Genomic DNA, 55,944 nt, shown 5'->3' with positions numbered 1-55,944 from the left:
AAGAGGAGAAAGTCCTGCTGGCTGAACCTCCTGCGGAGCGTCATCCCCGCCGTCCTTTTAACCAGCAGACCCAATTACTGCTCCTCCTGACCGAGAGGGGAGCTTTCACGCCCACTGTGTAATTTTAGACAGTAAAAATAACAGCTAGTGTGCCTTTATTGTGTGTTTTTAAGATTCTTGTATTCATGTTGTGTTGAAAGGGTTTGGTTTAAAAAAAAACAAAAAAAAAACTTTGCACTTCAGTACTCATCATGCTTTCCCAAACTGTACTTATAGAACATGGAATACCAGGCCGTCATGTCTGGAAGTACTGGGTCTAATAGGATGGCTGAGAAACATTTTTAGCTGTAAATTAGTCCCAAATGTTTCTTTTTCAGAAGAATTGTACACTCACTGTAACATAAATAACTAACCAACCAGTCACATGACAGCGACTTGGAGTCGTGAAGAAATGATGAAGATGACTTACTGAAGTTAAAACTGAACATCATAATGAGGCTAAAATGGATTTAAGTGACTTTAAACGTGGCATAGTTGTTGGTCTGTTTCATTAACTGCTTATCTGCTGGGATTTTCACTCACAACCATCTGATTGGTTTGTATAGGAGAAAATATCCAGTTAGCAGCAGTTGTCTGGATGAAAATGTCTTGTTGATGTCAGAGGAGAATGGACACACTGAGAAGAGACAATTGTTTAAAAGAGCATCAGGAAGTCAAATAAGTACTGGTTCCAACCGAAGCATGCATAAAACCATGAACGTTCAGCAGATGGTCAGCAGCAGCAGAAGACCACACCGGGTGCCACTCCGCCAGCTAAGAGCAGGAAACTGAGGCTTCATTTCACACAGACTGGCTACATTTGGTCAATTAAACATTAGAAACACATCACTGGTTCAGATGAGTCTCCATTTCAGTTGCTACATATAGGGGTTTGGAGTAAACATGAAAACATGGATGTGTCCTGCCTTGTATTAAAAACCCAGATCAGCGTGTTGTGCCAAATGAAATAGCTTTCCAGGCGGACCTTACAATGGATCCTGGAAATAAAGCTTTTTGGGTTTATGCTCCCTTGATTCTTGTTTATTTCTCTTTATTTTGACTATTGCCGCGTTCATTCATTCATTTTTTTAAACCTCTTGTTCCAATTAAGCATCACGACGAAGCTAGAGCCTATCCCAGCAATCATTGGACTAGAGACAGGGTACACCCTGGACAAGTCACCAGTCCATCACAGTTGCCAAGCTCAATGTGGGCTGGATCTGACAAGTTTAAACAAAAAGAAAGGAGAGAGGAGAGGAGAGAGTAAAGAGAAGAAAAAGGACAGAATGCATCAACAACTGTAGAAACAAAAACAGACAAACCAGAAAACCAGCTGCAACATCTGTAAAGATGTTTAACTAAAAACATCCTGTAGCATCTGTAGGTAAACAACTGTGTTATGCTACCAAGTCAGTATGGAGCAAAATCTCTGAGGAATGTTTCTAACATCTTCATAACAATTCAGCCAGTTCTGTTTATGTCTATTTGCACAATATGAACAACGGATGTAAGAACAAATATAAACTAGAAAAAATAGGTTATAATGTTAACATTTAAGAAACAGAAAAAACTAAATTAAATGTTACACGAGAATTTGATATCACAGAAAAAAGAGTATCAAACAGAAATGTTAAGTAAAATAATACAAAACATAAGGTTAAACTACTTTACAGATGTTGCAGGTTAAAAGTGGGTTTAAATCTGCACCAAAGTGGCTGGTGAGTGTACAGCATGGCTGTTTGGTCTTCTTATCCTGACCTATAACCTCATTAAATAAGTAAAAATTAAAAGGTTGTGTTTACTTTAAAGTGACACAAAGTGAACCTCCAAAGGTGGCAAAAACACCGAAGTGTCCACACTGCAAAATAAAAAAAACAGCATATCTAGTAAGATAAATTGGGAATGTGTGAAAAGAAAAGAGAAAAAAGGACTTGTTTTATATCATGTTTATAATAATTATCTTAAGTTCTTTCTTTGTTTGAGTCCAGGAAAGCCAGAACACCACATGCATGCTTTGACTTGCTGCATTAGATCGTGTCTAGTTGTGACAATTACTCATCAAAGTAGGCGCTACTTGTTGTTTTCAACCTCGAGGTTCTTGTGATTTTAAGAAAAATCTTTTTATCTTGTGATAATGGTATATAATCCTCTCTACAAAATATAGATTTCTTAAGAAAATGACTTTGTTAGTGTGGGCGTTGTGATCAGATGATAACGGCACATCAATAAGTAAATGCAGGCATGGCTGCTCTCAGCTTCTCTCATTCTGCAGTAAAATAAAATCTAAACACTCCAGTATGTGAGGCGAATAAGGTGAATATTATTTCAGTCTCTTAGGCCACATGTGGTCTTTGTGCAGCAGTGTGGGCATTTTTTAACCCTTAATAGGGCACTCAATGAAATACCATGGAATTAGACATTGTAACCTAAAATTGTCCTTCTGGTATGAACCAAGACCTCTGTTGTCACATTAACAAAAATAGTTTCATGCTGAATATGAAAGAAAAGTGATCAAAAATAGTCACTAGCCCTATAAAGGGTTAAGGGCAACTCAGCTTACCATAACATTGAATATTTTATGCCTGATTTTCTGTTTACTTGGTAAAAGATCTAAACTCAGACAGAAATCTTTATTTTAGTCTAAACTTCAGGCTCTATTGGTGATCTCTGACTCGTGCCTTCATATTTCCTGTAAACGTTGGATGCAGCACTTCTGCCTTTTTCTGTGCCCACCACAGGAACTGACAGTGACAATTCTGAGAATTAGGTTTTTCAACCTCAGACGATGTTTCAGAACAAACTGTTCCAGTGGCTTGCAGAGGGAGGTAGAAACCAGGGAGCTCCTTGAAGGACAATAGACTTCTGCGGGCTCCATTGTTGATTGTGTTAAAGTCACATTGTAACCTGTCTGTTGCATAAAAGCTCAGAACCCTAAACTTAAAGTTTGTCCATTTATTCTTTCATTCATTCATTTTCCTTACCGCTTTGTCTCATTAAGGGTTGCAGGAAAGCTGGAGCCTATCCTAGCAATTATTAGGCAAGAGGCAGGGTACACCCTGGACAGGTCACCAGTCCATCGCAGGACCAACACAGAGTAACTAATTAACCAATGTCTTAGGATGGTGGGAGGAAGTCGGACTACTAGGAGAGAACCCATACATCCTTTATATTGTTTTCTTAATAACTCCACCAAGTATGTGGCAGAGGTTATGTTTTTGCTGCCGTTTATCTGTCTGTTTGTATAACGCTACAATAAATGGTCAGGCTGAAACATACAGAAGTAGTTCCCAACAGGTTCTACAAGATATCAAAGACAGATCTGGATCCCAGCTAAATTCTGTCCACTACCATCCAGAACAAAAAAGATTATGGGATATTTGAAATTTTTATCACTGCAGGAGAACAAATATGTAAACATGCCACAAACATATTTGGCAATATAGCCAAGACATCATGGATTCTTCATCAGAGTATATAGGACTCATGTGTAAAATGAATGTAGGACAATATGAGTGGAAATTAACTGCTTGGTGGAGGTCTGCACGCTCTGGCACATTTTCTAGTTATTATTATTTTGTTTGATTCAGGACTTTTTAATTATGTTTGCAAGTTTTCATGCATGATGTTGTCTGGACCAGCAACTGTACAGTTAAGTCATCGTGGAGCTGTATCCCTAACTAAAAACCCAACTTGGACCTTATCACATTACAACATGATCCTTTTTTATTGAAACAGAAAGTACTGCATGCAGATGTTGCTGCAACCTAGACGACAAAGGAGCAAAATACTTTTCAGGAAAATTATTTTTGTCAAGCGGAAACATTTCAGCAGTTCTACTGTGATTTGTTATTGTACACACAGGAAAGTGGGGCAGTTGTGATTTATGTGTCACCACAAGGTGCATAGTGAGATACTGCATGTGTGTGTGGGTGTATGTGTTGCTTTTGGTTAACATGTACCAGTAGTTATGCCTGTGGTCTTGCTATCTTCTGAAAATTAAAACATGAAGATGCATCCCATCTGTTTTTTTACAATTTCCTCCAAGTTTTACCATCAGTCTCTCATAAAGTTAAACTTAATCCCATTTGGTAACTGAAATTTCTCCATCCAAAGACATGCATGTTAGGTTTTGTCCCTGGGACTGAGTGTAAGTGTGAATGGTTGTTTGTCTCTCTGTGTTCACCCTACGATGGACTGGCAACCTGTCCAGGGTGTTCCTGCCTCTCGCCCAGTGATTGCTGGGATATACTCCAGCTTCCATGCGACCCTTGATTGGACTAAGCAGCTAAGAAAATAGACAGATGGATGGATATTTCTCCAATCTACTGCATGCACTGTTTCCTCATTTACCAACGAGTATGCTTTATTTTCCATGTTTTCAGAAAACGTATAACATTATAATGTGAGAAGAAAACTCATCGCATTACAACAAGATAAGATCCAAAGTTTTTTTTTCTTAGAGGTCTACATGTTCGTACTGTGGTTCCCAACCTATTTACCCTGAGGACCCCTTTTATGCAACTACCAACAAGCTGTGGACCTAAGGCAGGGGTGTGCCGTTATGTTCTTCGGGGGTCCTCTTCCTACACACCTGATTTAAATTAATGAGTCATAGTGCAGAACTTCATTGGCTCTTGGATCCATTTAATAATAGTCAGTTGTGTTGAAGCAGGAAAGATGGTAAGCCTGCAGGACATTGGCCCTTAAGGGCTGACTTTGGACACCACTGACCTAAGAGGAGAGGAAAACAGTAACATTAAGAACTTCAAAATAAGTCGATCTCATCTAGTGTTTTTTTTTATTAAATTATTTAATTGAAGAAGTTGACAGAAAGCTGGATTAGCTTGAAGAAGTTGGGTTTGTTGAAGCAGAGAAACAACAAAAATCTTGCAGGACTGCAGCCTTCGATGCTCAGAGTTTGACACCCCCATCTTAATTTATGATGCCAGTTATCAAAAAAGTCATCTGAAGTGGAATCGCAGCCCAAAGGTTTGAATATTTCAATGACTTTACAGTCATATCAACCTAAACATGTTAAAACTACATGTAAACAACAAAGAAAAAGTTATCATTTGTGGTTTTAGAGAGGAAACCACACAAGCAAAGCTATGTTTAACCATCTGCTCCTATGTTTCCTAAAAAGTCTTTCCTCCTCATATTTCGCCTCTCTTCAGCGGTGAGGTTTTTAAAACATCCGAACTGACCGCTGAAAACAAACACCTCAGTCATCTAAAATTATGTTGTTATGAAACCATGTAATAAATTCATCTTGGGTGTCATACGTATTTGTCTTAAGACAGTTTATATCAATTTCTCTGCATGGAATTCCTTTATGAAGGGCGTGTGAAACAGCGGAGAGCCACAGTGGTTTCATTGAGACGTTCTTCACACGTTAGTTGACCAAAGACAAACAGTTTTTATCACCAAATATGTCACATTTGATCAACAAGGCTGTTTGTCTGTTTAAAGTGTGAGAGCGGTTTTTTTGTATGTTACATTTAGCCAGACTGACTGAGACGCTGGTCTAAGTATCACATTCTAAAAACACTGTAAACAGCCCTTTTCCTGTAACCAAAAACGTTGTGAAAGCTGGAGGAGCTCCAGCTGAGATGCAGATGAGGCGTTCAACTCGGTCCCATGTTGGTCATTACAACACCTCCATTCAATGAGGCATTACAAGGACATTGACTTACCGTCCTGAACTCCGCTTTACAGAAAATAATAATCATTTGTGGGTTTTAAGCAGTTTGAAAGTGTAATGTTGACATATATACCATGCAGTTGTGTCTAATACTATTGTATGTTTTCTCCACAACGCACAACCAGCATAGTCTCAATAAATAACTAATAATTTTTATATTTGCTGACATTTTTCAGAAGCAGTGTTTCAAAAAAGTTGTAAATATTCTTGGATGGTACCGTATCCATTGTTTTGCATGAGGAAGCATTTAGGTATGCTTGATGTCTGGTTGTAACCGGGAAGCAATATTAAAGCCCAAATGGAGTTTTTTTGTTTTGTTTTGTTTTGGGGGTTTTTTTAAACCCAATTTTAAAAATATTGAAATGGACCCCTTAATCAAGTGAATTTTAATCCTTCAAAGTCTTATACACTTTCTGGGTCCTATTTCATCGCCTTACGGTAAAGATTTAGCTTAAAACCTTGTAAATCTGATATGTGTCTTCTGCCCCCTACTGCACACCTTTTACACTACAACAATTCTATTATGCAAGGTAATAAACAGAAAATATATGCAATTATTTTCTTTACATTTAGTTAAAGGCCAAATAAAGACTTTAGATTGAAAAAATATAGAAATCTCTGTAAATGATTTCTTGGATCAGGCATAAAAGGGTTAAATCTAACCAATTGTGAATAATGGTGGCACTAAAACTAAAGGGTTATTGAACAGATTGGACAGGACTCAAAACTAATTCATTTGCATGTTAGTCCACAGACTTAAACTTATCTCCACAACTTGTACGTTTTATAAGCATATTCAACATGTAATATATAAGTTTAATATAGGTTTACAATCATGTAAAAGCATGACATTAAGAAACTTACCAAGTACAACTAAATATATAGGTCCGTAATATTTTTTTAAACCTTGAAAATATATTTATTTAAGTGTTTTTCAGCATTTGTGACAGACTTTGCACAATAAGAAGTCAAGGAATGTTGTGATTTTGAAATATTGATTTGACCAGAAAGTGCAAAACGTATCTGTTTGTTCAACTTAAACCCCTGAAAATGTCGAGTTTGGCTCCGTTCCGAAAAAAAAAAAAAAAAAAAAATCTGCCACGTGAAGTTTTTTGTCTTTTTATTCCTGTAAAGATATTAAATCCAACCTGAACTCTAGTTGGTCAGCATGCCAAGCTACTAGCCAGGCAATATGTAAATAGTTCTCATCACGATGTCATTAAGAAACAGGGAACTTCTGGACTAAAAACAAATGTTTCAGAAACTTAAGGAGCAGTTTCTCTTTGTGGGTGAGTACTGGTATGAACTTTGGTGTTTGTATCATAAGTTGTTTACATAAACAAAGAACTATACAATCAATGAAAGGAAATAATAAAACAAAGAAGGAATATGTGACCTCTAAAAGTTTTTTTTTATAGGGTTTTTAAATACCACTGAATTACATGATGTAAAAATCATTCAGCTTACTACAGGAGTTATGCCTGTTTAACAACAGCAGTAATGTATCACAGTAAATAAACAATATACACAAAACCACCTTCGCTCGGCTTTTCGTGCTTTAGCTTTCCTCTTGTGGAAGGAGGCACCTTTAATAATGAAACACTGAGGGTAGGAAGGGATAATCAGGCATTTTTAGCACTCGACATTTCAAAGACCAAAAATAGATGACCACCCACTTAGGATCAAACTCAGGCTGTTATTCAGTTAAATCTTTACAGGGTTTTGCACCTTATCCTTCAGGAACGTTGCGTTAATTACAGACCTAGTTAGCACAATGCCTTATGCATAATCATCTCCCACTTTTCAAACAGAGTCCACATTTTCCACATCCACATTTTTAGAGGCCTTCTGTTTTGATTCCTACTCATTAAGTCTAGCTGTGCCTTTAAAAGGAGCCCTAAGCCGCAGGATTTAGGTTACATTCAAATTACTAAACTTTACATCCATCCTGGAAAGAAACAAAATTCTATATGTTAAGGAAAACAGCTGTGCCCAGTTTAACCCACCACCCACCCAGTCCTTAAAAAATTCTTCTGCAGCTTGTAGTTTTTCCATCCACCTTGTCCATTCTTGCTTTTTTTCCCTCTGGAAATTCTGCCTTCAGCACGTCCAGATCTCCTCCACGGACAGTCCTGTTTAAATTTGTGCTTGTTGGCATTCAGAGCTGTCGGCTGAGCTTCTGCGCCTGCCTCTCCTTTGCATTGAAGGCATACTTTGTGTCCTGCAGCTGGTCTATAATCTCCTTGGCTTCCTTCATCTCCACACTGAGCTGGTTGTACTTCTCCACCAGCTCCTGGTTTTCCCGCCGGAGCTCCACCACCAGCTGGCTCAGCTCCTCGCTCTGTTTCCCACATTGCAGTTTCAGCTGCTCCATCTCTGACAGCGTCTCCTCCATGCGCTTCACCAGGTTCTCCAGCTTTTCCTTCGACATCTTCAAAGTTTTTTTTTTTCTTTCTTTTTGTAAAAGATTGATTGTCAGAGCTAGTTGCCTGTTTGGAGTGTTATGGGAAGTCTTATCAGCACTGCAGAGCAGACGTCCCTCCTCGGGCAGTAATCTCCTTAGTAGACTTATCTTTGGAAACCTCCAACGCACACAGGTGTTACACAAAGAGACAGCCTCGTCTGCCTAAGTCCTCTCCATCCAAAGGATGAAGTTGATTGACAGATCACCTCGGTTCACTCTGTAGTCCGCAAACAAGCTTAAAGGCCTACAGAGAAATGTGACGTCTAGCTGAAAGTCCATTTCTGTTCGCTGTTTTGACCAGCATTACTTCTTTTAACTGTTTAGCTTCCACTGTGTTCACAGCTTGGAGTTTGGCCCTGTTCTCATATCCATGTGTTGAAAATAAAAAAGGCCTCCCGAGCTTACCTGAAATGTAAACTAAAGACATGACCTGTTGTAACCGTCTACCTAATGTGGAAACCTGTCCAGGTCCAGGTAGTTCACACAGAAATGATGTCAAAGCTTAAAGTCTTCATGTGTAACAGAGTTTAAACAGTTCAACATCTTGATTGACGTAATTTGTTTATTAGAATTTAATCAGGTGTCATTACTCAAAGCCTTCCAACACAACATTTGTATAAACAGGAGCGGAAACAAAAGAAAAGATTCTGCGAATGCGTCCCCTCTGTGGTAAGAGGAAATCCGAAATGAGGGTGAATCTCGTCTGGGGAAAAAAAGCATGAACAGAAATCAATGTAATCGATGAGCATTATGGAATTAACTCTCTAGCTGTTCGATAGGTAGCCGGCAGGATTCTTGTGGCAGGATGAGGCCTTGCTGAGGGCTTGTTAGGCAAGTCGCAGCATGAGGCTAAAAATTCTGGGTAAACTGCCATACTGTGCCACTGTCCTGGCCAGCGAGGCCAAACAGTCCCCATGGTGACAACTAATGCGACCAGCGCTCCAGGCGAAGGGCCAGCAGGGCCCATCAGCCAGCTGGCATGGTGGGACAGCGAGCGCGGGATGCCAGTGTGCCATCATGCCAAGGAATTTGCACAATGTTCCCACCTTCTGCTCTGCACCAGGTCCTCGGGGCAGGAATCCATGCAGGAGTGACAACATTCAGTAAGTGTGTGGAAGTATTAAACTGGACGCTGAGGTGTTGGTCTGTGTCAGGACCTGACCTTTGGCCTGTTTGGGGGTGGAAATTAAGAGGAATGTAGAAAGTATGCACTGCTGGAGTGAAAAAAAATTAATCATCTGACTACTGCTTAATTTCATTAAAGGAAGCAAAGTTTGCTTTATTTTGATCTAGAGTGTATCTGTTATGTTACACACACACCCATACACTGAACAAAAATATTAAAAAAACACTTTTGTGTTTGCTCTACATACACAAAAGAACATTTCCTTCATGTATTGTTCACAAATCTGTCTGAATTTGTGTTAGTGAGCATTTCTCCTTTGCCGAGACAAACCATCCCACCTCACAGGTGTGGCGTAGCAAGATGCTGATTAGACAGCATGATGAGGACGTCTACAACTCACGCTGTCTCCGGAGTATCCTCAGAGACCCCTCTCACCCTGGTCATCAACTTAATGAACTGTTGCCCTCAGGTAGACGCTTCCCGATGTTTAAAGCAAGAACAAACAGGCTGAAAAACAGTTTTTATCCTGGAGCTGTTGCATCACTGAACTCTGTTTTTACATAGCAACATCTTAGCTGCAGTTTTAGTGCCTGTGAGACAAATGTCACTTTTTCATACTTTAGCATTATCTTATTAATAGTCGTTGATTTTATAGTATTGTTTCTGTGTTTATTTATTGAATCGTTTTAACATGTCTCACTTTCATTGCACTTGTGCAATGATAAAGTTTATTGAATTGAATTCTGGCACAGGTGGGCCTTAGGCTGGCAACGATAAAAGGTCACTCTGAAATGTGCAGTTTCATCACACACCACAATGCCACAGGTTTTGAGGGGAGCGTGCAGTTGGCATGCCAACTCTCCAAAAGCGTTTCAGACAATTTGGTAGTACATCCAACTGGCCTGACAACCGCAGACCACGTGTAACCACAGCAGCCCAGGACCCCCACATCCAGCATGTTCACCTCCAGCATAGTCTGAGACCAGCTACTCGGACCACTGCTGTGACAATCGGTTTGCGAAGCCAAAGAATTTCTGCACAAACTGTTAGAAACCGTCTCAGGGAAGCTCATCTGCATGCTTGTCGCCTCATCAGGCCTTCGACCTGACTGCAGGTCGTCATCATAACCAGCTGGTGTGGACAAATGTTCACATTCAATGACGCCTGGCACATTGGAGAGGCGTTCTCTTTACAGATGAATCCCAGTTTACACTGTTCAGGGCAGATGGCAGTGTGTGTGGTGAGCGGTTCGCTCAGGTCAACATTGTTAAAGTGGTCTGTGGTGGTAGGGTTATGGTATGGGCAGACATACGTTATGGACAACACACAGGTACATTTTATTGATGGCATTCTGAATGCATAGAGATGACAAGATCCTGACACCGCGTTGTGTCGCTCATCCACAACCATCAGCTCATGTTGCTGCATGATCACACAGCCCCGTGTCTGTACACAATTCCTGGAAGTGTCCATGCCCATGGAGTATGTTTGGGATGCTCTGGATCAGGGTACACGACAGCGTGTTCCAATTCCTGCAAGTATCCAGCAACTTCATGCAGCCATGGAAGAGGAATGACCAACAATCCACAGTTGACAACCTGATCAACGCTTTGCGAAGAAGATGTATTGCACTGCGTGAGGCAAATGGTGGTCACACCAGGTACTGACTGGTTTTCTGATTACATTCTAAATACTTTCATCTTTGCAATCTTCTGCAGGTCAGCTAACCTGTATATGGTTAAAACTGTTCTTTTGTCAGATTGTTTTTCACATCCCCTGAAACTGCAAAAAATACTCTACTGTTAAAAGAAAAAAAAAAACCAAAAAAAAACAGAGCAGACACCTTATTATTGTGTAACGCTTCAGAAGATGGAACCCAAAAACTCATCTGAGACCTCAGGATCAGGTAGAATATTTTATTAACGCTGACTGGAGCCCAGGAAGCTGCATCTTTAGTGGAATGCAAGAGATCCTTCCTTGAAGATATCCACAATAAGAGTGCAGCCAATAAGGATAGTTAGAGTGGCACACAGGGTATTTAGGGTAAGGAAGTCCAGGAGGTACAATATCTCACCAGAGATGAACAGGGTAAGTCTGAAATCCAAAATTAATTCCAAGAACAATCCAAGGTCCAAAACACCAGAAAGAGCCACTTGGTCAGGTAATCAGGGAAAATAGCAGGGCAGGCAGGTACTGGAGACTAAGAGGAAAAAGGGGTCAGAATCCACCAAGCACAGGTTACTGGTTTATCAGGGCTGGAAACACACAGAGAAACAAAAGAAGAAAGAAATGGGAATCAGCAGTCCTGGGATTGCTGCTTAAGTAGAGCATGGCACAGGTGGAAGGCATCAACTAATCAGTGCTGAGGAGGGAGGCCTTCAGAGACAGCTGGGAACGACCATCCACAGACAAAAACCATGACATAACAACTACAAGAGTTGGAAAAAGTCTTGGTATTGAAGTTGGTTTTTTTTAATTTTTCATTGTCAGGATTTCAACCACACCACAGCAATAAAACTGCCCTCCTCTAGGTCTTAAATGACATGAATGTGTCCACAGATAGTTGGAAAAGTTGGCTGCTGATTCTACTGGATGGGGTTAGGACGACTACAACATACTACTAGAACAGTGTTTCTCAATTCCAGTCCTCAGGCCCCCATGCCCTACATGTTTTATAGGCATCCCTTAATTAAATAAAGGCTCGTTAACAGGCTGCAAAGAACTTGATAAAGAAGCTCAATAGTCGACTCGGGTGCTTTGGAGGCCCCTCCCTGAGCCGTCACCTTATGGTGGTGGAGGGGTTTGTGCGTCCCGAAGATCCTAGCAGCTATGTTGTCGGGGGCTTTATGCCCCTGGTAGGGTCACCCATGGCAAACAGGTGTCTAGGGGAGGGACCAGACCAAGCACGGTTCATAGACCCCTATGATGACGACCAACCTGGGCATGAATGTTCCCTTGCCCGGACGCGGGTTACCGGGACCCCCATCTGAAGCCAGGCCTGGAGGCGGGGTACGAGAGCGAGCGTCTGGTGGCCGGGCCTTCGCCCATGGGGCCCGGTCGGGCTCAGCCCGAAAGGGTTACATGGGCCCCACCTCCCGTGGGCTCACCATCTGCGGGAGGAGCTGTAGGGGTCGGGTGCAATGTGAGCTGGGCGGCAGCAAGAGGCGGGGACCCTGGCGGTCCGATCCCCGGCTGCAGAAGCTGGCTCTAGGGACGTGGAACGTCACCTCTCTGGTGGGGAAGGAGCCTGAGCTTGTGCGCGAGGTTGAGCGGTTCCGACTAGATATAGTTGGACTCACCTCGACGCATGGCTTGGGCTCTGGAACCAGAACCCTCGAGAGGGGCTGGACCTTCTTCCACTCTGGAGTTGCTCATGGTGAGAGGCGCCGAGCAGGTGTGGGCATTCTCATCAGCCCCCAGCTTGGTGCCTGCACGTTGGGGTTTACCCCGGTGGATGAAAGGGTAGTTTCCCTCCGCCTCCGGGTGGGGGGATGGGTCCTGACTGTTGTCAGTGCTGATGCACCGAACAGCAGTTCAGAGTACCCACCCTTTCTGGAGTCCTTGGAGGGAGTGCTGGAGGGTGCTCCTTCTGGGGACTCCATTGTTCTGCTGGGGGACTTCAATGCTCACGTGGGCAATGACAGTGAGACCTGGAGGGGAGTGATTGGGAGGCATGCCCCCCCCCCTCTGAACCCAAATGGTGTTTTGTTATTGGACTTCTGTGCTCATCATGGATTGTCCATAACGAACACCATGTTCCAGCATAAGAGTGTCCATATGTACACCTGGCATCAGGATTCCCTGGGCCGCAGTTCGATGATCGATTTTGTAGTCGTATCGTCGAACCTGCGGCCACATGCCTTGGACACTCGGGTGAAGAGGGGGGCGGAGCTGTCAACTGATCACCACCTGGTGGTGAGTTGGCTCAGATGGTGGGGGAGGAAGCCGGTCAGAGCTGGCAGGCCCAAACGGGGTGTGAGGGTCTGCTGGGAACGTCTGGCTGAGTCCCCCCTCAGAGCGAGCTTCAACTCCCACCTTCAGCAGAGCTTCAACCATGTCCCGAGTGAGGCGGGGGACATTGAGTCCGAATGGGCTGTATTCCGTGCCTCGGCAAAAACTCGGGCATGGGAGGAGTTTGACGAGGCCATGGAGAAAGACTTCCGGACGGCTTCGAGGAGATTCTGGTCCACCATCCGGCGGCTCAGGAGGGGGAAGCAGTGCTCCATCAACACTGTGTACAGTGGAGATGGGGAGCTGCTGACCTCAACTCAGGACGTTGTGGGTCGGTGGAGGGAATACTTCGAAGACCTCCTCAATCCTACCAACACGTCTTCCGATGAGGAAGCAGAGCTGGGGGACTCAGGGGTGGACTCTCCTATCTCTGGGGCTGAAGTCGCTGAGGTGGTCAAAAAGCTCCTTGGCGGCAAGGCCCCGGGGGTGGATGAGATCCGCCCGGAGTTCCTTAAGGCTCTGGATGCTGTGGGGCTGTCCTGGCTGACACGCCTCTGCAGCATCACGTGGACATCGGGGGCAGTACCGCTGGATTGGCAGACTGGGGTGGTGGTCCCCCTTTTTAAGAAGGGGGACTGGAGGGTGTGTTCCAATTACAGGGGAATCACACTCCTCAGCCTCCCTGGTAAGGTCTATTCAGGGGTCCTGGAGAGGAGGGTCCGCCGGATATCGAATCCCGGATTGGGGAGGAGCAGTGTGGTTTTCGTCCTGGTCGCGGAACAGTGGACCAGCTCTATACCCTCTTTGGGGTCCTGGAGGGGGCATGGGAGTTTGCCCAACCAGTCTACATGTGCTTTGTGGACCTGGAGAAGGCATTCGACCGTGTCCCCCGGGGGCTCCTGTGGGGGGTACTCCGGGAGTATGGGGTACCGGACCCCCTTGTACGAGCTGTCCGGTCCCTGTACGACAGGTGTCAGAGCTTGGTCCACATTGCCGGTAGTAAGTCGGATTCGTTTCCGGTGAGGGTTGGACTCCGCCAAGGCTGCCCTTTATCACCGATTCTGTTCATAACTTATATGGACAGAATTTCTAGGCGCAGCCGAGGTGTTGAGGGGATCCGACTTGGTGGCCTCAGGATTGGGTCCCTGCTTTTTGCAGATGACGTGGTCCTGTTGGCTTCATCTGGTCGTGATCGCCAGCTCTCGCTTGAGCGATTCGTGGCCGAGTGTGAAGCGGCTGGGATGGGAATCAGCACCTCCAAATCTGAGACCATGGTCCTCAGCCGGAATAGGGTGGATTGCCCTCTCCGGGTCGGGAGTCAGGTCCTGCCTCAAGTGGAGGAGTTTAAATATCTCGGGGTCTTGTTCACGAGCGAGGGAAGGATGGAGCGCGAGATCGACAGACGGATCGGTGCAGCGTCTGCAGTAATGCAGACTCTGCGCCGGTCTGTCGTGGTGAAGAAGGAGCTGAGCCAGAAGGCGAAGCTCTCCATTTACCAGTCGATCTACGTTCCTACCCTCACCTATGGTCATGAGCTGTGGGTCGTGACCGAAAGAACGAGATCTCGTATACAGGCGGCTGAAATGGGTTTCCTCCGCAGGGTGGCCGGGCTCTCCCTTAGAGATAGGGTGAGGAGCTCAGTCATCCGGGAGGGGCTCAGAGTAGAGCCGCTGCTCCTCCGCATCAAGAGGAACCAGTTGAGGTGGCTCGGGCATCTGGTCAGGATGCCTCCTGGACCTCCCTGGTGAGGTGTTCCAGGCACGTCCCTCTGGGAGGAGACCCCGGGGAAGACCCAGGACACGCTGGAGGGATTACATCTCTCGGCTGGCCTGGGAACGCCTCGGGATCCCCCCCGCAGAGTTGGCAAATGTGGCTGGGGAGAGGGAAGTCTGGGCTTCCCTGCTTAGGCTGCTGCCCCCGCGACCCGACACCGGATAAGAGGCTGAAGATGAAGATGAAGTGCTTTGGAGGAGGATCATGTCTAAAACATGCAGGGCAGGGGGGCGTGGGGACTGGATTTGAGAAACACTGTACTAGAACAACCACAAAACTGGTTTGAAATCTCCAGTCTGGCTCTGAATTGCTTTGAAAGACGACTACTTTGTGACCACTGTTCTGCTGAAAGATGACATCCGAAGTGCCCCATGGCTCGATTTTGGGCCACCTACTTTTCTGAAGCTATATGCTCCTATTAGCTCAGATCATAGAAAGAAAGATAACTTTGCAGGTAGCAAGTTTTCTCAATTAATCAGTTTTCTTGATTATGTGCCATAACGAACATGCATTTCTTGTAATTTTCGTTACAGGATACGTACTGAAAATACTCTCGTTTCTTCCGATTATGTGCAGCATGTCGGCATAGCATTTGTAATAAGTTAACTATTAAATCCCGCTGCTGAAGAAAAGCCAAGAAAATCCTATTTTCTGTTTCATTTTATTAAAAAAGAAAAGAAAAAATGAATCAAAATAACCTGGAATAACATGTGTATTTGAAGGAGATGAGAGAGAAAAAAAAAAAGCCAGTCAGACAACGCCTTCCCTAAGAACAAACAGAAGAAAGGAACAGAAGCAGTCTCAGAACACATTTTACTACACTGCTCTTTCTGGGGTTCATCTCTTTGCAAGCATGAAACTTGAGTGCAATAAAAAGCGCGATCAGTGCAGCTGGTCCACATGATTTCATTCAACTTTTTCACACAATATCCCACTTTTTTTTTTCCTTTTTCATTTACTCTTAAGATTTTTTTTGTTTGTTTTTAGCATGATGCTAATATCACCTGCTCGGTTCACACTAGATCAACCAAAAAGAATATTCACAAAGCATCAAAGTAAACTAGATCTTATCCCTCATTTAGCAGAACTGGAACAATTCATGCAACATTTTCAAAATGTTCAAGGTTTTTTTTTAGGATTTGACAGGAACCCAGTACATATTTCAACCCAAAAAGCTTCCCATTAGCACATTTTGAAAGAAAATTAAACACAAAAGGAAAAAACAGACATTAACTGTGTGTAGCTGAAAATAGTTGAGTTTGATGTGGCATAGTTCCAAACAGCACCAGGAGAGCATCATGAGGGCAGCACTAGCCTAAAGGTTTGGAGTTTTGTGACCAGAAGATCACAAGTTACAATCCCTGGACAGGTTGCGGAAAAATAAAAACAACTAATAATTATAATCAAGTCAGGAAAAAATGAAAAATGAAAAGCAAATCTCTGTCACACACTATGACAGCTGGGAAAGGCTTCCGCTTCCCGAAAACCCAACTGGTAGAAGCAGAAATAGACACTGAATGAATGAAGTTCTGTCACACAATAACAACAACAACAACAACAACAACAACAACAACATGGAAATGCCCTTAAGCAAGGCACTGAACCTCCAACTGCTCCAGCAGAACTGCTCAGTGGCTAACGTGGCTTTTTCGAGTGAGCGCGTCGCTGTGCGTCTCTTCCTCCACCTTCATGCTGTGAGTGCGAATGTGACACAGAGGGCAGAAAAACATGGTGAAGTTTCATGAGAACACTTAATCGATTCTACAGATAAAATCCTTTTTATTTTCCACATAGAAAAGCCACCCAGCGCATGCGGCAGGCGTTGGCGCGGGTGTGGAAATCAGTCCAGCTTCAGCTCTGCGAGCGGAGAGTCTGAAATGTACGAGAAAAAAAAAAAAAAAGGACCATTTGAACTATTCTGAACCGCAGTGAGGAAAGCACGCTCTGGTGACTGACATCTCGTACACGATCAAACTACACATCTCTACAGCTGCGTCATCACTGATGATGAAGGCTTTGAAATGTCTGGTTCGGTTTGTGATGCTTCCTCGCAAACCGCTTGTGACAGGAACGATGTTGGATTAAAGTCTCTGAAGGGAAATTTCATGACACCGTCTCCCTTCTCTGAACAGTTTACAAGCTTGGTGTCCCTGAGGAAGGCACCTGCAGTAAAGCCCCAGTTGTAGAAGTCTGTGGTTGTACTGGGCAGCTCCCAGACGTGAATATGTGTGGCCGTGAAGCAGGAATCTGAGACTGGCGCTTGGAAAGCTCCTCTGCATAAATAAGGATAAAATATTCCCACAAAGTCTGGATTGTGCCTGAGACTGCTGGTTGACAAACAAACTGAAGCGGAGGTCCCACGACGGGTGGGAAGAAATGTCACTTCTTGCTTTAAAAGTGAAATAAAATATTTAAGATCAACTGCTGGGGATTTTATCTGTGGGGTGTGTGTGTGTGTGTGTGTGTGTGTGAAAGTGGGGAGGATGAGGGGATGCTGCATCATTCTTTGTTCCCCCTGGCTGTGAAGGAAGTGCTCTCGCATCGTAGGCCGGAGAGCTCGGTGTGTGAGGTGTTGTCGGGGAAGCGTCCTGCTAAATGTAGAACTGGTGTAGCGCCAGCTGGTCCATGAAGGGCCGTACCAAGTTGTCTGTGGCGAAGTAGAACACCAGGCCGAAAAAAATGGAGATGGGCAAAGCGGGCAGCGCTTTCTTGAAGATGGCGAGGAGGAGCAGGGTGAGACACAAGCCCTGCGGGGTGCGAGACAAACAGGACAAAACAAAATAGCAACGATGAGTGATTATGTTCCAAACTCATCGCTGAAACTAGAAAACAGGTCGTTAAACAGTCAAGTGCGGTGAGAGAGACAGAGAAGACGGCTGCGGTGACTTGAGCTTGACATGAAAATAAGCAGCTGGTCACTCACAATGAGGATGGCCACGAAGCAGGCGAGCGTGGTGTTCCAGTCACCGCTGGCTGCGGCCGAGGCCTTTCCCACCAGCATGCTGTAGAAGATGAAGTCTCCCAGCCCCAGCTTCACGCCCCCTGAGAACACAGGAGGGTGTGGTTGGTTCAGACAAAGTTTCAGCTCTGCCCCACACCCTCCAGCCTCTGTACAAACCCTCCCTCGGCTGTAATTACTGTTAAACAAGATCTCCGACCCCGTATTTACTGGAGATTGAAGCAAAACGAGCAGGCTCCCTAAATGATGTGGACATGAAACCTAGCAATTGCCATGAATAATTACTTCCTAATCTGACTATAAACAGTAGCGTTCATGCACACGCACATGCACACCAATTTCACAGAAAGAGGAACACTTAAAAACATTCCTAAAATGTTTCTTGTGCTCAGGGAGCAGAGAAGTGCGAGATGATGATTAAACAATGGGAGGAGACGAGTCTGAATGACAGACCTCAGCTTCATGTTGGGGTGAACCGACTCATATTACCCCCAATATGAAGCTGACATTTCATCTCCTCAGGATGACAATACAGCAAACAGGGCTGGGCGAGATCACCAAAATCTAACATCCAGATACAGCTTATTTTATATTCCCACAACAATATACATAACAATATAAAATTGGTTGTGTAATTTTGTGTCAGTCATCAGTTATGTGTCAGATGTGTTTGGCAGCGGCAGCAGTGATGTCCTTCCGTCTGCAGGAACTATGGCCGTACGGCGTGAGCAGCGTATGTGTCTGGAGTTTATTACGAGCTTTTGCCACCACTTAACACTGCTTTTGCTGTTTTTGCTTGTTGACTCTAATATTTGTCCTGATTCTTGTGCAGGTGATAAAATTAGTTAGTTGTGTCGTAGTCTGTTGTTGGGACTGTGAGCTAGTCTGTTGTCGGTTCCACGTCAGACTTTTTCTATCCAAACCGCATCCATGCGGGAGGATTGGATCGAAGTCATGATTCGATGCAATCAGTTGGTTTCAGTTATAGGCTTTGTATGAACTGGCTTGAAATGATGTGGATGTAAAGTGACAACATTGTTGTGAAGTTGTACAAATAAAGCTGAATTGAATCCATGCGACAGAAATTTCCCCTCATTTAGGAACAAGCTCATTGTTTTGGGTTGACTGGTCATCTTTTAGTGAATTACTCTTCTCTGAAACGCATCTGCCACCGTCTTCCTCCATGTTTGTTTATATGTTGCAGCGTACATGCCGTAAAGCGCATCTTGAAGTAAAATACAGCAGTAAAGCAAGTTATCGTGGCGTAAATTAAACAGACATTTATATCATCCAAAGGATTTCATTCTGTGCAGGTTTTTTGTTGTTTCACCGCTCCAACACACCTGACTGAAATGAATGGGTCACTGCAAAGAAGCTGACAAGCTGTTGGATCCGTCTGATTAGAATCAGATGTGTTGGAGCAGGGAAACAAAGGAAACCCTGCAGGATAGAGGCCCTGAAGGACCGGAGTTTAACGCTCCTGCAGCAGCTGAAAATGTGTGGGAAATAAACAGACACTTACTCTCCTCATCATCGTCCTCAGGAGGGGGACGGGCAGATGGCATCTGCTGGATCTGCCGTCTGCTCTCCTCCGTGGTCTGAAGCGGCCCCAGCCGATGCTGCTGCTGGCTGACCCAGGAGGAGGTGAAGCCGCCGTCGTCCTGCGACGGACTCGAGGGAGACGGAGACGCCACCGCTACTGAGGAACAACATCAGCCAGATTTCACCTTGCTAACTAGCCATCCCAAACTCTAACCCATCACGCCATCTTTTAGCATTAACTCAACTTTATTTATAAAGCCCTTTAAAACAACCAGAGTCGAAACAAAGTGCTGTACGCAATCGGCCAAAATAAAAACAGAATAAAACAGTTCAAATGCAAATAAATAACAATAAAACAACATCAGGTCATACAGGGAATATGGAATTAAAACAATTAAACAAACTGAATAAATAGTAAGTAAAACCAACAATAAACTAGAGCAAACTGACTGGAAACTGTCTTATGTTGGGTTAAAGGCCAAGGAATAAAAGTGGGTTTTAAACATGGACAATGAGGCTTGTCTTAATGTGGAGGGGAATCGACCTGGTGTCTTACCTTCTGAATGGTCCTGCAGAGGCGAACCTGCTTCTGTCGAGTTCGTCGTCGGCCTGTCGGTGTCTGCCATGTTGACGAGCCACACCATAGTAGCTACAGGAGGAGTGGATCGGTGAGAACCCCAATATGTCCAAACATACAAATACAATGGTGCCTGTTTCCTCAAAATCATCTTACTTCAATTATTCTAGTTTTTTTTTTTTCTTTTATACACTCAGTGGCCACTTTATTAGGTCCACCATCTCGGCACTGGATTGGACCAACTGGTTTACTAAGAACTGTCTTAATTGTTCTGTTTTTTTGTCTTGTCCAGCATTTAAGCAAGCAGAATGATGGTCTGGGTGTCTGCTGGGCAAATTTACTGTGCTAAGGGGAACATGACTGGTATGATGATCCACTTGATTTTCTGGAGTTTTATTTGTTTTATTTATTTATTTTGTATGATTGTAATACAGAGTTTCTACTGCTGGACCAGACCAGCAGTTGGTCTGAACTGTCTTAATTGTTGGTGTTATAAATACTGTGCAGCAGGAAAATCCCCACAGGCTGCTCTGCTGGATGGAGACCTGGTGACTGTGGAGGCTGTTGGAGGACAGTGAACTCTTCGTCGTGGTGGAGATGATGCTGGAAGTTTCCGTCAGAAGATGCTACACTGTGCTCATGAAGGGATGGACATGGTCAGTAACCACACTGAGGTAAGCTGTCATGTTTCAATGATTCTGAATTGGTACCAAAAAAATGATAGCCAATTACACCACCAACACACCATTACATCACCAGCAGCCTGAACCATTGATCCAAGTTAGGATGGCTCCATGCTTACATGTTGTTTCTACCATTCTGACTTCACGATCTGAATGTGGAGCTGAACTGAAACTCATTAAACCAGTCAATGGTTTTCCATCTTCTATTGTCCAGTTCAAAGTCACTTAAATCCTTTCTTAATCGTCCTGATGCTCAGTTTATACTTCAGCAAGTCATCTTCACCATGTCCACATTATTAAATGTACTGAGTTGCTGTAATGTAGTAAAGTGGCCATTGAGTGTCTAAGGGTGCATTCAGATCAGGATAGTCTGCTAGACTCGGTCCGACTAGGACTTGGCTTGTAGGGGGGTGTCTCCATGCGGACCGAGATCGCATTTACATGACACTTTGATCAAACAAATAATTTAGAATAATTCCCATTCTCACCAAAGGTGGCGCTGCGCTAGTATTTAGTAAGAGAGAGGATAAAGAAGAAAACTCCACTTGTGAGCTAAACATGGAGATGAAACTAGTGCTGTTTTTTTCTTGTCTTATGCAAGTATCCTGCAGAAATACACTGCAACAACGACCGCAGTAACAACAGACAAGGCAGAGGACTCTTTACGCCGTCGCTATGTATTTACCCACAATGCAATGCCATGTGAAATGCAGGAAGTGACTTTTTTTGTAGTCCGCTTCCTGTATTTGGTCCGCTGAAGCAGATCATGACCTGTGTTTGTAGGGTTCGCTTCTTTGATCAGAGTCAGAATTCATTTGGCGCGTTCACATTTCCCCAAACGAAGCGGACTTTCAGCTCAAACGGACTCGGATTCGAATCAAAAAGGCTGATGTGAACGTGCCCTCAATGTTTAGTAGGAACTACAGCTTTTATACTTAAATATCAAAGTATCTGTAAGGCTTTAAAAGGTTTTTGGTGATTTTTTTCTTTTAGGATAGCAATGTATTAAAAGATCCAAACTGGGAGCAAAACGAGTGTTAAAGTGCAAAGCTGAAGGGTCACGTGGAAAGTCGGAACTGAAGAAGACATACAGCTCAAGAAGGAACATTTTGGAGGTGTGAGTGATGTAATGTTTAAGTACAAAAACTGCTAGTTGAAAGAAAGAGATGCTTCATTTGTAGATAACATGCTGATAGGGTTCAGGAGGTGCCTGAGGATTCAGCATTTGACATATTTAAGCTATTTTAACTTCAGAGTTTTTCCTTTAGAACTAGTATTCATGCATATCTTATGTTAATATTGGTGCAATAATGAAGGCTTGGTGTCAACGAGCATCTTACAGGAGTAGATAAGAGCTGGAAAAATGGGCTCATTTCTCTCTTGGGCCGTCTCAACAAGGATCCTCAGAGGTCCTTTAGGACAGAGCACCGCCAACAGATCTGAAAGGAGAGAAGACAGAAGTCAGATAAGTTCTGCAAGCCGCCAAACAAAAGCTCTGAGACGTGACGTGTGATAACATCCAGCAGGCCAACATGCCGCTTCTGGCTCCTGCAGAGCCAAATGCTGCTCCTTCTTTCAAGGGGCTGATTAAAGGTTTGCTTCCTCTTGTAATAAAATAAACACATCAGAATAAACTTTAGTTCAGGATCTATTCTTGCTCAACGTCAGTTTGCTAGTAAATTAGGCTTTTCCAAGAAAAGAAAAAGGGAACTGCCACGTGAAAATAACTTAGTGTAACATCCTTTTAACTGAGATGAAACCCTCAAAAAGCTCTGAACACATGATGAAATCAGCTGGAGTTCATTTCGAACTTTACATTTATTATTTTAATTGATAAAGATACAGTTTCATATGTGAATTTATTGGACAATCAATGTGTTTGCAAGTATTTTGATCAGCTCTTATCTTTCCTGTGCCCAAATTCTGTCTGTAATTAACTTTTCAGACGGTTTTATTATGTATTTGTGAAACTATTTTAAATCTTGCGACACATCCTTCCTCTGAACTTGCTTGATAAGTCAACACTTGTGGACTGAATCCGTGGAAAGAAGAAGAAAAATGAATAATAACTTAAACTACAGATGCTAAAATCTGGACTGTTCCTCTTTAAAGTATAATAAAATAGTATTAAACTATAATAATGATCTTTTTCGGTTCAAACTGATTTTATATGAATCTTAAAGGAAGTTTTTTCTGACGGGGTTTTTTGGACAAAAGAAGAAAAGTATCTAAACATTTGCGTGTTGTTGTCCTTTCATCAAGTCCAATTGCTGAAGGGAACCAGATGGTGCACGAAACAGAGGTTGGAGAAAAGACTTAAGCTTTCATGCTTTAAAAAAAAAAAACACACACACACACAAAGGTCAGAAAGTAGATGAGAAGACTTACCGTAGACAGATATGACGGCTAATATGAGCCAGGCGGTCCACTCCGGCAGATACTTGATGAAAACCAGGGCCATCAGGGCGCTGATCATGATGAGGTAAGCCTGCTGAAGCCGCAGAGGTCCTTTCCAGTGAATACACATCATGCCCACCACTCCGAAGTTCCAAATTATTATCGCCAAGGTGAAGTAATCCATGGCAACGTTGTAGGTCTTGAAAACCTCTCTGACAGAAAGAGCAGAAGCGTGTCAATAATATTCACGACGGTGTGGAAAAAAAGACACATCAATGAAAAGAAATGGAAATTTTAGAAAATCATTTAAATGTTGGGGTGTGTGGCTTACTTGAGGTAGATGTAAGAAAAGAAGAAGAGCAAAAGAAGGGAGGAGAGGAAGAGCCAGCCTTGTATCACCTGAAAGCAGAGAAGCAGAGTTGTAGATGCTTCAAAACCAAAAACTTTAAACACGGCGGCTCTTGAACGTCTGTAGGAGTTCTGCTGAGTGTTTGTAGGATTTGTTTTACATGAGAACTAAATCATGAATGTCACAAACTATACAAAAAAGTTTCAAAGTAGGACTTAAGAACTCTTTTCTTCATGAGAAAGGTCGTTGACGGGACCGCAGCGTGCTAATCAGCTTCACCTATCTAGTGTGGTGATCTAGCTCCATGAATCACATCAGGTGTTTTATTTCCAGCTTAGACACTGTTATGGTAGCGAGCCTTGTTACACTCTACATATGTCTCGATCTTACAAATCCTTTCTAGAGAGCGCAGTGAACACAGGGGAAGGCAGGAGGATGGGAGCAGTACCGAGCTCCAACATTAACAGTCTTGTAGAAGCAGAAGTTTGCCTGATATTATTTAGCACAGTCGATTTTATTTAATGTTAATCCACTTTTGCAGATCTAAATATACCATGACGTTGTGAATATTTTAAACAGGGAACTGATCACATGTTTGGTATTTGCACATCTGAGTATCACTAAGCAGAAGACAAAAGATGCTGTCTTTAGTTAAATGTGCTTTTTAAATCATGATATTCCAGGCCTTGATGGCCAGTATCCTGCAGGTTTTTGTTGTCTCCATGCTCCAACGCACCTGACTGAAATTCATAAATATGTTGACAAGAAGCTGCTGGATCCATTTGATATGAATCAGCTGTGTTGATGGAAGGAAACAACAAAAACCTGCCGGATACCGGCTCTTGAGGACTGGAGTTTGACACCCCTATGTTGTATGAAATACTGGGATATGCGAGTTTCAGTCTATTTCACCTCCTCCCTATACTTTTAACAAACTTCTGTCCTGCTGAGCAACTCACTCAGTTTCAAAGATGCTAAAACGTGTCACACAACTGTGTGCTTATGTTCATCTACAGCATCTTTTCTGTTTAACCATTACACAGCAGCAGCGACGCGCTTCCTTTTTGCTCAATAATCATGAGTTAAAGCCCAGAGAAGATTATCCTATAAAGCACTTCTTTTTACACACTCTGTATTTACATAAGCTTAATTTTAAAAAAAGAAGCAGTCATTAAGCTTTTATAAACACACTCTGCTGTTGCTCGGCATGCTGCTCCCCTTGAAATTGTAATTGCACGTTGCGTCGATGCAGACTGCAACACTTTTGATTTGCTTGCCTGCAATCTTTTGTTTACATGTTTCCCTGAATCTAAACTTTATACATAAAGGGTTGTAATTATAACTGGATGGCTCATTATGCGAACACAAACTGTATTCTGCCAACGTAATCATGTGTCATTATCACCTTTTCATTGCTCTCCCAGTCTATCTATAGATCCAGTCGGTACAATGGACTGGGATGCTCTAAATACTTCCTTCTTGGAAAAGCAAACATAAAAGCTTGAAGGGATGGAACAGGCAGGTCTGAAAAGTCACGCTTAATGTACCTTGTAGCAGCGATACTTGTATAAGAGCACCAGCACCAAAGTCATGACGATGATCACAGTGATCATGATGGTGGCATTCAGGATGGAGTTGACGGCTCTCTGTGCTACTGTGTCTGTGTCTTCTGGGAACGGAGTGTAGATCCTGGATGAAGAACATGTTACACATCAGAGTCCAGCATTAAAGATAACAAACTTTAATAAATGCAATAAAGAAAGAGAACTCATCCTTCATTGTCAAATATTCCATAAACATCTGGTTTATATTAAGCCTGCTGCTACATTGGCAGTATTTAGTTCCGATGGATAAGAGAAAAAAAAAACCATGGACTGGTGTGTTTATGTTTCTGAGTAACAATGAGACGACAGGACTGGCTTCACACCGAAACGACGCAGGGATGACGAGTTTATACAGAGAAATAACTCCATCTAGTGACAATGCTGCTGTGTTGCAACACCATACCGACACCACAGCCAGTCAAATAGTCCAAATAAATTTTAAAAATGTAATAAAGATGTTTTCCGGGCTTTCTTCCTTGACCTTACTGGAAAACAAAACGAGCCAAAGGACAGATGGCCGGATGAATCTGATGACATCACTGCAACAAAAATCAGGCCATACTTGTACTGAGTGAATCTGCAGCTCTGATAATATACTTCTACAAAAATGTGCATCAAGTCATTTTCCCTAAATGTTTCCATCATGTTGCTTTAGTAGTATGTATGAAATAAACATAATAACATCAAATATTGTTCTATTTGAAGATCGGTCATTCAAAACAGGCGAAACAAAGACATGAATGAAAGATACTGTCATAAGCTGCTCATTTCTGCTCCTTATCCTCCTGACAACTACGTGGATGAAAAAAATCACATGTCAACTAGACTCTTAGAAAAGTCTGTTAAAAAAAACAAAACAGGACATTAAAATTTTGAAGGAATTTTCTGTTGCCGGTTTTGATCATACTTTGCAGGATGTGAATGATCTTAGTATTGTATTAGGATTGTGTTTATACTTGTTTTAATGCAACAGTGTGCATCATGATTGTTTTTTGGGTGTGATTTTTAGATGATAGGAATTAGGTGTTTATATTTATTTGGATTATTCTTTCTTTCTTTTCATTCTGTGCAAAGACTGGAAAGCCTCATGGGAAATTCATATTCAGCAGGAATTACTGTTTGCACTACCGGTAAGAAGGAATGATGCTGGATAAGAACCTAATATCTGAACTTGGATTAACTAAATTCACTTGTTACCAATTCATGCAAACCTTTTAACAGTAAAATGTAAATTCCTGTTTATTTAAATGTATTTTTTTTTAGAGTGCAGGATATTTCTTTCTTTCTCTTTCAGATATGATTCTGCTCCACTTCCTCTGTAGGAGATACTAAAGGAAGCAATGAAGCTCCTTCCCTTCATATTTAGAAAATTCAAACATGTCTCATATTAACTTCCAGCTCATTTCATGCATTTTGGATGCTTCCAACATAAACATAAATAAATAAATTAATTAAATAAAAGCTAATTATCGATCATAACTTACAATCTCTGCCCATCATTCTGGGTGTAGAAGCTGACAGACTTTATGGTTGCCACGACGACCACCATGCAGAGTGTCACAGGAACAAAGAGCATGATGACATGTTTGGCCCCATATTTTAAAGTCATCTCCTCATCCTCATCCTCCTCAGTTTCCACCACGAGTGGGGGACGAGCAGTTGGGGGCTGTCCGTTCTGTTCTGGGCCGCTACTTCCTCCTCCACCTCCAGCATCGCCTCCTCCAGCCCCAGACCCTCCTCTGGACCGCACTCTGTTCTCTGCAGCCTCTTGTTGTTGCTGGGTGGGTTCTGGGGCTGTATGAGTCTGCTGTTGGTCCTGTTGTTAGTGATTAAAACAATCCTGTTATTTAATGGAAACACTTGGTATTTAGCAGTTTGTATATACAAATAAAACATATCTTGAGGGGGAAAAAAAAATATTTTCAGGGTTTATAAAATAAAAATATGAATACAAAACGAATCAAGGCACAAAGTAAACGTAGAAAAAAGATTTCAGTTATTATAAACATGACTTTATACAGAATGAGCTACAGAAAAAAACAACAACACACCATTTATGGCATAATAATTGGCTATTAGTGTAGCCAATCATATCATCAATCATCATGTCTGCGTGTGTCTTGATCCCTTGGTTCAGTCTTGTCCCTTCTCCTTTCCTACATTTTTCAATCCATTAAAAGCATTAAACAAATATCCCTTTGGCCATTCCTAATGTTTCTGTCCAAGACAGCCTAGAGATTTTAAGTGGTCTGAATCTGCCATATAAATAATCCAAACCCCTCTCATCCTCACCTATATGTCTACATAAAACCTGGATCAAAGCATACCTGAACTAGACTACTCTGTTGTTCCTAAAAACACATCACAACCATCCAGTCTCCTTTATGGGACAAAAGCCTTAAACAAAACCTGGGTGTCCACTAAAACCCTGTAGGTCTCACCCAAAATAAAAGCAAACAAACTAAAAACAAAGACCCAAAACAAATAAACAGAAATGGCATTATAACTACAGTTACTGGTTGCTATAGATCGCTATAGATACCGATAGTTGCTTCAATTCCCTCTGAGGATCTGTCCCATCAGGAAAAAGTAATACCTAAAAAGATAAGGACTCTGTGTTAACCAAGCTGTCAAACTACAAGACAAGTTGAGATTTGCAGTGGCAAAGACGTGAAGCAATTTAATCAACTGCAGAGAAATCATGGAAAGAAACATAAATAAACAGTGAGCGCTGTTGGAAATGAGCTGCTGTGCAAAATGATCTCACTTTTGTAGTGTCATCTATTCTGTTTCCACCATGGGAATAAGGCCACTGTTGGTCCAAAGGGCACATGAGATAAAGACAACTCTACTGCATTACTGTTAGATTAACCAGAGTTTCAATAACAATGTAAAATTTGCATCAAAGGATGTTTTAGCTGGAACTTCATCTGAGAACAGGTCCTTCATTTAATACAGAAGATAAATCCTTAAATTCTAATTTCAGCAGTCTTACATGGTTTAGGGTTATTACAAGAAGGAAGTAAAAAGGAACTTTGACTCTTTATACTACTTGCAATGGAAGAACTTTTATTTAGAGTACCAGCAAAGCAGTGACACAGCATTTACTGTAATGTTTTTATCCTAGTGATCTTTAAAGTTTAATGATTGCTGCAGTCAGTACATTTGTTATATTCCTTATTAAACCATAATCATTAGGTCAGATTAATTTATTGTAGCATAGGTTATAAAACCCACCAAAAACTTTCCTAAGTTCATTACACTACAAACCAACAACAAAAAACAGTACACTCTTTCATCACTGCCTCATCATGGAAACTCTTGTTTGCATGCAGTGAAAACTGTTGGGTAATCATTACACAATGCATAAACACAGACTGACTAAAGGGCTTCAGAGCACCTGTAAAACATGCTTTCACACTCACCATATTGCTTTCAACATCCTCGACATTGTTCGCCATGATTGGCTCTGTTGGTACTTGTCCTTACATGCAAACCAAACTCTTTTACCCTAAAAAAATAACAAGAAAGGAAAAGTATGCCTTTAGGCTGTAAGAGCATGGCTTAAACAGCAATGAATCCAAATGAACCTGGGAATTTAAAGAGTGTGATGTAGTCTGTAGATTATAAATCCAGCCGAGATAAATATTTGATCTGAAATTGACTGATTATACGGATTTATTACTGGGTGTGAGCTTCCATGCAATAACAGCTATCAGGATTCAACATCCTGAACATGATCTTCTTAAGCTTCACTGCATGAATAATCAGTAACATACAAAAATTGTGATTTATAAAGCACTCAGAGAGCTCAGACCTCCACCAAGCAATGCATTTCCACCCATATTGCGATTCCCACGCCATGTTCTAGTCCTACATTCATTTTATATGTATACATTAGTAGATTCCTAGATACATTCATAATGCATCTACAGTGTCTTGACTGTACTGTGGTGTTTGTTGCATGTTTAGTTTAAATATTAATTTGCTCTCATACATAGATTAAAACTCCTGGATCCAGGTGGTGATCCGGATCCTTCCCAAATTTATTGTTATCTGAGACCAACACCTGTTTTCAGAAAGAAAATCAACTAAATCCACGTGTTTTTGCGTGAAGTTAACAAACAGGCAAACAAGCATAAAGACATAAAACGGCGGAGATAATAATTAATGGGAATGTAACGTTCACGGTACTAATGACACACCCGGAAAACAGAAGACCTTAATATGTGCTAAAACAGCTACAGGTTAGTAGCTCAGTTGTATACCGATAAAACGGGAAGATTCTATAAAAAATAAAGGAGTTATAACACTTATGATGTAACTGTAGGTGATAAATATAAAATCATTTTAAAGTTGCAGAATAGCTACAATGGCTAGTCAATGTTAGCCAGTAAAGCCAATGCGGTGGAGCACGTAGCGCTGGGCGGCTAACACTGGATAACCTATTAAGGCCAAATTAAATGTACTTCTTAAAGAGTTGCTATAGGAGAACTACGCTTACCTACTTGAAATAGTATATGTTTTCTTGTATTTGTGTTGCAGAGCAGATTTAAACCCCGGTTACTCCTTTGTTGTTCCTGTCTTCTCGTAGAACTTCCGGGCGCAGCTGCTTATTACTTCCTGTTCGCGCACATTGGTGGTGTGTTCAAGAGCAAACCCGGTCGGATTCATTGAAAGCTGTGTCTGATGCGGTCAGGGGCGCCACCAAGAATTTCTGGGCCCTATGAAAGACAGTGGCATAGATCCCACCAATTGATCGCAAATGTTAGATTTTTGTTTTTGCTTCAATCGCTTCAAGCTGATAAAAAAAGCTTTTCATGGGAACAATAAAGATCTAGGGCTGTTTTTAACCCTTTATGGGGCAAGTGACTATTTTTGATCACTTTGTTTCCTTACATATTCAGTGTGAAACTTTTTTTTGTTGATATTACAACAGAATGGAGGTCTTGGTTCATACCAGAAGGATAATTTTAGGTTAAAGTTTCTAATTTGAAGGTATTTTATTGAGTGCCCTATAAAGGGTTAAAATCACAGTGCATACATCTAGTTAGGTTATTTTAATATAAATGGTTTATCAGTTTATATTACTGCAATATGTTATTACAGCCTTTGAAAAAAGTATTTATTATATTCAATGAAAGGTTTAATGATTTTCTTATATAGTTTGTACATCTTTTTGGGCCCCTATCAAGCCCTTAGAAGCTTCCTAACGTGTCCCCCCCCCCCCATATAGTGCCTCTGAATGTAGTGAATATTGTTTTCCTGCTTGCCAAATATCACATATACTGCTGTAAATGGAGAAACTCCAGACTGCTTTAATCTAAGTGTGCTCGAAGTGCAGCTTCAACTATATCCAATTTCCTTATGTTTTAATTATCTGCTCCATTGTTTATTTTTTGCCTTACACTGCTGTTTTTCGCTTCTTTGTGTTTATTTAGCCCTATGTGCATAATGTTACCCTACTTATTTTTACTTAGGCTCATTGTTACATTGTACCTCTACAGGGCTTTGTACTCAGTTTGTTCAATTAAAAAAAAAAGTTTAAAAAAAAAAAGATTAATTGAAAGTGTTTATTTCATTTATTGATAATTTACCGAAAATGTGGAATTAGTCATCATTGTGTGTATAATTACTATGATGTTATTTAAATTATTTAAATCAGTAATCCCCTGTAACACCATATTAACAATGTTAAAATATATTACATTCCATATTAGTTCCGAACAGGGTTGTTTTGTTTTTTTTTTTTATTACACAGTTGAACAAAAAGTTCAGAACATAAACTAATAAGTCAGGGGTCAAGAATGAAATGAAAATAGGCACAAAAAGAATATGTAGGCCATGGGCAATACATTAAAAAAAAAAAAAAATCTTCACCTGTGTATACGTCTATACACATACATATCATACAAAGTATGAGTGAGACTATATCAGTGAAATTAGAATTTGTCCAATATGCCTGTATTTTTTAAGGCCTTAGGATTTTCATTTTCTTTAATTATGGTGCTGTATTGAAAAAGTTCTTGTAAATACATAGCAAAGCTCGGTTTGCCATCAGCCCATTTCCTTTTATGAATATGAAACTTTCCCATGATTATAACAAGTTGTACAAAAATTGTCAAGTCCTTTTCCACTTTTTTATCTTCAAAATAAAAAATGTTCTTCTCTTTTAATTTTTTAAATGCTTTATTTCAACTCACAATATGTGTTCAATGAATGACGTAACAATTTACAAAATAGCTCAAATGAGGAAAACAAGAAAAGCCATTGTTTGTATTTAAGACCTAATTTTATCATTTTTAAATTCTTAAAACAACAGAATAATAAAAATAGAATTTTGTTCAGAGGTTATTTTAAATGAAATGTTTAAGCGTGTTCAAAGACATAGAATCTGAACTTAAAAGACAAGAGATTCCGTCATTGTTTTGTATAACTCAAGTATTGACTGATTTTCCTCTACTAATACTTTCAGGGATGTTCTGTAGTTTTTCATTTTAATTTTAAAACTCTTTATGTTGAGTTTACTGTTATTTCACTTATTTTTTTGTATAAAATACTTTCCAATAACAAAAATAATATTTACCATTTTAGATATTCTTTTTGGCAGACCTTCCAAATAAATCATCACATGCTGTGTGTTAAACCAAAAATTGCTGATCTCAGTATTTAACCACCTGTAAACATCTTTCCAAAAACATTGTTGTGAATGAGCAAGAAAAAGTGTTCAATTGTTTCATTTTTGTCATACAAAAAACACATGGATTGACTTCAAAATGGAACCTTTTTCTTATAGTTTCAGCAGCAGGATAAATATTATTTATCAATTTGAATTGAACTTCGTTTACCTTAGGTAAAATTGACCATTTAAGATAGTTACAATAGGTGTTTTTTTATTATTTAAAAAAACTTCATTTTCTGTTATTTATCTGTGTCTATTCATGTGTTTTTTTTTTTCTTAATTAATTGCTGATATGGACCGATGTGTCTGGAATAAAGAATAAAGTAAAGTATCTTTATTTTTGTTGGTGCTTCTCTTTTAAATGTTCAGAGCAGTTCAAGGGGCTTGTCTGGTAAGTTGTTCTTCCGGTGTCAAAGGTCATCTCGCTCGGTAGCCTCAATCCCTGGAATTCGACAGAAAGTGACTAAAAAAAACCCCACCAAAACCATGGTTTGTACATTTAGACAGAGTTACTTTATAAAATAGATTTTTAATACATTTTTGTTTTGTAGTATTTTGTCAGAATGTAGTTTGGAAAAGATCGCGTGTCTTTGCTAACGGCGATTAGCATAAATGTGGGCACGAATTTCGCAGTTTTTGCAACAAATTTCACTGATAAAACGCATCATTGCTGTAAAACTGGTTATATTGGAGGTTGTTTTAGCGTTTGGTAATTTATTAATGGCTTAACACTTGTTGATGGTAGTTTTAAGTGTTGTCTTAAACAGATCGCTAACTAAAGCGAGCACCTTGCAGCTGTCGTTTTATTTTGTTCATTGATTTAAAAAAACAAACAAACAAACTGATTCTTGAACATTTGAAATAAAACATTTTTCTAGATTAAAAAAAAAACTTCGAGCTATTCTAATAATAAAATTGAATACCCTAAGTATGTCATAGTTTATACCGATATGTCTAACAAGTATCATGTGCTGCCCCTAAAATAAATGCTCAGTTAGGATAAATATATTTACCTGAAGCCTAAACCAGGTACTCTTTCTGTAATGCATGGAAGTGATTCATTTAATAAGATCCTAACTTTACACATCTGATCTCTCAGTCTCACACAATCCTGTTGGTGCAGCCGACAAAGAGGCCAGAAGGAAGGACATATGCAGACTATGAATCAGTCAACGAGTGTATGGAGGGTAAGCTTGCATCTTATTGCTAGATCACTCAAGTGTTGCTGCTATCTTCACCCTGTTTGGATGATTGACTTTGTAATTCATGCAAATGGCTGATTTTGTGGCATTTGCAGGGACAGTTTGTACCTAAGGTCTCCAACTCTGTCCTACGAGGTCCACAATCCAGCAGATTTTCCATGTATCCTTTCTCCAACACAGCTGATTCAAATTATTGTTTGTGCAGAACCTGATCGTCTGTTAGATCCCTTTAATTTGAGTCAGATGTGTTGAAGCAGAAATACATGGGAAACTGCTGGATTGTGGACTTCGTAGGACCGACTTGGAGACCTCTATACCGTTGTGTAAACAGTGACGTGGAAAACATTGCCTTTCCCAGTTTTCACATACTCCATATCTCCCCTCAACCCCTCTCCAGGTTCCTTACTCCCAGTCGAAGTGACGTATGTCTGTTGCATGTCTGTTGATCACTTTAGATTTCAGAGATGTTGAAAAGACTTGAGCAAATAGAATTTTCCTCTAGGGATTAATAAAGTATTTTTCATTTCATTTCAAAGACCATGCTGATTGTCACTCAGTGCTCTAGCCTCTTCTCTACTTGCATTTCAGGAATTGTGATGTACTTCAAAATATTTGGCTGTGAGCATTTTCTGATCCGATGATCTTCAGTTCAGCTTGTCAGAAACCTACGGGTGATGCTGCCGAGGCTTGTAGACACAGTCCAGTGCTAACATGTTGAGAATGGGGCTACAGATACATTCATAACGTCTTCATCATTCAGGAGGGATTTATACATCTGTAAAAGATGTAAAAACTGAAATGAATAAGTTGAAGCAGCATCTGTGAATGAATGACACCGATTCAGGGCATATCTCAGACAGGGTCAGGGATCAGAACATGCTAATTTATGTTGTAAAAAAGTGAATTGAATAGATCATGTAACAGCCAAGAGTCTCATATGCTGTGTATTCTCTTCTGCACAGGAGTGTGTAAGATGTATGAGGAGCATTTAAAGAGAATGAACCCCAACAGTCCATCCATTACGTACGACATCAGCCAGCTTTTTGACTTCATCGATGACCTGGCGGACCTCAGCTGTTTGGTGTAAGTTTGAAAAGTAAAATGTGAGACTGATTATACGATGTTGTCAAAGCTTACAGGAGTTTACAGACGTGTTAAAGTTGTAAGACTCACTTTAAACAGTTTTTATACCGCCATGGTCAGACTGCACACAGGTGATACTTTTTCACATACACAGATTGACACGTAACGTTATATTTAGGACATCTGATCAATGGGGGGGGGGGGGGGGGGGGGGGGGGGGGATCAATGTGGAATAGCATGTCATCTGCTGTACATCATGGGTCATCTCTGAAATGACGGCATCTACGGTAACTTCCAGTAGCATTTAACACATCCGTGATCCTGCTGTGATCGGTTAAAGTATTTGTTTTGGTGACAAATCAGACTGAAAAATGTTTTTTTGTTCGTGTATGCTCCACCGTCTCGCGTAATAGAAAAGGGAAAAATAGACCTGGAGTAACTTTTCATCACTTTCCTGCACCAAATGTCAGACTTTCAAAATTTGTAGTGCTGTGTGATATATGAATAATACTTTATGTAACTCATTTAAAGTTTAAGATCAGAACCAGGAAAGGAGTCTTTTTATAAACAGGATACTTTAAACATTTGGCTGATTTGTTAGTCTCTCACATGTCGCTGTTTTAAAATGAATAAAAGCGATCAGCTACCCTGCATCTCTGCATTGCTGACACTGTCGCTGTAAGTGATGGAAACATTTTCCACCCTTTTAGTTGAGTTGAAAACATCAGCCTTAGAAACAAGATCTGCTACAGGTGATGTGAGTTCCTCCCAGCTTTCATGTTATTGTGAGCAAATCACTGTATTATTATAGTCCGATTTAAAGATATGCAGGTCCTACACCATCCCTTTGTAAACTGGACATGAACTTCCAAGGATTTATAGTTCATAAACTTATCTGCTGTGTCGGCACTCACATCACAGACAAGGCAGGCAAAGATGTCGCTATGGCAACCTGTGGTAGTTTCACATGTCGCTGGCTTCTGCTTAGTGAGTCCCTGTAATTCCCTTCTCTGGCTTCACAGCGAGTTTTCTAGGGATGTGAGTCTAACAACAACTCACGATTCTATTCTATTCAGATTTTTAGGGTGATGATTCGATTCAGAATTGATTCTCGATTCAACGTGATTTTTGATTCCTGATCCTTACACTTCAGCAACAAAAGGTGCTAATTTCCCAAGTAACTTCAACACAGTCGCCAGACCATCATTCTGCTGCTATAATGCCCAAGAAGACAAGTAAAAATATCAATAAAAATGACAAAAAAAAAGATCATGGATTATTTTTATTTATTTAGAATAATATTTTAACAAAAGTATTGATTTTAAAATTGTGAAGCAAAAAAATCCTGATTTTCGAATTTTTCGATTCGATTCCCCACCCCTAATGTTTTCTGTAGCACTCCGTGTCCCAACTCAATATGAATGACTGGAATAAAGCTGGGATTCCCAATCCAGGTCCTCGAAGACCTGTATCCTGCAGGTTTTCTGAGTGTCCCTGCTCCACCACACCTGATTCAATTCGATATGTATTTAGCAGACATGTGCAGAGCTTGTCTGAGTCTGAGTCGGGTGTGTTCCAGCAGGAACACCTGGAAAACCTGCAGGACCAGGGTTGGGGATCCCTGGAATAAACAATCGTTTACATTGCCGTAGATGCTAACATGACGCCCCATATTGCTTAGCAGCTCCCATTCCCTGTTAGTCTAACCTGACAGCCGTTAGTTAGATCAGATACTGCTCTCCTCGTACCAGTAATAAATCCTCAGGAGAAGAATCAGTTTACTCACCCAAATATATCTGACTCCACACTTTTAGTTTGTTGTAAATTCTTACGTCAAGCAATAAATTGTCCAGTTTTGTGTTGAAATTAACACCTACTCTTTACTGCTGTAGGTTTGGACACTTTCCCGTCAACTCTAATGGGAAAGTGTGTGTATATGTATGTAGATAAAATGCAACCTAGTTCACTTTAGTACCACTTCAGTTAGACTAGCATGTTTTTTTTGTATTTTTAAATTTTAGTTTCAGTGGGACTAACAGTGTTTTGTTTTCTTTTTAACGTCATGTAAACATATTGATTGTTTTCACCTGAAAAGCTAAAACCATTTCATAAACTATCATTTTGGACAGAAAATACATAAAACATGACAAAAATCGACTTACAGTTCTTGTTCGGGCCTGAAATTGATATTAATAATAATGATTTAATATGATTTAGTTCTTTATATGATGAGCTGACAAGGAGGTGTTGCTAAAAACATCTGATTAACTTTTTAAGTGATTCAAACTGTGGTAAGAAGGTTTTATTGCACAAAGTGTGCTTAACTTGAATACCCAGTGGAGTGACACACTGTCATGCTTCCTTTTGGTTTGTTACCATTACCACCATCTGCTCCAACTGGTTGCTTGCATTGTAGATGAAAAGTCCAGAAACAGTGCTGTAAACATTACTTCCATGTAGTTTAACATAGTTAAACTTGTCCATTTATAAAAACAGTGTTGGACTTTGAGCACCGTGTTAGTGAACCCAATCAGATCGATGAGTCTTTTAACAGTGTGGACACGAATGCACCTTACATACATCAGACTGTACTTTTCAATTCCTCTGGTGTTTTTCAGAGACAGTTTGTCCTCCCTGTGGAGTAATGTGAGGCTTGCTTTTAGTTAGGAGTCAGTTGGGAGTCAGTAAAACCACTAAAAGCTGAAGAGCTCAGCTTTGGTTCGAGGACAGAAAAGATCCATGGATAAATCCAGACCTGTGTATGGATTAGTTATGGATACATGTGAGATGAGTTTATGTTTTAACTTGTGAACTGAACTTTAGAATAACTGTGTAGAATAAGAAAGTGAGTTATTGAGCCAGTATGGAGAGAAAACGTTTCGATAGAAGTAACCTGAGAGCAGGTGGGACTGAAGCTCTGTTGGGTTGGAGGTTTTTGCTGGTTTCCAGTGGGAGGTTCAGCGGCTGCTACATTCAGGTGGGCTTGAGCAAAACCCAGTTTCATTGGCTGCCACAGCATTTCTTTTCTTCCGTAACTAAACAGCTCCTGACCTCAAAAGGAGGCTTTTCTTCTCCCGAGTTCTGCAAGGAGAGAAAATCCTACTTTACGTCCTGCATGTTTTACAGTAAGCAGCAGGAACTGAGTGTCTCCAGTGCTGCAGGACCAAAACAAAACTTTCAGGCAAATGACAGAATTTCTGCTTGGTTCAGATACCGTGCCGACACACAGACGTACCAGCCGTACAACAAGGACTGGATCAAAGAGAAGATCTATGTGCTGCTTCGCCGTCAGGCCCAGCAGGCGGCCAAGTGAAGCCACGGGAGAGGAAGATGAAGATGAGGAGGAGGAGCCGTTTGAAAGTTGTGTGCAACTGTTTCAGAAAGTTTCTGTTGTTGTTTTTGCATTGGGATTTGGATTTTGTATGTTAATGCTTGGTTTATAAATAAAGATTTTCATTGAATACCATTTTTGTATCTAGTCCGTTTTTTTCTTTATTTTTTTCTCTTTGCATCACGTTTGCTGCTCTTTTTAAAAAAAAACAAAAAAAAAAAACCCACATCTTTTTAAATAAAAGGCTGAGAGTTTATTATTAATGATCATCAGTTTTCTTTAGTTTGATTTTTTTTTCCCCTCTTAAATTTGTCTCATATTTGCATCTGTACTTTTCCTGTTTGCTGTTTCAGTGTGAAGGAAACTTTTATCCAAAACAAGCTGATTTTTTTTTTTTTTTTAAGGTTTTCTTATTGTTTCATGTGGTGTAACATTTAAATTTTAATAGACTAAAACATCTTTTATAGTACAGAGCAAGGTGGTCTTGCCTCAGTCTTAAGACACAACACTCTTATTTTTATTCCCATGTTTTCCATTTTCTTTTCTTTCACTGTTTTTGTTCAGATCGGTTCTGCGTGTTTAAATTTTAATAATGAAAAATCACTTTTTTACTTTGTTCTTAATTATTCATTTCCTCCTGATTTATTTTTATTCATAATTTTTTTGCCTCTTTTCTGTCACATCTTCCTGTTTAACTGAATATAGACTTGTTATATATATGTGTATATATATATATATATATATATATATACACACACACACACATTGGCTTTGATAGAATATATCTAGATTATATAACTTTGTAATTAAGTTATTAACACTCGTGAAATTAGTCATAAATGATGTTCGTGTTGATTGAGTCCAACTTCGTCGTTCAATAGCTTAACAATAGTTTAAATTATCCAGATGTTTTTAAAAGTACTTTTTTTTTTTTAGGATTTAGAAGAATTTCCGTAGGTAGAAATGTATCTGAAATGAACTACATGCTCATTTTACAGTCAATTTCTTTAAAGGTATCTTAATTTAATTTTCTTTTTTCTTATTTGTTCCATTTTAATGGTTCAAACAGTTATTTCTGAAGAATAAAATGCATTTTATGTCACCCTTAACAATCTACCTGCTTGTCAGCATATTGACCTGATATCAGCAGCAATCCTCATTTCACCAGATCATAAAAATACAGCTGACCTGTTTTTACATATTGATGATTAAGATGAATGCTTTTCAGTTTATGTCTGCAGTGCTGTGTGACTGCTGGATATCTCATCATAGCTTCACTTCCAGTCACATCATCTGATTCCATAAATCAGTATTTGTGGTGGTGTGTTTAAAGCGGTAATACAAGGAGCTGATACACCTAAACAGAGAAGGAGGTGGTCTGATTTCCCGCACCCACACCTGCTGCAAAGCAACGACAGTTCCAGTGCAGTGAACTTTAACACATCCTTCTCATTTACATGCATTTAATCACATGAAGTTTCTTGGAACCTTTAGTGTTGACCACATACTCACATTTATTTAGTTCACTTCAGTACAAAGTCAGATCATCTCAGTTAATTCTCATCAGTTATTCAGGGTTTTTGTAATAAAATAGCTTATTATAGACAAGTTTTTCTTTTCTATGTATTCACTGAAGTCAGTTGATTAGATTTTATTGTTAGGATGACAGTTTTTTTTAAATGCTCCTGGAACATTTTCCCATTATGTCAGAAAAGCAAACTGCCTGTAATAAAGATTTTTTTGTGATGATGATGATGATGGTGGTGGTGGTGAGGGGGGTTATAATTATAGTTGTGTGTGTGTGTGTGTGTGTGTGTGTGCTTGACAGTTTAAGAAGAAACTTTTAAAAAACAGTAAAAGAAAGAAAAAAAAACACGTGACGGGATGATGGAGCTCCAAGCCGAAGCGCGGGGATCTGAAAAGTGCTCCCCGGCTGACGGAGCGCGGAAGGCGGCCAGCCTCCTCCTGTCGTCTCGGTGCTGAAGCTGGATCATCATCATCTCTCGAGTTTTTCTTTTTTCTACCTTTGTGTTGTGATCGCAGCCTGTTTCTCACACCCACTCCGGTGGTGCCCCCCTCCCTCCCCTCCGCACCCCTCCTCCTCCTCCCACCTCCATCCCACCATACCCTACCCTACTCTCCCCCCTCCACCTCCCCCTCTCCTCCTTTTAGCATCTGAAAAGACCACTGAGTGAGAATCGATGGCGCAGAGGCCCGCTTGACAGGACAATAAACCACAAAGAAGGGGTGAGTTCTGTTTTTTTCCCCCTCAGTTGATTTTTTCCCTATAATTGCTGAATTACAGTAATATCACACCGACAAGGGGATCCCTCCGAGCTGGCAGCGTGGAAATGATATTTAACACAAAGCATCTTTTGTTAACGCGATATGATTTACAGCTGCTGGTCCATTCAGGGGAGGAGGAGGAGGAGGAGGGAATAAAAAAAATTACAATGAAAATGAAGGCTGAAAATGCCACGAGCGGCGTGGCGTCCTGCATCGTTTGGGATGTACATTTAAAATGAACACATTCACCTTACGTAACCTATAGATGCATCACCGGATCCCGGAGCTGCGATCGCCGGAGACACGGTGCTCTCTCCCCGCTGCAGGTCCGCGTGAGGGTCCGCTGCCTGGCTTTCAATGGGCGATGCGGAACCTGGAGGGTGTTAATGCGGTTGTCTTGTTGTAAACAGAATATGTCAGCGTAGAGAGGGAGGGTTGCCTTGTTTTGGTTTGGTTTTTTTTCCTGAGAGATCTCCCTGGGAAATGGCCAGACCTGTGCTGAGCTTTTTCCACATTGCTTCTGCTTTTTGCAGCCATGAGGACGAGTCACTGGCAAGGCGTCTGTTTACAGCTCTGATCTGCCTCTCATGTCTGCCCGGAGCCACAACAATAGCTTCCATTTTCCTCATCAGCCTCAGGCACAATCGATAGTCAAAACAAAAAAAGTATGATGCTATTGCTGGTATAGATTTTAGCCCCCCCCCCAACATCTGCAACAACATCTCCCCATACTGCCCACAGATGAGGAGAGACTGATGAATCATATATTGATCTTGTGTCTCAGCCCTGAGATGAGAATGTGTTTTGGCTGGTAGCAACCTCAAGTGACCTGACAGCATGTTCTGGTGTGTCTGTCCCCCCCCCCCCCCCCCCCCCTTCTCTCACATCAAGCCTCTCCGCCGGCTTCCCACACCACCAGGCGCCGTGATGCCCCAGCAGAGAGACATCTCGTGTCCGTCCCGCCGCCACAGCCTGGCATCCACGCTCCTTCAGACGCTGGAACCCACCCACAAGTTCCCATGAGGCCACCACCAGAACCCAGCTCAACCACTCTGTATGGGGCCTCTCACATATGAAGTATGTTCATGTTAAAGCCTTTGCATGTCAGGACTTATGAAGTGCACTTTTTTTTTTTTTTTTAATTTACTCAAGGCGGGATGATCATGTGCATCCAGAAATGGTGCAACAATTCTCATCTTGTAAAGATTATATTCAGGGATTTACCAAACATTAGTTTTAAAATGTTTTTAGCTCATCAGAAGCAAATCCCTTCTTCCACCATTCCTTAAAGTCTCAGGAGGAATAAAACTCCAGAACAACCTGACTGTCAGTAGAACATAAACGTCTAAAACTTGGCCGCTTTATTAGGTCTACCTGGATAATTTCTTGTTAATGCAAACAACCGAATCACATGAAGGCGACTGGGTGCGTTTGAGGATGTAGACGCGATTGAGACGACTTCCTGAAGTTTAAAAACTGAGCATCATGATGAGAAATAAGGGGATTTAAGGGACTTGTCAGCCTGAGTGTTGCAGATCTGCTGGGATTTTAACACACAACCATCTCCAGGATTCACACAGATGGTCTGAAGAAGAGAACATATCCAGTGAGCAGCAGCTGTCTGGACTAAAATGTCTTGTTGATGTCAGAGGAGAATGGTCAGACTGGTTGGAGGTGACAGAAAGTCAACAGATTAGAGCATGAAACAGTGTTGCTGCTGATCATGTCCGTTACTTTATGAGAACAGTGTAGCATCTTCTGATGGAAACTTCCAGCAGGATGATGAGTTCACTGGCCCCCAACGGCCTCCGCAGTCACCAGATCACAGTCCATCACAGCAGCTTTGGGGATGTGGTGGAACGGGAGATTCTCATCGTGATGTGCAGCATCTGTGTGATGCTTCATGTCAACATGGAGCAAAATCTCAGGAATGTTTCCAACTCCTTGTTGAATCATTGACACCAAGAACTGAGACGGTTCTGAATAAAGGGTACCAACTCGGTCCTAGCAAGGTGGGCTTGGTAAAGTGGCCAGTAAGTGTATAAATCTATAAATCTAGTGCAATATAAGTTATTTGATAAAATTAAAAAAAACCAAAAGAAACAAGTCTCTAAATAAGATCATTTAAAACATCTTATTGAGAAACTAAGTTTGTATTTGTGTCATTTTCTAACTGGTGATGAAATATTCATTAAATGGCAGAACTGTATGCTTTACAAGGTTCTTTACATCATAACGCCTAAATGCAGGCATGTTAATCTTTCTATAGATTATTAGGTCGTGGTTTATCTGAGTGGTAAGTGAAGGCAGCTGGACTTTTTTCTTTTCTTTTTTTGCTTTGTAAGTTTCTTGAACGTGTTTCATTCCTGATCTGAAACTGGCTGGAAATGAAGAGAGGTCCCAGAGTTCTGGGGAGCATTTCAAATGAAGGAAGACATTTTCTAAGAAACTTCAGTAAGTTTAGTTTGCCGTCATTTAACAGTTCAGTAAACGATCTAAAGGATGTGATCGATACATTCTGCTTCAGCTTTGTAAACTTTAGTTTGGGGATGTTGAGCCCAGTTGTCCATCAGACATTCGTACAAAGGAAACTTTTCTCAGTGACAAACTTGACGTCCTTCATTAGGAAAACATAAACAGTAACAGGTTGTTGTTGTTTGACTCTTATTCCTGCGACGCTCCTCACGTTTTCAGTGTGAGAAGATCTGGACTGCCGGCAGACCAGTCCACACCTACAGCTGAGTTAAACTAGTTCAGATGGACCTGAACCAGAGTCCCTGTTCGTGTTTTTTAACAAATCATGTCTCGAAAACTTTAAAGACCTTCTGCTGCTTCTGACGTCATCATGGATGACGATGCTGCCTTTATAAAATCAGGATTTTATTGCACATAATCTTCATTTCTGCATTTAACCGCCTAATAAAAAGGAAGAGAAATATGAATAATAGAAGCAGCTTGAGGAGGCGTTTGGCTGTGTTGTAATCCAGATTCAGAGAAACCAGGTCGGTTTGTAGACGCAGGAATCATTCGTCTCGACTTCACGAGTTGGATCTCATCGTTGTAAAAGCCTGCCACGTGAAAGCTGCACGCTTCTTCTAAGCCATGCAGAATGAGGTCTGGTGTTGTCCTGCTGACTTTCCCCTGACTGGTATGACTGGTATGTTACCAGTCAGCCTCGGATTCCTCCACAGCTGCTGCCTCTTTGTGTTGTTATCTGATCACAGCCTGGACGCTCCTTCTCATGTTTGGCATTTTTTTCCAAACATCTGGTTCATTTTTCCCCAAATGCAGCTGAACTGTCGACTCATCTGATCGACTTATTGATGATTCTCTGATGGATTTTGGTGAAAAATAGCCGCTCAAAACAACTTCATCTTCAATCATTTTTTATTTGCTGAGGACAATAAAGATGATAAGTGAAGATACTGAAAGTAACCCTGTGTCTCAATAAAGGTTCGAACAACTTCCCAGTTTTTCTGTTGACATAAAAAGATCATAATAAATTCTAGAAATAATTATAAATTATCAGAAGACATTAATTTTAGTCTTTCTTCTGAAACGGATAAAAGTTTCAGTTCTTTGGAATAAAAGCTAGTCTGTCCTTAAAGGTGGAGTATGTAAGATTTTCAATATTTTCAAAATAAATTAACTAATAAAATAACTACAATCATAATTAGAAAGTTTTTTGAACATGTAGGTTCCAGTCTGTTCATATTTGATGCGTTAAATTACAAGTTTAATTAATAACAAATGACAAAAAGCACATCTTCTTTTACTGGTAGCAAACATTTAAGTCTAAAATAAGTGTGTGATGAAAAGCAGACTCTAAAGCGAAATTCTCGTTTCGCTGTAAATTTAACTTCTTAGCTTGCTGCTTGCTCAGGTTGCCCAGTTCTTTGCAACAAACTTTATGGTGTTAATTCTTTGTATTATAACATTGGTGATATTATGGGGTGGGAATGGAGTAAACAAATTGCTTGTAGCACTTCATGGAAGGACCTGCGTCCAACTGGACAGTGTGCTAGTACCTTTCTATGATGTCCTGTTTGATTTTGTGCTTGTGTTGTTCTCACTCCTATGTAAGTTGCTTTGGATAAAAGTGTCTGCTAAATGTCTGTAGAATATATTAGAAGTGCATAAATGACCAGTTTGGTCCTCTTCCTCTTAGCTGACATGGAGGATGAAGATGGGACTTGTCTACTTGATGTTTTGTGGTGAGTCTGTGATTCCCTCTGGATCAAACATGATCCAGGACTTTCAACGTTCTGAAATGTTGATCACTTTTTAAAATTCCTGTTGTTGCTCCAAAATATTCACAACCATTTGACCGATTTTCTCTGCCTTTCCAGTGACCCCCAAGCCCTGAACGACTTCCTTCATGGGACCAATGAGGTGAAAAAGACTCTCAGACAAAGAGAGACTTTAAGAAATCAATAGTTCTGGCAGTGAGATGGAAATATTTCTTGGCACAATGTCTTGAGAAGTGTGTGTAGGAGGGCTGGGAGTGTGTAAGAGTTTTAATGTAAAACTGATTTTTTTTTTTTTTTTTTTTTGCACAAATCTGACCTGAAATCGTCTGTTTTTGATCCCACCAGCTGCAGACTGAAGACCTGCTCATTAACTCCTCCTCAGGGGAGCCCTCCCTGTTCACAGATGCCCCGGTGAGTGTCTGGATCCACAGCCAGCAGCATCACAACAACAGCGTTTCACCCCCCCCCCACACACACACACACACACACAGGAGAAGGATGTTTTTCTCTCCTTCTGTTCCTGAAGCAGCTTCCTGTTAACTCACACTGATCATACAGTTCTCCCCTGTTTTCCCCTCCTCGGCTTCTTTTCTGTACCTCTCTTTATATCTCCTGCTGTTTTCTTCTTCCAGAGTCCCGTTTCTCTGCTGGGAGACGGGGGGGTGTCCCCAGACACGCCTCCGCCCGGGTGTGTGGACCTGTCCTTCCTGGAGGAGGCTCTCCTGTCGTCTCCAGAGGCTGAAGAGGATCCACAAGCTGTGCAGGTTGGGCCACCTGTGGAGGCTGGATGCCAGGCAAAGAAGGGAGAAGTGGAGGAAGCGGCGGAGGCGGAGGTGGCGTGTGATATCCTCCAGCAGAGCCTGCAGGAGGCTGAGATTACCGAGCAGACCATGGCTCTGGAAGCAGGTCTGCCACAACCAGGAGACAACCTGTCCCTGTACTCGCCCACGCCTCTCCTCTCGCCGCCCACTGTGCCGTTCATACCCAAGTCTGTGACCTTACCCGTCAGCTCGGCATTACCCAGAGACACCCAAGCCGCCGTGGAGCCTCCTCAGCCCTCCTTAATGGCTGTCGGGCCGGGTTGCCCCTCTCTAAAACCTGCAGCGCCTCCTCAGCTGATGGGCCTCCTGCCTGGAAATGTCTTTCCCGCTCCATCTCCAGACTCTCCCTTCTCCCTGAGTCCTGCTCAGGGCTCCAGTATGATCATCCACAAGGCTGCGCCCAGCGTCACCAGTCGCCCCCTCATCGCCCCGACGCTGAGGGCTGCAGCGGCGCCAGGCATCGTCCTGCAGCGCGCTCCTCTCCCCATTCAGCCCAAGCTGCCCATCAACATTCAGCCGCGTCTGGTTCAAATTAGCCCCAAGCCTTCAGGACAGAAAGCCACTCCTGGTCTTACGTTCGTCCCTGCGACTGCCGCGCCAAACATTTTACTGTCCCAAGCGACGTCCCAGAAGACGGCGGCTCCACAGCCGCAGCCAAAAGCAGTCAGCCTGCAGCTGGTCAACCAGGGCGGCTCCTTTGTTCTCCAGCCTCAGGGACTCTTCCAAGGCCAAAACCAGTTCCTTCTTCCAGGCCAGTCTCCTGTTACAATCTCCCAGCCTGCCAGAGCAGCGCCGCCTCTGCTGACCCCCAGTCAGCGAGGCCCACCGGTCCACAGCATGACTCCCTCCACTGGGCAGCTTGTAGACGGCTCTCAGATCTTAACTGTTCCCCAAAGACAGCTGAATTTCAGCCCAGTCTTCACCACCCCCACAGGGCAACTAGCTCTCCGCCAGGCCACGGTGCTTTCAGGACCCCTGCAGCTACAGTCAGCCCCCGCTGCTGTCTTCCAGGTGCCGGCGCAGCTGACCGGAGCTTACGCTCCAGGACGGCAGGGGCAACGAGCCACGCTGGTCCACAGTCCTGCCCTGGGAAACCACATTACCTTGATCAACAGTTCAGCGGTGCTTCCTCCAGATCTCACTTCCATCTCCATCGTTAACGGCCCCTCAGTTGTGCAAGGACTTCCTTTCGCCGCCCCGGCCCCGGCTCCTCAGGCGGGAGTGACGGAAGGACAGCTGAGCCTCCAGCAGGCCTCGGTGGTGCTGCTGCCTGAGAGAGCAGTTCAAGAGGAGAGGACAGTCTCAGAGGACACCTTCCAGCAGCTGCAACAGGTGAGCTGTCGCTGCAGCAGGATGCAGGAGCCAAATGTCATAAAGTATACTTTACTCCAGGACAGGGGCATTGCTAGACACGGAGCTGTACTGGGGCCACGGCCCCAACAGTAAGCATATTTTTATCTTGAAGACAGATTGAACAGATAATACAGTACAAAACAATACAACTTTATTTATAAGGCACTTTAAAAACAACAATGTTGACCAAAGTGCCACATTGTTAAAAAAAAAAAAAAAAAAAAAAAAAAACCCAGAATAAATAACATACATTCGGACAACTTAAAAAATTCAGACATCTAAAAACAATTTTTAAAAAAAATAAAAGCGATCAAAATTAAAACAATCAAAATAAAATCAGATCTAAAAAAGTCAACTTATTGTGCAGAAAATAAACAGCTTAAACAAATAATAGATAATAGAAAACATTTGAAAGAGAAACACTGAAGAAATAATTACAACAAATAATCAGACAAATTAAATCAAAACAAAGTCAAACCTTAAATTTTTTGCACTTTCGACATTTTCTTCACTCTAAAATATAAACTAAACAAAAAGAACATTATTTTTTCAGCCACAAATGAAGGGATTTCGCACAATGTTAGGGATTTCCGTCTTCTGGGTAAAAGTTACAGAAAATGTAAAAAAAGTTCATGCTTAATCGATTTTATATCCCAACTGTACAACATTTAAGTTGAATCACACAGTAGTAATTTCTTCTGATCAAACAACTTATTAAAAATGAAGTCAACCAGAGTGGTGTGAAAACCACAACATAACACGAGGCTGTCACCGAACCAGAACATTTAGTGGCTGATTCGTGGTTCAGACACCTCTTTTGTTTTGTTTTTGTGTGGTTGATCACCTTGTTAGAAGACATCATGTTCTGCATGTTCAGCTGTTGCACATTCAGAGGTCATATTAAGTTCACCTGTAAAGGTTATTGTGCATTTAGGCTCATTTTGACGTACAATAAGCTGAATATTTCTGTAACATTGTGTATATTCACTCACACCTTGGAATTTAAATGTAGTTTAAAGATTTGAATCCATAACAGAATAAATTTATTATACTAAAAATATACATGTAAGTATGTGTACATTATTTACTGCATGACATCGTTCCAAACTCCGTTTTACCTTTAATAGCATCTTTTACTTCAAACATAACACAGAAGGTTAAACATAGCCAAAAGATGACATCGTAAAACTTATGGTTTGCTAACTGTGTTGCTAATATTTCCTGGTTATGTGAACAGTGGCGTAATATGCACAGTATGTTAGTTTATTTATTGTTGTTTCTATTTGTTAACACAGATCATACAGACTGGTCGACATATTACATGTAATCATCATGTTCAGTCTGTCCATATTCACTAAATCAGTTCAGCTGTGTAAAAAGATTTTATTTTAGTGTAGTACTGATGTTTACAGAGCATTCAATTCAACTTTATTTGAATAGCACCACTTCACAACAATGTTGTCACGGGACACTTCACATACACATCATTTCCAGCCAATTCATACATATAGAATAATAGAAAAACCAACTGATTGCATCGAGTCATGACTTGGATCCAATCCTCCATCCTGAGCTGCACGAGGCGACAGTGGGAAGGAAAAAACTCCCCTTTAACAGGAAGAAAACCTCCGGCAGAACATGTCAGAAGTGCAGTGATGACAAACCTGTCAGTCAATGAATGTGTCTTTTCTTGCGATAAATAAGTGCTGTAATGTTATGATTAAAATTTAAAGGTACAGTGTGTAAAAATGACTGACATGTAGTGGTGAAGATGCTCATAGAAACGACTTCAGATGTCAAACATTGGCGTGAGTGGACAGTGGCATGTTTTCATCTGTAAGGGGATCCAGTGGCTTTAGCTGCAGCATAGCTTCTCTACAGGTAACAGCACCATCACCGTTGCCAGTGTCACGCACACTCCCGATCTCGTCATGTGTGTTTGACACGATCTGAAAGGGTTAAGACATTACTTATCCCAAACTGTGCTGAAGCACGAATCAAACACAACTATTACTGCAGTTTTAGTTTAGTCGTTTGACACCCTAGTGCTACCACATACACACAGTGGGCGACAGGCGGGGTACACCCTGGACAGCTTGCCAGTCCATCGCAGGGCCACACAGAGACAAACAACCACTCACGCTCACACTCACTCCTAGGGGCAATTTAGAGTAACCAATTAAACCTAACATGCATGTCTTTGGACGGTGGGAGGAAGCCGGAGAACCCAGAGAGAGCATGTAAACTCCACACAGAAAGGCCACTGTCCAAGCCTCACTTCAGCTGAGGATCGAACCAGCGACCCATCTTGCTGTGAGGCCACAGTGCCACCATACAGCCCCAGAAATGGCTCATTAATAAGAAAACAAAAAATACCAGTGAAATAAAATGATTTGATACTTATAGAAACCCAGTTTAGTGATGTATGAAACTTGTCTGTCAGTGACTGTGATTTTGTTGAACGCTGCACATTTCAAGTAAAATTGTACAGACTGTGATTATTATGAAGCCGGTGATGTTTCTTTTTTGGGTTTCCAGCACTTGGTGCTTAAGACACATTGCTGCCACCGTGCACAATAATTGAGACATCATGTGATATAAGAAGCCATCTCAGAACTCACTGAAGCTTTTAGTGAAACTGCTTTGTTTGACTTTACAGATTAGTCTGAGACACCTGTTTTCTGTCCCTGTTGTATCACCTTCACTGCCGCACGGTTTACTTCTGTGTTAAACTCATGAGATAACACCAGAGGGCACGCCTCCACGCCGCCGTGTGGCAACATTTACGCACCATCTAGCATGGAGTCATCTTCTAGGAGGACATTTCTGGAGATTTAGTCTCTTATTTAAAAGTCAGCAGCTACAGTTTATGGATAGAAATGTGTCTTCCAGGACATAAATCTTTTTTCATTTGCATGTTTAGGGTTTCAGCATGTCATGACTTTATGATGTATTACTTTAGACTTTGGAACATAAATGCTTCTAGACTTCAGTATTAAGTAAACTTGTATATTTATTTGTGATGCTTTGACACAAGAATATTTAAGGATTCTTCTTTAAAGTTTATCTGATTATGATTTGCCCCCTCTCCCCCTGCAGCCCTTCGGACACGTTGTCCAGCATGTCTCCGTGCAGCCCACCTCTGCAGGGCTGCAGTCGTCCCCTCCTCCTGTAGTTACTGTCCTGCAGGCCCCTGCTGAGCCCCCTCTTGCCCCAGATCCGGCTGTGGAGATGCCCAAACTGTTGATGCCCCCAGCAGACCTGAACCAAGTAGTGGACGAGGTGACCCAATCGATGAGTCAGAACCAGGCCTTCATGCAACATCTGCAACAGGTCAGACCTCTTCTGCATCATTTAATGCTTTTTTGATCCAGCTGGAGGAACCGGTGGAGTAAAAGTGGCCATAAGCTCGCTTTTCATATCATATTCATGTCAAAGCAAAGAAACTTAGTTTCAAAGTGACCTACAGATGTTTTTTTTAAAAAATAAAATGAGGTAAATAAAATGTCAATAAGTTGCATCCAGTAAAAGTGATTAAGTTATTTGTAAAGGAAATGAAAGCTCACTGTTTTTGTTTTCATTTCCTTCTCAGTTGGGATTCTCATTCCTGGCTTTTTTTTACCGATGTCTCACATAACAATTTTGTCCAATATCAACCGATACTGATATTTTTGGAGCGATTTATGCCAAACAAGAAAAAAATATCAGAGAAACTATACATGACATCTCTTATATTTTGTCGTTTTGAATCAGAGGAGACGTACCAAGAAGCCTGAGTAACGTTAATAACAAAATACAGAAACATATATGACCATATAAACATACCAAACTGAATAAAAAGCCAGATTCTCTCAAAAACAAGCTTGTGCAAATCAGTTAACATAAAATCCCAAAATAATAGCTATTATAAGGTAGTATTAACAAGGTAGAAGAGAGAGGCGATGTCTGTATATGTGTGTATGAGTTTGATGTGGGATGATTACAAAAAGCAATAAGCAGAAATAATCTGTTGCAGTTTGACTTGAAACTACTGAGAGATGTCAGAGTTGTGAATTTCAAAGTATTGTGTAAATTCTTCCAGTCGTCTGCTGCTGCAAAACTAAAGGATCTGAAGGCATAAATAGTCGAGGTGTTGGGGATGATAAATTGATAAATTCTCCTGAGCCAGTGTGGGACGAGGTGAAGAAGAGAGGTCAGGTGTCAGGCCGGCTTTCCACCGGCAGATGGTTTCCAAATATTCCATAGCAGCCCCTCAAAAACATCATAGATTTGCATTTATATTTGTACAGTTTCTCTAGCAGGTTGGCGAATTCCCTTCACATAAAGATAAAATATCTTATATACTCTATGAGCTGTTATATTTCCAGTGAAATGCTCAAATATGATCCAGTCTCTTCCTATTCTTCCTTCTTTTTCCCCTTTAGTTTTTATGTCGAAACTTTTAAATCCAGGTTAAAAACATTTCTTTTCTCATGCACCTATGCAGGACATCTGCACAGTAACTTTTACTTAATTCTGCTTTTAATTATTTTAAGATAATTTATGATTTTATTATGATTTTGTTATTTGTATTTTCTTTAATGCTTTTTTTCTGTAATGCTTTTATTGTTTCATGTAAAGCACTTTGAATTGTCTTGTACATGGAAGGTGCTGTACAAATAAACTTACCTTGCCTTTATGAAATGAATAACACTTTATTAATACCTAAAGGGAAATTCAATAAATATATGGTGTATATTACATGATATTATATGAATTATATGCCCTGTTAAAGAGCTTGCCTCTGCTAAGCATGTTATCTTCTCGCTGATTAATTGTCTCGTCTGGAAGTAACAATAAAAAATTTAATAATTTAATCTTTTAAAAACTAAGAAGTGTGTCCTCCTTCTGTATCTGACTTGAAGCTGCCATTTCTTTATATTTTCATCTATGATTCTATTGTCTAGTTCATTCAGAGTAAAATGTGTCGAATGCACACCATAGAATTGCTTTATTATACTTATTATTGTATTTATTCATAATAAGTATATATATTATAATAAGTATAATAAGTGTATATATTTATGATAAGTATTATTATCCTTAATTAAGGATTAAAGTTATTTCACTTTAAATAACACTTCAGCTGTTCCCTGTTTCTTTTCTTTTTTCCGCCACAGCGAGCACTTAGTTCTCCCCTCCCGTCTGAGTTATTGGTTGGAGCGCTGCCGGTGGTGCCCATGGAACCGCTGGCCTCGCCGGCGCCCAACGACAGAGAGATCCCCACTCAGACTGTTTCTGGTCAGGACTCTCACATGATGTCAGACCAGCGTGGTGCAGTTTCTCCGCTTCACTCCGACCCGGAGGACACGCCTCTCATCTGCTCTCCAGCTCACATTCAGGACACGGAGAGACCGGCTTCAGCGACTTTCTCCCCTCCAACCGGGCCTCAGATTACTCTGCTAGGACCTGAGAGTTCAGGTCCTCAGACCACAGATCCTCAGTCTCGAGTCCAGGACCAAGTCCCTCATCAGGCTTCACCAGCCCTATTTTCCCAGAACCAGGTGCAGATTAAGACATCTGTCTCCCAGCCTCCCCCCCAGGTCCAGGTGGTTTCCCAACCTCAGTCCTCACATCGCAGCTCAGTCCACGACGGCTCGCCCCCTCTGCACATCAGCGTCTCGGTGCCTCAACAGCAGCCTGCTCCCACGGCCGCATCTCCTACTCTCTCCAACGGAGGAAACGACTCTGCTGTCCAACAGCATCCTCACAACAGTGAGTTCAGATCTTTCCTTGTCTCTCTGACTGATATCAGGTTTTATTACCATCATCTCACCTGTCATTTTGTCACCGTGTCTTTAATCAGAGCCCACAGCTGCCTTGGCCGTGGAGAGTAAAGCCTTTACTCTTGATGTCCATCCACCTTCTCCTGCAGCCCAGGGGGTGCATATCCATGAGCCCCCATCTCCCATGGATGCTGCACCCATCCAGACAAACCAGCAAACCAGCACCAAGGTGAGATACCAGCTCATTTAACAAATAAAACAGGATCAGGTTTAGACTGGCGGTAACTGAACTGGTTTCAGGCTTGAAAACAGATGACGGAACTGAAGTGGTTTGTTGATAAATGAGGTAAACTGTCATATAAATGAAACTACACTTCCTTGAGCTTATCTGAAGTGCTTTTTGTCTGCTAGCTGGCAGATCCTCCAGAGCTGCAGAGAGAGGAGACGCTCACACCAGCAATGCGCCTGCACAGGTAGGACCGACTTCCCGTCCTGTACGGCTGCAAGCCACCATCACACAAACAACTCACGGTGTTTAAGAGTTTGGAACTACTAAACTTTGGCAGATTTTCACAGTGAAGAGCTCCGTAACAAATGTTTATTCAGCTTCCGTCTTGTATCCTACCTCCTCTCTGAGCTCTCTCCACATAATAAAATCCTCTTGTGGTTCTGTCTTGTACTGGATATGATGTACATTCAAAACAGTCAGTGTGTCGATATCCAGTGCATGAAGTGAACATCTGCTGTAATGATGCTCTGGGCTGGATAAAAGTTGTGAAACGCGGTGCTTCAACCTAAAGATGCAGCCTAGCAACAACAGCTCCAGGATTGGACATAAGAACATAATAACGGTCACTGTGCCGTCAAAACGAGTCAGAAACACATATTTTTAACGTCATATATTTATTTCTTATGTATATGTGTGTGTTCCATTTTTGTTGCTCGCCCAGGTTTAACATAGTTACTTTAAATAAAAAAAGTTGTCTTTTACACTCTTTTCAGGCGCATTTGAAAAACATGCTAAAATTTTTTTTTTTTTTATGGCTTTGAAAAGTCAAATATTTTTTATTAAATGCATTTATTTTCCTCTTTGTTTTATTGACTAAAAAGTGTAGTTTATATACCCAAGTCACCTGTTTACTTTGTTTATAGTAATTCAATAGCTTGTCACATCTTTTTAAAAAAGAAAAAGAAGAGTTTCTCTCTGGGAATAAACTATTCTTCTTTTTATTCATTTTATTTATGCCTGCCATATTATTAGTTGTTTATGAAGTCACTTATCTGGTTTGTTTCAAACAACTGAACTGCTTCAAGAGGAGCTTAAAATCTACTTTATTGTGTTTTATTTTATTGACTCACTGCGTTTTCCTTGGAGGAAACTTCTCATGCTGGCGTTCCTGCCAGTTTGCAGCATATTGAGAGTTTTCTGTGATTCTTCGGATGCATTTTACTTTAACAAGTGGTGGGAAATACATCCAGATCCAGTAGCTAGCTGCTTATTAGACCTCCAGCCTGTGAGTCTGTGTTAATGCAGTTTATCACCATCTTCTTCAGGTTCCAGCAGCGGCTTTTTCTGGACCACGGAGCTGTCCAGAACCCGTTGACGGGCCCGGGCTTCACAACGCTAAAGGATGCTGTGAAGCACCTGCTGCCGTACCACACATGTGGAGGTCACCTCCCCACTCAAGATGACTTCACGTTAGGTTTGTGGGCTTTTCTCCATGGTTAATAAATGTTCCATAAGGATCCTGGTTGTGTAGTTGGGTTTCAGAAGATTTAATTAGACTTCTCTGTAAATAAAAACCCCAAACCAAGGAATTGCGTGATCATGCAGCGGTGGCCTGGTTACATGATACGTAATCATGCAGCGGTGGCCTGGTTACATGATGCGTCATCATGCAGCGGTGGCCTGGTTACATGATACGTCATCATGCAGCGGTGGCCTGGTTACATGATACGTCATCATGCAGCGGTGGCCTGGTTACATGATACGTCATCATGCAGCGGTGGCCTGGTTACATGATACGTCATCATGCAGCGGTGGCCTGGTTACATGATACGTCATCATGCAGCGATGGCCTGGTTACATGATACGTCATCATGCAGCGGTGGCCTGGTTACATGATACGTCATCATGCAGCGGTGGCCTGGTTACATGATACGTCATCATGCAGCGATGGCCTGGTTACATGATACGTCATCGTGCAGCGGTGGCCTGGTTACATGATACGTCATCATGCAGCGGTGGCCTGGTTACATGATACGTCATCATGCAGCGGTGGCCTGGTTACATGATACGTCATCATGCAGCGGTGGCCTGGTTACATGATACGTCATCATGCAGCGGTGGCCTGGTTACATGATACGTCATCATGCAGCGGTGGCCTGGTTACATGATACGTCATCATGCAGCGGTGGCCTGGTTACATGATACGTCATCATGCAGCGGTGGCCTGGTTACATGATGCGTCATCATGCAGCGATGGCCTGGTTACATGATGCGTCATCATGCAGCGGTGGCCTGGTTACATGATGCGTCATCATGCAGCGGTGGCCTGGTTACATGATACGTCATCATGCAGCGGTGGCCTGGTTACATGATACGTCATCATGCAGCGGTGGCCTGGTTACATGATGCGTCATCATGCAGCGGTGGCCTGGTTACATGATACGTCATCATGCAGCGATGGCCTGGTTACATGATACGTCATCATGCAGCGGTGGCCTGGTTACATGATACGTCATCATGCAGCGGTGGCCTGGTTACATGATACGTCATCATGCAGCGGTGGCCTGGTTACATGATACGTCATCATGCAGCGGTGGCCTGGTTACATGATACGTCATCATGCAGCGATGGCCTGGTTACATGATGCGTCATCATGCAGCGGTGGCCTGGTTACATGATACGTCATCATGCAGCGGTGGCCTGGTTACATGATACGTCATCATGCAGCGGTGGCCTGGTTACATGATACGTCATCATGCAGCGGTGGCCTGGTTACATGATACGTCATCATGCAGCGATGGCCTGGTTACATGATACGTCATCATGCAGCGGTGGCCTGGTTACATGATACGTCATCATGCAGCGGTGGCCTGGTTACATGATACGTCATCGTGCAGCGGTGGCCTGGTTACATGATACGTCATCGTGCAGCGGTGGCCTGGTTACATGATACGTCATCGATGCAGCGGTGGCCTGGTTACATGATACGTCATCATGCAGCGGTGGCCTGGTTACATGATGCGTCATCATGCAGCGGTGGCCTGGTTACATGATACGTCATCATGCAGCGGTGGCCTGGTTACATGATACGTCATCATGCAGCGGTGGCCTGGTTACATGATGCGTCATCATGCAGCGGTGGCCTGGTTACATGATACGTCATCATGCAGCGATGGCCTGGTTACATGATACGTCATCATGCAGCGGTGGCCTGGTTACATGATACGTCATCATGCAGCGGTGGCCTGGTTACATGATACGTCATCATGCAGCGGTGGCCTGGTTACATGATACGTCATCATGCAGCGGTGGCCTGGTTACATGATACGTCATCATGCAGCGATGGCCTGGTTACATGATACGTCATCATGCAGCGGTGGCCTGGTTACATGATACGTCATCATGCAGCGGTGGCCTGGTTACATGATGCGTCATCATGCAGCGATGGCCTGGTTACATGATACGTCATCATGCAGCGGTGGCCTGGTTACATGATACGTCATCATGCAGCGGTGGCCTGGTTACATGATACGTCATCATGCAGCGGTGGCCTGGTTACATGATGCGTCATCATGCAGCGGTGGCCTGGTTACATGATACGTCATCATGCAGCGGTGGCCTGGTTACATGATACGTCATCATGCAGCGGTGGCCTGGTTACATGATACGTCATCATGCAGCGGTGGCCTGGTTACATGATACGTCATCATGCAGCGGTGGCCTGGTTACATGATACGTCATCATGCAGCGGTGGCCTGGTTACATGATACGTCATCA

The 55,944-nt window shown here is 41.8% G+C and overlaps 3 protein-coding genes across 5 annotated transcripts; 2 read left to right on the top strand and 1 right to left on the bottom strand.

Annotated features, from left to right (window-relative positions):
• Nucleotides 1–15,757: 15,757 nt before the first annotated feature.
• Nucleotides 15,758–29,746, bottom strand: psen1 (presenilin 1). Of its 3 annotated transcripts, none has more exons than XM_079261990.1 (11): nt 29,674–29,746; nt 28,591–28,676; nt 26,650–26,981; nt 25,109–25,250; nt 23,544–23,611; nt 23,204–23,424; nt 22,156–22,254; nt 20,112–20,204; nt 19,536–19,712; nt 17,978–18,096; nt 15,758–17,801 (listed from the first exon to the last, which is right to left on the bottom strand). In XM_079261990.1, exons 2-11 carry the CDS (start codon nt 28,624–28,626, stop codon nt 17,646–17,648), a joined length of 1,443 nt encoding a protein of 480 aa, XP_079118116.1. In that variant the 5' UTR covers nt 28,627–28,676; nt 29,674–29,746; the 3' UTR covers nt 15,758–17,645. The 3 variants fall into 3 exon arrangements, with proteins under 3 accessions (XP_079118116.1, XP_079118118.1, XP_079118117.1); XM_079261992.1 differs by having other exon boundaries at nt 19,536–19,709; XM_079261991.1 differs by having other exon boundaries at nt 29,670–29,739.
• Nucleotides 29,747–32,248: 2,502 nt separating this feature from the next.
• Nucleotides 32,249–37,600, top strand: LOC306772314 (enhancer of rudimentary homolog). Its single transcript, XM_079261737.1, has 4 exons — nt 32,249–32,336; nt 32,947–33,034; nt 34,012–34,132; nt 37,343–37,600. The coding sequence occupies exons 1-4, from the start codon at nt 32,334–32,336 to the stop codon at nt 37,443–37,445; spliced, it is 315 nt and encodes a 104-aa protein (XP_079117863.1). The 5' UTR covers nt 32,249–32,333; the 3' UTR covers nt 37,446–37,600.
• Nucleotides 37,601–43,922: 6,322 nt separating this feature from the next.
• LOC306772280 (uncharacterized protein) lies at nt 43,923–53,667 on the top strand (the record flags this gene model as incomplete). The annotated part of the gene is made up of 9 exons (XM_079261696.1): nt 43,923–43,963; nt 44,099–44,141; nt 44,345–44,410; nt 44,632–46,152; nt 49,273–49,506; nt 51,333–51,927; nt 52,019–52,167; nt 52,350–52,411; nt 53,493–53,667. 9 exons carry the CDS (start codon nt 43,923–43,925, stop codon nt 53,665–53,667), a joined length of 2,886 nt encoding a protein of 961 aa, XP_079117822.1.
• Between the last annotated feature and the right edge of the window lie 2,277 nt (nt 53,668–55,944).

This window comes from Telmatherina bonti, assembly GCF_933228915.1.
Source record: "Telmatherina bonti genome assembly, chromosome: 22".
Classification (NCBI taxonomy): Eukaryota; Metazoa; Chordata; class Actinopteri; order Atheriniformes; family Telmatherinidae; genus Telmatherina; species Telmatherina bonti.
The sequence above is the reverse complement of the archived record's forward strand: the minus strand, read 5'-3'. Positions and strand labels throughout refer to the sequence as shown.

Bases quoted from the DNA above. Each gene is read 5' to 3' on its own strand.
- psen1 (XM_079261990.1), bottom strand. From the start codon at position 28,626: ATGGCGAACAATGTCGAGGATGTTGAAAGCAATATG. The intron at 23,425-23,543 runs GTAAGCCACACA...TCTTTCTGTCAG, and splicing joins TTTTCTTACATCTACCTCAA to AGAGGTTTTCAAGACCTACA. The intron at 18,097-19,535 runs GTAAGTGTCTGT...CTGTGTTCTCAG, and splicing joins TGAGGACGATGATGAGGAGA to GGGGCGTGAAGCTGGGGCTG.
- LOC306772314 (XM_079261737.1), top strand. The intron at 33,035-34,011 runs GTAAGCTTGCAT...TCTTCTGCACAG, and splicing joins AGTCAACGAGTGTATGGAGG to GAGTGTGTAAGATGTATGAG. The intron at 34,133-37,342 runs GTAAGTTTGAAA...TGCTTGGTTCAG, and splicing joins GCGGACCTCAGCTGTTTGGT to ATACCGTGCCGACACACAGA.